The 71755-nt window shown below is 43.6% G+C and overlaps 4 protein-coding genes across 4 annotated transcripts; 2 read left to right on the top strand and 2 right to left on the bottom strand.

The window, feature by feature from the left end:
- The first annotated feature begins 14793 nt into the window (after positions 1-14793).
- Positions 14794-18164, top strand: LOC103634953 (very-long-chain 3-oxoacyl-CoA reductase-like protein At1g24470). Its single transcript, XM_020546380.1, has 4 exons — positions 14794-15019; positions 15107-15808; positions 17476-17545; positions 17669-18164. Exons 1-4 carry the CDS (start codon positions 14904-14906, stop codon positions 17924-17926), a joined length of 1146 nt encoding a protein of 381 aa, XP_020401969.1. The 5' UTR covers positions 14794-14903; the 3' UTR covers positions 17927-18164.
- Positions 18165-18310: 146 nt separating this feature from the next.
- LOC100278306 (uncharacterized) lies at positions 18311-39671 on the bottom strand. Its single transcript, NM_001407294.1, has 7 exons — positions 39157-39671; positions 20727-20818; positions 19922-20625; positions 19778-19848; positions 19399-19488; positions 19143-19310; positions 18311-18937 (listed from the first exon to the last, which is right to left on the bottom strand). Exons 1-6 carry the CDS (start codon positions 39550-39552, stop codon positions 19179-19181), a joined length of 1485 nt encoding a protein of 494 aa, NP_001394223.1. The 5' UTR covers positions 39553-39671; the 3' UTR covers positions 18311-18937; positions 19143-19178.
- Positions 21306-25282, top strand: LOC103634963 (uncharacterized). Its single transcript, XM_020546379.1, has 2 exons — positions 21306-24256; positions 24350-25282. Exon 1 carries the CDS (start codon positions 22417-22419, stop codon positions 24049-24051), a length of 1635 nt encoding a protein of 544 aa, XP_020401968.1. The 5' UTR covers positions 21306-22416; the 3' UTR covers positions 24052-24256; positions 24350-25282.
- A 1077-nt stretch (positions 39672-40748) lies between the features above and the next one.
- LOC112163586 (uncharacterized) lies at positions 40749-44608 on the bottom strand. The gene is made up of 7 exons (NM_001361318.1): positions 44176-44608; positions 43577-44096; positions 43115-43481; positions 42656-43021; positions 42502-42580; positions 41298-41488; positions 40749-41187 (listed from the first exon to the last, which is right to left on the bottom strand). Exons 1-7 carry the CDS (start codon positions 44302-44304, stop codon positions 41079-41081), a joined length of 1761 nt encoding a protein of 586 aa, NP_001348247.1. The 5' UTR covers positions 44305-44608; the 3' UTR covers positions 40749-41078.
- Positions 44609-71755: the final 27147 nt, after the last annotated feature.

Here is a 71755-nt window from a genome sequence, read left to right on the forward strand (position 1 = left end):
GTGCACGCTTGGTCTCGGACGATACTCTTCTCTTCTCTCCTTCGGATAATCCATAGTAGAAGATCTGAATTTTGCATAGTTCCTATCCGAGGTGTATCGAGGTGTTGCAGACGGTTCGCCAAAAGGGTCCGAACGGTTCGCGCTTAGGTGATTTTCCAAAAACTCTCCTGTCCGGAATAATCTATGTTACCCTAGACATTCGACTTAGAATTGATATGGATAGACTTATGCACTTGCTAAACAATCAACTAGGCAAACTAGTTAGCCCATTAGGCTATGATGGTCATCAATCATAAAATTAATTTAGAGAAAATGGTAAAGACCATTTCCCTTTCAATGTCCCCTTTTTATGATTGATGCCAACACAAACCAAAGCAAATATAAAGTGCAAAAATGTAACTAGTTTGCAATTTTGCTAAGTGCATAACTTACTGAAGTGAGACCAGTTCTAAGTACATATGAATGCTTTTTACATAGTTAAAGTTTTAGACCACATTTGCACCACTTAGCTTGCTTTTGCAAATCTTTTGGTAAAATCTTTTCAAATTCATTTGAAATTTACCTAAGGTATAAGAATAGAATATTTTAAAAGCATTTTCAAGTTTGAAAGATTCACCCTCTTTTTCAAATGCTTTTATTTCCTTTGGCCAAATAAAAGCTTACCCTAAAAAGTTCTCCCCTTTGGCATAAATAAACTTTCTCCTCTTAGCTTTGAAGAGGGTTTTGGCAAATGCAATAGTACCAATTTGAAAGATAAAAAGTTTTCAGAAAATAGGGATTTGTGCGGTCCTTTTGCTTTGGTCTAGTAATTTCTCCCCCTTTGGCATTAAGCGCCAAAAACAAAGAAATCAAGAGGCTTTCAATAAGAAAGATATGAATGTAAGTACATGAGTTGAGCAAAGGATATTTGACACCGACGAAGCTGCAGTGGAAGTTTTGCCTTTGCTTTCAACTCCATTTCCCTTTCAATCTAAGACTAAGTACAGAAATACACTCAGAAACATATTAGTCTTAGGTTTGGCATAAGAAGAATAAAAAATATGGAATTGTACCAAATGAAAGAGACATGCCATGATCAAAGGTATGAAATGAGTAATGTGTGCAATATTTCTATCAAGGTTCTGAGAATCTAAGACATTCAGTTCATTCCTAGACTCTCATAATCATTTTCATCTAAGGGCTTGGTGAAGATATCGGCTAACTATTTGTGAGTGCTAACATCGTCAATTATGATATCTTGCCTTTGAGAGTGGTCTCTCAAGAAGTGGTGCTGGATGTCTATGTGCTTAGTGTGGCTGTGTTCAACGATATTCTCCGCCATGTGAATAGCACTCTCATTGTCACATAGGAGTGGGATTTTTCTCAATTTGTAGCCACAGTCCCTAAGGGTTTGCCTCATCCAGAGTAATTGTGCATAGCAATGCCTTGTAGCAATGTACTTAGCCTTGATGGTGGATAGAGCTACCGAGTTTTATTTCTTTAAAGCCCAAGCCACCAGGGATCTTCCTAGAAACTAAAAAGTCCCTGATGTACTCTTCCTGTCAACCTTACATCCACCATAATCAACATATGAATACCCAACAAGATCAAAGGTAGATCCCTTGGGGTACTAAAGCCCAAAGCTAGGAGTATGAACTGAATATCTCAAGATCCTTTTTATGGCCCTTAGGTGGCATTCCTTAGGGTCAGCTTAGAATCTTGCACACATGCATATAGAAAGCATAATGTCCGGTCTAGAAGCACATAAGTAAAGCAATGAATCTATCATGGATCGATATACCTTTTGATCTATAGAGTTACCTCCCGGGTCGAGGTCGAGATGCCCATTTGTCCCCATAGGAGTCTTGATGGGCTTAACATCCTTCATACCAAACTTCTTAAGTACATATTTAGTGTACTTTGTTTGGCTGATGAAGGTGCCTTTCTGGAGCTGCTTGATTTGAAATCCTAAGAAATACTTCAACTCCCCCATCATGGATATCTCAAATTTCTAAATCATGATCCTACTAAACTCTTTACAAGATAACTTGTTAGTAGACCCAAAGATAATGTCATCAACATAGATTTGGCAAATAAACAAATCTTTGTCAATTGTTTTAGTAAAGAGTGTAGGATCAAGTTTTCCAACTTTGAAGTCATTTGCAATAAGGAAGTCTCTCAGGCATTCATACCATGCTCTTGGGGCTTGCTTAAGCCCATAAAGCGCCTTTGAGAGCTTATAAACATGGGTACAATACTCACAGTCTTCAAATCTAGGAGGTTACTCAACATACACCTCTTCCTTGATAGGACCATTGAAGAAGACACTTTTCACATCCATTTGATATAACTTAAAGCCATGGTAAGTAGCATAGGCAAGTAATATGCGAATTGACTCAAGCCTAGCTACAGATGCATAGGTTTTATCAAAATCCAAACCTTCGACTTGTGAATATCCCTTGGCCACTAGTACAGTTTTATTCCTAGTCACCACAATATTATCATCCCGTTTGTTGCGGAATACCCACTTGTTACCTACAACATTTTGGTTAGGACGTGGAACTAAATGTCAAACCTCGTTCCTTGTGAAGTTGTTGAGCTCCTCTTGCATTGCCATCACCCAGTCCGTATCTCTAAGTGCACCTTAAATCCTTTATGGCTCAATAGAAGACTGAAAGGGAATTAGGCTTACACCTAGTTCCTAAATAGTTTTGGTGGTTGAATCGCCCAACACAAATAAATTGGACTAACTAGTTTGCTCTAGATTATATGTTCTACAGGTGCCAAAGGTTCATCTACAACTATACTAATTCGACTGTCCGGAATACCGTAGATTATTCCGGACAGGAGAAGCTTTTTGGAAAAACAGGCCAAGCGCGGACCGTCCGGGCCCCTGCGGCGGACCGTCCGCGACACAAGAATGACCCTCGGACAGAACCAATGCAAAAACACAAGTTTCCACTACAGACTGTCCGGAGGAAAAGCAAAGACCGTCCGAGCCCTCGCGCGGACCGTCCGGCCTCAGGCGCGGACCGTCCGGTCGGTAAGAAACCGAAAAACCCGAAGGTAACGGGTTCGGAGAAATGAATTATAGGGGGCCTCGCGGACCGTCCGGGGTGCACGACCGGACCGTCCGCGACTGGCTCTGTCTGACATCTGACGACGCATTAAATGCAATATAGCCGTTGATATAGCCGTTACTGCTGACCGTTGCATTTTCAGTCGTTGATCTACAGGGGCGGACCGTCCGCACCAGGAGGGCGGACCGTCCGCGCTCAGCAGAATGGCCCAACGGCTAGGAAGTGGTTGGTGGCTATAAATACAACCCCAACCACCTCCATTCACTTCATCCAAGCATTCCAACCTTCAACATTCAATACAAGAGCTAGCAATCCTTTCCAAGACACATTCAAAGCCTCCATCTCTCCAAGTTTTCACAATTGAGAAAAGAGATCATTAGTGATTAGTGGCTTGAGAGAGAAAGTGATCCGTGTGTTATTTGTCGCTCTTGTCGCTTGGCTTTTTCAATCGTGCTTTCTTGATTCTTTCATTGCGATCAAACTCACTTGTAATTGAGGCAAGAGACACCAATCTTGTGGTGATCCTTGTAGGAACTTTGTGTTCCAAGTGATTAAGAAAAGAAAGCTCACTCGGTCCGAGGGACCGTTTGAGAGAGGGAAGGGTTGAAAGAGACCCGGCCTTTGTGGCCTCCTCAACGGGGAGTAGGTTTGCGAGAACCGAACCTCGGTAAAACAAATCCGCGTGTCACACTCGTTATTTGATTGCGATTTGTTTTGCACCCTCTCTCTCTCGCGCGCGGACTCGTTTATATTTCTAACGCTAACCCGGCTTGTAGTTGTGATTATTTTTGAGAATTTCAGTTTCGCCCTATTCACCCCCCCTCTAGGCGACTATCAATTGGTATCAGAGCCCGGTGCTTCATTAGAGCCTAACCGCTCGAAGTGATGTCGGGAGATCACGCCAAGAAGGAGATGGAGACCGGCGAAAAGCCCACTACAAGCCAAGGGAGCACTTCATCGGAAGAGTCCCGCACCAAGAGGAGGGAGAAGAAGAAGATATCCTCCAACAAAGGGAAGGAGAAGAAATCTTCTTCTCACCACAAAGAGAAGAAGGAAAAATCTTCTTCCCACAAGCCGCATCGGAGTAGGGACAAGCAAAAGAGGATGAGGAAAGTGGTCTACTATGAGACCGACACTTCATCAACATCAACCTCCGGCTCCGACGCGCCCTCCGTAACTTCTAAACGCCAAGAGCGTAAGAAGTTTAGTAAGATCCCCCTACACTACCCTCGCATTTCTAAACATGCACCTTTACTTTCCGTCCCATTAGGCAAACCACCAACTTTTGATGGTGAAGATTATGCTAGGTGGAGTGATTTAATGCGATTTCATCTAACCTCACTCCACAAAAGTATATGGGATGTTGTTGAGTTTGGTGCACAGGTACCGTCTGTAGGGGATAAGGATTTTGATGAGGATGAGGTGGCCCAAATCGAGCACTTCAACTCTCAAGCGACAACAATACTCCTCGCCTCTCTAAGTAGAGAAGAGTATAACAAAGTGCAAGGGTTGAAGAGCGCCAAGGAGGTTTGGGATGTACTCAAAACCGCGCACGAGGGAGATGAGCTCACCAAGATCACCAAGCGGGAAACGATCGAGGGGGAGCTCGGTCGGTTCCGGCTTCGCAAAGGGGAGGAGCCACAACATATGTACAACCGGCTCAAGACCTTGGTGAACCAAGTGCGCAACCTCGGGAGCGTAAAGTGGGATGACCACGAAGTGGTTAAGGTTATTCTAAGATCTCTCATTTTCCTTAACCCTACTCAAGTTCAATTAATTAGTGGTAATCCAAGATATACTAAAATGACCCCCGAGGAGGTAATCGGGCATTTTGTAAGTTTTGAGTGCATGATCGAAGGCTCGAGGAAGATCAACGAGTTTGATGATCCATCTACATCCGAGGCTCAACCCGTCGCATTCAAGGCGACGGAAGAAAAGAAGGAGGAGTCTACCCCAAGTCGACAACCAATAGACGCCTCCAAGCTTGACAATGAGGAGATGGCGCTCGTCATCAAGAGCTTCCGCCAAATCCTCAAACAAAGGAGGGGGAAAGACTACAAGCCCCGCTCCAAGAAGGTTTGCTACAAATGTGGTAAGCCCGGTCATTTTATTGCTAAATGTCCTATATCAAGTGACAGTGACCGAGGCGACGACAAGAAGGGGAGAAGAAAGGAGAAGAAGAGGTACTACAAGAAGAAGGGCGGCGATGCCCATGTTTGTCGGGAATGGGATTCCGACGAAAGCTCAAGCGACTCCTCCGACGACGAGGACGCCGCCAACATCGCCGTCACCAAAGGACTTCTCTTCCCCAACGTCGGCCACAAGTGCCTCATGGCAAAGGACGGCAAAAGGAAGAAGGTAAAATCAAGATCCTCCACTAAATATGAAACCTCTAGTGATGAAAATGCTAGTGATGAGGAGGATAACTTGCGTACCCTTTTTGCCAATCTTAACATGGAACAAAAAGAAAAATTAAATGAATTAATTAGTGCTATTCATGAAAAGGATGACCTTTTGGATTCCCAAGAGGATTGTCTTATTAAGGAAAACAAGAAACATGTTAAGGTTAAAAATGCTTACGCTCTAGAAGTAGAAAAAAGTCAAAAACTATCTAGTGAGCTAAGCACTTGCCATGAGATGATTGACAACCTTAGACATGAAAATGCTAGTTTAAATGCTAAGGTTGATTCACATATTTGTAATGTTTCAATTCCCAATCCTAGAGATAATAATGATGATTTGCTTGCTAGGATTGAAGAATTAAACATTTCTCTTGCTAGCCTTAGAATAGAAAATGAAAATTTAATTGCTAAGGCTAGAGAACTAGATGTTTGCAATGCTACCATTTCCAATCTTAGAGATAAAAATGATATTCTTCATGCTAAGATTGTTGAACTTAATTCTTGCAAACCCTCTACATCTATTGTTGAGCATGTATCTATTTGTACTAGATGTAGAGATGTTGATGTTAATGCTATTCATGATCATATGGCTTTAATTAAACAACAAAATGATCATATAGCAAAACTAGATGCTAAAATTGTCGAGCACAACTTAGAAAATGAGAAATTTAAATTTGCTCGTAGCATGCTTTATAATGGGAGACGCCCGGGCATCAAGGATGGCATTGGCTTCCAAAGGGGAGACAATGTCAAAATTAGTGCCCCTCCTAAAAGATTGTCCAACTTTGTTAAGGGCAAGGCTCCCATGCCTCAGGATAACGAGGGTTACATTTTATACCCTGCCGGTTATCCCGAGAGCAAAATTAGGAGAATTCATTCCAGGAAGTCTCACTCTGGCCCTAATCATGCTTTTATGTATAAGGGTGAGACATCTAGCTCTAGGCAACCAACCCATGCTAAGTTGCCTAGAAAGAAAACTCCTAGTGCATCAAATGATCATAACATTTCATTTAAAACATTTGATGCATCTTATGTTTTAACTAACAAATCCGGCAAGGTAGTTGCCAAGTATATTGGGGGCAAGCACAAGGGGTCAAAGACTTGTGTTTGGGTACCCAAAGTTCTTGTGTCTAATGCCAAAGGACCCAAAACCATTTGGGTACCTAAAGTCAAGAACTAAACTTGTTTTGTAGGTTTATGCATCCGGGGGCTCAAGTTGGATACTCGACAGCGGGTGCACAAACCACATGACTAGGGAGAAAAAGATGTTCTCCTCATATGAGAAAAACCAAGATCCCCAAAGAGCGATCACATTCGGGGATGGAAATCAAGGTTTGGTCAAAGGTTTGGGTAAAATAGCTATATCTCCTGACCATTCCATTTCTAATGTTTTTCTTGTTGATTCTTTAGATTACAATTTGCTTTCCGTTTCACAATTATGTCAAATGGGCTACAACTGTCTTTTTACTGATATAGGTGTCACTGTCTTTAGAAGAAGTGATGATTCAATAGCATTTAAGGGAGTATTAGAGGGTCAGCTATACTTGGTAGATTTTGATAGAGCTGAACTCGACACTTGCTTAATTGCTAAGACTAACATGGGTTGGCTCTGGCATCGCCGACTAGCCCATGTTGGAATGAAGAATCTTCATAAGCTTCTAAAGGGAGAACATATTTTAGGATTAACGAATGTTCATTTTGAGAAAGATAGGGTTTGTAGCGCATGCCAAGCAGGGAAGCAAGTTGGCATTCATCATCCACATAAGAACATAATGACGACCGACAGGCCACTGGAGCTCCTACACATGGATCTATTCGGCCCGATTGCTTACATAAGCATCGGCGGGAGTAAGTACTGTCTAGTTATTGTGGATGATTATTCTCGCTTCACTTGGGTATTCTTTTTGCAGGAAAAATCTCAAACCCAAGAGACCTTAAAGGGATTCTTGAGACGGGCTCAAAATGAGTTCAGCTTAAGGATCAAGAAAATTAGAAGCGACAACGGGACGGAGTTCAAGAACTCTCAAATCGAAAGCTTTCTTGAGGAGGAGGGCATCAAGCATGAGTTCTCTTCTCCCTACACACCACAACAAAATGGTGTAGTGGAGAGGAAGAATAGAACTCTTTTGGACATGGCAAGGACCATGCTTGATGAGTACAAGACTTCGGATCGGTTTTGGGCCGAAGCGGTCAACACCGCTTGCTACGCCATCAACCGGTTATATCTACACCGAATCCTCAAGAAGACATCATATGAACTCCTAACCGGTAAAAAGCCCAACATTTCATATTTTAGAGTCTTTGGTAGCAAATGCTTTATTCTTGTTAAGAGAGGTAGAAAATCTAAGTTTGCTCCTAAGACTGTAGAAGGCTTTTTACTTGGTTATGACTCAAACACAAGGGCATATAGGGTCTTTAACAAGTCCACTGGACTAGTTGAAGTCTCATGTGACGTTGTGTTTGATGAGACTAACGGCTCTCAAGTAGAGCAAGTTGATCTTGATGAGACAGGTATTGAAGAGGCTCCGTGCATCGCGCTAAGGAACATGTCCATTGGGGATGTGTGTCCTAAGGAATCTGAAGAGCCTCCAAAAGCACAAGATAAACCATCCTCCTCCATACAAGCATCTCCACCAACTCAAAATGAGGAAGAAGCTCAAGTTGATGAAGAAGAAGATCAATCAAATGAACCACCTCAAGATGACGGCATAGATCAAGGGGGAGATGCAAATGATCAAGACAAGGAGGATGAAGAGCAAAGGCCGCCACACCCAAGAGTCCACCAAGCAATCCAACGAGATCACCCCATCGACACCATCCTCGGCGATATTCATAAGGGGGTAACTACTAGATCTCGAGTTGCACATTTTTGTGAACATTACTCGTTTGTTTCCTCTATTGAGCCACACAGGGTAGAGGAAGCACTTCAAGATTCGGATTGGGTGGTGGCGATGCAAGAGGAGCTCAACAACTTCACTAGAAATGAGGTATGGCATTTAGTTCCACGTCCTAACCAAAATGTTGTAGGAACCAAATGGGTCTTCCGCAACAAGCAAGATGAGCATGGTGTGGTGACAAGGAACAAAGCTCGACTTGTGGCCAAGGGATATTCCCAAGTCGAAGGTTTGGATTTCGGTGAAACCTATGCACCCGTAGCTAGGCTTGAGTCAATTCGCATATTATTAGCCTATGCTACTTACCATGGCTTTAAGCTTTATCAAATGGACGTGAAAAGTGCCTTCCTCAATGGACCAATCAAGGAAGAGGTCTATGTTGAGCAACCTCCCGGCTTTGAAGACAGTGAGTATCCTAATCATGCCTATAAGCTCTCTAAGGCGCTTTATGGGCTCAAGCAAGCCCCAAGAGCATGGTATGAATGCCTTAGAGATTTCCTTATTGCTAATGGCTTCAAAGTCGGTAAAGCCGATCCTACTCTATTCACTAAAACTCTTGAAAATGATTTGTTTGTATGCCAAATTTATGTTGATGATATCATATTTGGGTCTACTAACGAATCTACTTGTGAGGAATTTAGTAGGATCATGACACAGAAATTCGAGATGTCTATGATGGGGGAGTTGAAATATTTCCTAGGATTTCAAGTAAAGCAACTCCAAGAGGGCACCTTCATTAGCCAAACGAAGTACACTCAAGACATTCTAAACAAGTTTGGGATGAAGGATGCCAAGCCCATCAAGACACCCATGGGAACCAATGGGCATCTCGACCTCGACACGGGAGGTAAGTCCGTAGATCAAAAGGTATACCGGTCGATGATAGGATCTTTACTCTATTTATGTGCATCTCGACCGGACATTATGCTTTCCGTATGCATGTGTGCAAGATTCCAAGCCGACCCTAAGGAAGCTCACCTTACGGCCGTAAAACGAATCTTGAGATATTTGGCTTATACTCCTAAGTTTGGGCTTTGGTATCCTAGGGGATCCACGTTTGATTTAATTGGTTATTCGGATGCCGATTGGGCGGGGTGCAAAATCAATAGGAAGAGCACATCGGGGACTTGCCAGTTCTTGGGAAGATCCTTGGTGTCTTGGGCTTCAAAGAAGCAAAATTCGGTCGCTCTTTCCACCGCCGAAGCCGAGTACATTGCCGCAGGCCATTGTTGCGCGCAATTGCTTTGGATGAGGCAAACCCTGCGGGACTACGGTTACAAACTAACCAAAGTCCCATTGTTGTGTGATAATGAGAGTGCAATCAAGATGGCCGACAATCCCGTCGAGCATAGCCGCACTAAGCACATAACCATTCGGTATCATTTTCTTAGGGATCACCAACAAAAGGGAGATATCGAGATTTCTTACATTAATACTAAAGATCAATTAGCCGATATCTTTACCAAGCCTCTTGATGAACAATCTTTTAACAAACTTAGGCATGAGCTCAATATTCTTGATTCGCGCAATTTCTTTTGCTAGATTGCACACATAGCTCATTTATATACCTTTGATCATATCTTCACATGCTATGACTAATATGTCTTCAAGTATATTTCAAACCAAGTCATAGGTATATTGAAAGGGAATTGGAGTCTTCGGCGAAGACAAAGGCTTCCACTACGTAACTCATCCTTCGCCGTCACTCCAAGCATGAGCATCAAAGAAAAGGACCTTGTCTTTGGGGGAAAGAGTAAGAGCCCAAAGCCAAAGGATCGGACTTCGTCTTTGGTATAATCTTAACTCATTTATTTATAACCAAAGGGGAAGAAAAGCACGTCAAGGGCTCTAATGATTCCGTTTTTGGCGATTCATGCCAAAGGGGGAGAAAGTAAGAGCCCAAAGCAAAAGGACCGCACCACCACCAATTTCAAAAACTTCGTGATTTCAAGTTTTCAAAAGAATTTTTATCAATTGGTATCTTATTGTGTCAAAAGGAGGAGAAAGTAGTATTTCAAAGATGTTATATCAAAACCCTCTTGAACACTAAGAGGAGGATCTTATTTAGGGGGAGTTTTGTTTAGTCAAAGGCAAAGCATTTGAAACAGGGGGAGAAAATTTCAAATCTTGAAAATGATTCTCAAAATCTTATTCATTTACCTTTGACTATTTGCAAAAAGAACTTTGAAATGGATTTACAAAAGAATTTGCAAAATCAAAACGTGTGGTGCAAATATGGTCCAAAATGTTATAAGAAAGAAACAATCCATGCATATCTTGTGAGTATTTATATTGGCTCAATTCCAAGCAACCTTTGCGCCTACATTATGCAAACTAGTTCAATTATGCACCTTTATATTTGCTTTGGTTTGTGTTGGCATCAATCACCAAAAAGGGGGAGATTGAAAGGGAATTAGGCTTACACCTAGTTCCTAAATAGTTTTGGTGGTTGAATCGCCCAACACAAATAAATTGGACTAACTAGTTTGCTCTAGATTATATGTTCTATAGGTGCCAAAGGTTCATCTACAACTATACTAATTCGACTGCCCGGAATACCGTAGATTATTCCGGACAGGAGAAGCTTTTTGGAAAAACAGGCCAAGCGCGGACCGTCCGGGCCCCTGCGGCGGACCGTCCGCGACACAAGAATGACCCTCGGACAGAACCAATGCAAAAACACAAGTTTCCACTACAGACTGTCCGGAGGAAAAGCAAAGACCGTCCGAGCCCTCGCGCGGACCGTCCGGCCTCAGGCGCGGACCGTCCGGTCGGTAAGAAACCGAAAAACCCGAAGGTAACGGGTTCGGAGAAATGAATTATAGGGGGCCTCGCGGACCGTCCGGGGTGCACGACCGGACCGTCCGCGACTGGCTCTGTCTGACATCTGACGACGCATTAAATGCAATATAGCCGTTGATATAGCCGTTACTGCTGACCGTTGCATTTTCAGCCGTTGATCTACAGGGGCGGACCGTCCGCACCAGGAGGGCGGACCGTCCGCGCTCAGCAGAATGGCCCAACGGCTAGGAAGTGGTTGGTGGCTATAAATACAACCCCAACCACCTCCATTCACTTCATCCAAGCATTCCAACCTTCAACATTCAATACAAGAGCTAGCAATCCTTTCCAAGACACATTCAAAGCCTCCATCTCTCCAAGTTTTCACAATTGAGAAAAGAGATCATTAGTGATTAGTGGCTTGAGAGAGAAAGTGATCCGTGTGTTATTTGTCGCTCTTGTCGCTTGGCTTTTTCAATCGTGCTTTCTTGATTCTTTCATTGCGATCAAACTCACTTGTAATTGAGGCAAGAGACACCAATCTTGTGGTGATCCTTGTAGGAACTTTGTGTTCCAAGTGATTGAGAAAAGAAAGCTCACTCGGTCCGAGGGACCGTTTGAGAGAGGGAAGGGTTGAAAGAGACCCGGCCTTTGTGGCCTCCTCAACGGGGAGTAGCTTTGCGAGAACCGAACCTCGGTAAAACAAATCCGCATGTCACACTCGTTATTTGATTGCGATTTGTTTTGCACCCTCTCTCTCTCTCGCGCGGACTCGTTTATATTTCTAACGCTAACCCGGCTTGTAGTTGTGATTATTTTTGAGAATTTCAGTTTCGCCCTATTCACCCCCCTCTAGGCGACTATCAAAGACATAAAAGAGTAATGTTCACAAAACTGAGCAACTCGAGAACGAGTGGTTACCCCCTTTTGAATGTCACCATGGATGGAGTCGACGAGATGACCTTTTTGAATTGCTTGGTGGACTCTTGGGTGCGGTGGTCTTTGATCTTCAATATCTTACTCATCCTCCTTTTCTTGCTCAATTTCATCTCCCCCTTGATCAATGCCATCATCTTGAGGTGGCTCATTGTCTTTAGTTTGATCTTCTTCTCTCGAGCTTGTTCCTCATCTTGTGTTGGTGGAGATGCTTGTATGAAGAATGAGGGTTGATCTTGTGTTGGTGTAGGCTCCTTGAGCTTTTGTGGGCACACATCTCCAATGGACATGTTCCTTAGCGTGATGCATGGGGCCTCCGCATCATCTAGCTCATCAAGATCAACTTGCTCTACTTGAAAGCCATTAGTCTCATCAAACACAGCGTCGCAAGAAACTTCAACTAAAATCTTCTAAGTGATATCTCTGATTCTGATATGTTGGCAAGTAACCTTCGCGAATTGAGTAACCAGCATCCACTAGATAATACCTCCCTGTACACAAACAAATAAACTCGGAAAAACATTTACTAGATCGTAATGAAGACAATGTATGCAATGCCAACATAACATGGCACCATACCTACTGGTGGGTGTGGATAATTCGCTTCTCCCATACAATTCATGAGCACTGTCATGTCATGACAAGAACCAAACAACCCCGCACCTACAAAAGTGAACCACATATCCATGTCCATTATACCTAATATATTGTAGATAGGCCACCCTTTTCTGTTTATGTAGTCCAACCTCGACTCATGACATACGTGAGCTAGAATGTGTATACCATCTAAGGCTTCTATGCACCCGTCAAAGAAAAGGGCATAAGGTTTGAGCTTGTTATGCACTTTAGAATACGTTAGATCCTTTGGACATATAAAGCCGCTAATGGGAAGTGTATTTTCACTGCCGGTTTGGTTAATAAAACCGCAAGTGAAAATATCATTTCCACTGGCGGTTTTCTTAGGGTTTAGGCTTTAATAAAACCGCCAGTGGAAAATATATTTTCACTGACGGTTTTCTTAATAAAACCGCAGTGAAAATATCATTTCCACTAGCGGTTTGGTTAATAAAACCGCCATTGGCGGCACTGAAAAATACCAGTGCAAATAGCTCTAGGACCGGCACTATAGAGTTTCTCTGTAATAGTGGTGTCCATGGTTGCCTTAGGGCGTTCACAATGGCGGTCTTAAATAGCTAGGTGATGTGGAGCTGAGAGAAGAATAAAAATAGCAATTTATCTCACCACTAGTATTTGGTCCCACACGTAATACACTCTATTTTTTTGGAATATGTGAAATCTCCTATCTATTTGCTCGTCGGTAGCTATTCTCGTTTTCCCACATTTTATATCCACATAGGAAAGATAAAGAATCTAGCTAGTGAAATAGCTAGCCATTGAGAACACCCTTATCGATCTATGAAATGAAGTCACCCATTGTATGCGAGAGGATGAGATGGATGATACCAGGATAATATATGGCTCGAAATCTGAACAATGGATGATCCTAACTTAAAAAGAGATCACCCTCCTTGGGAGGTTTTAATCGGCTAACTCCAACAAAGACCTCTAAAGGGTCATATACCCTAAATTTAGAGAATCGGATCGTGCTCTACTTCCTCCAGCAGCGTTCTCTAAACGATTCTCTAAATTTAGAGAACGCTATTGGATCATCCATATATAGAGTTTCTCTAAACGATCATCTATCCATTTAAATACTTTAAACAACCGATTTAGCAAAACTAAAATATGTACAACACATTTGAGAGTATGACAAATACGTATGTACAAAAATTAAAAATTTAAAAATATCTTTAATATAGTTATTTGCGTAGAGTACGCGATTTAGATAAATCGCACGTTGTTGGAGAGAAAGAAGATATAAGGGGTGAAATCTTTTAAAGAAAACTGTAAAGGACGAATATAGATGATGAATATAGATGACTTTGCTGGAGATAGTCTAACCTCTCGTTATTTTTTCGGGTCCTATTGTTATCTAGCTAATCTAATTGGTTGAGGTACTGTTTGGAACTTAAGTATTTAACTAATCTGATTTAGGCGTCGTTCGTTTCGGCCGGAACGGCCTATTCCTAGCCTCTTTCCGTGCGGGATGAATCAACCCGGCTTAGAATCCGGCCCAGTCTGCTAGAGTCGTTCGTTTTAATCTGGACTAGAAACAGACCCACCTGATTTGAATTCCTTTCGTTCAATTCTTTGTCTGGAACGAGTCCTGGTGAGCTACCTCCCGGATTGGTTCCTGGACTAATGACCAGGAATTAGTGACAACACATGTATCACTTCTCCTGTGCTGCTTTCGATCCTGGCCTCGTTTGAATGGTGGCCTGCCGAACGGGGCCTTAGCCTAGTCCAATCAATTGAGCCGCCCTAGCCACTGGAGGCAGCCCACCTTTCTTCTCATTGTGTACCGTTTGTTTAATAAAGAAGTCCACGACATCGAGCTTCGGTCACATCATTTACATGACGCCAATCCTTGGAGTCTAAAAGATGAAAATAAGGTGATTAGGAGTATAAATATGTTTTTTTGAAAAAAAAAGTTTAATAAAAAATATCGCTGTCGCGAACTCGCGATTGAGTTCTTTATAGGGCATTATTACCTCATATCTTATGCTCTTTCCCAAGTAGATTTCCCTTAACATATCTTATACTCTATCCTTATCGTGCTCTTCATATATAATTATTATCATATAAAATAAAATACAAATCTTATTAAGAACCGGCGCTCGGTTGGGAGCTTTCCGGTGTACGGCACTGCATCCGTGTCCGTGCACCTTTGTGCGTTCGCCCATGGAGCTATCGCTGCTGAGCGGGGGAGCATGGGCAGCTCAGCTTTTGCATTCATTCCGGCCATTGCAATCACGCAACTGCCTTTAACGCCGCTACAGCTGCACGCACGGCACCGCACTGGCCTCATTTCGGGCAATACACACAGGTTGTCTCTTTATGGAATGGAGTCCGTTGTTTGCACTGCATTACCAAGTGATAATAACGGATCTCATTCAGCCTCTCTATAGCATAGGACCAAGATCATAGTGCCGTCCCTGCCGGCAGAGAGCAAGATGGTCTCACACTCACTCTCAGCATGGCTCATGTCCTCGGCGCCGCCGCCGGCGTGGTTCGCCGCCCTGGTCGCCGTGGGCATGTACACGGCGCTGCGGTCCGCCGCCACCTTCCTGGCGTGGCTCCACCGCGCGTTCCTGCGGCCAGGCCGGGACCTGGCGGGGCGGTACGGGACGTGGGCGGTGGTGACCGGGGCCACGGACGGCATCGGGCGCGCGGTGGCGCTGGAGCTGGCGCGCGCGGGGCTCCACCTCGTGCTGGTGGGGCGGAGCCCCGACAAGCTGGCGCGGGTGGCGAAGGAGCTCGCGGCCGCCGCGCCGGCGTGCAAGGTGCGGAGCGTGGCGTTCGACCTCGCCGTGACCGGGGACGCCGCGCGGCGCGGGGTGGCGCGGGTGGCGGCCGCCGTGGAGGGCCGCGACGTGGGCGTGCTCGTCAACAACGCCGGCGCGACGTACCCGTGCGCCGCCTACTTCCACGAGGTGGAGGGCCCCGTGTGGGAGGCCGTGCTGCGGGTCAACGTCGAGGCCGCCACGCGGATCACGCGCGCCCTGCTGCCGGCGATGGCGGCCAGGGGCAGGGGCGCCGTCGTCAACGTGGGCTCCGGCTCCAGCGTCGTCGTCCCGGCCTTCCCGCTCTACGCCGTCTACGCGGCCAGCAAAGCGTAAGCGACGTTTTCTTTTTCTTTTCTTTCCTATCTATCATCCCGTGCTCGGATCTTGGAGTAAGCCGCGTAGACAAGTGTCATGAGCATGCTGCCTGCCCCTGCCGCATTTTAGACGACGGCGACGACGAGACAGATCGAACCAGCGGCAGGTCATCAGCAATTCTGCCATTGCAAAGCATATTGCAGTTGCAGGCAAGGCAAACACCCTGCAGGCGCCCATACCGTCCACGTTGCCCGGGCCCGGCCTCTCTCTATACATTGTTAACAATTTCCTGTTCACATTTTTTTCTAAAAAAATAAATAAGAGAACAATAATACACCACTGTTTATCTGGCCCGGCAATAGCATACGCCACAGTAGTAGTACACATGCATGGGGGCAATAAACAGCAACGTCCTTATCAAACAGATGCACAGATTAAATGCAAGACCATGGATTACAGAAAAGCCCGATTTCCGCAAATCGGGTTCGAAGTGGACGCGCGTGTTTCCAAAAAAAAACGAGTGTTTTCGCATGAAATATAGTTGAATATCAACTTCGGGTTGTTCGCAGCTTTTATTGAACGTGAACGTTCATGCAAAAAAATCATTTATTTATTTATTTTTTTGTCGGTGGAAACGGTTTTATTGGTTACCGTTGCATATGGACCTATGGTGCCTTTATTTATAGACTAGGGGTGTTTTGTTTCTAGTAGTTTCTATATTTTATTTTATTTTAATCTCTAAATTATTAAATATAGAAATTAAAATAGAGTTTTAGTTTTCATATTTAACAATTCAGAGACTAAAATAAATTAAAATAAAAAGACTAAAATTTAGCCGTTAATTACACTTGGTGACAAGACTCCTAGAGGTGGAAATGAGCCGAGTTGCGGCTCGCCCATCTGGCGAGCTCGAAAAAGCGGCTCGACTCGTAAATTATAATATAAAATCTTAAAATATTTTTAATAACATATTTTAAATTAGTAAAATAGATATAACACTAATATAATATAGGAAATAGATTATTTTGTATATTAATATCAAATAACATAAATTATTGTATACTTGATAATAATATTATATGCTAATTAAGATTTTATATAATAAATTGTTGTTGGGTCGAGCCACGAGACAGCTCGTGAGCTGCACCGAGCCGAGCTGGCTCGCTCTTTTCACGAGCCACAAAAACAGGCTCGGTTCGGGCTTGTTCTGAGCGTCGAGCCGGTCCGAGCCGAGCTGCTGCAAGCCCGAGCCAACTCGTCGAGCTCGAGTTTTTTTTTCCAGCCTAGACATGACAACTAACAGAAGTAACAAATACCAATATGTGCTCCAGCAGTATAGTTTTGTTTGGAATAGCTGGAAAATGTATATATGTATGAAATATATGATAATTATATCTCCCACGTTTTGAGTTTATGCTGAGTCCTTGCAAAGAAGAAACACGGCATTGAATGTTCTGCACCGCCATCAATGCCGGTTGTACATATTCCTACCTGCCACGGTACCAGAGAGGCATATGCTTCCAGCCAAATGCAGCAGAGCACAGATAGATAGTAGTAGTAGTTTGCACGTACGATTAGATTATAGAAATTCTGTTCAAAACGTTCGGGCAATTAGTACGTCGAGTTTTCTACGTGACAGTATCTTTACACGTGTGCTGGCTATGCATTTTTGGTCTTTCAGGTACGTCGACCAGTTTTCTCGAAGCCTGAGTGTGGAATACAAACAATACGGCGTAGACGTGCAGTGCCAGGTATATATATTATTACCTTCGAATTCTCGCCGCTCTTCTGTCGTAATAAACCAAGGATTTTACCTTGTTGCTTTCAAACATCCCGTTCCCATGGTTGGCTTGGCTGTGGCTGTGCTTGTGCAGATACCCCTGTACGTCGCTACCAAGATGTCGCCCGTGAAGGGCGCGTCTCCGTTCATACCGTCGCCCGAGGAGTACGCCAGGGCCGCCCTTCGCTGCGTTGGCTACGAGGCGAGGTGCGTCCCGTACTGGCGCCACTCGGTCCAGTGGTTCTTGGCGTCCCTAGCGCCGGACGCTGCTCTCAACCACTGGCGCCTCCAAACTGGCCTCCAGAAGAGGAACGAGACGAAGGCTCTGCTCGGGGGAAAAGACTGCAGTTAGATTAATAATAGTAGTAATAATTGTTGTATAGATTGGATTATTATAGCCTTCCAGACAGTACTCGCGATCGTGCACTTATTTATCTGTCAGCTCTATTCCGTACATACGCGAACCCATGGTACGCGCGTATGTATGTATCCATGTAGTGGTTCTTTTTCCTCTGTTGTCCCGCCCCCTTCATGGCGACTTTAACGCTGGAAACATAAATAAGCTCAGGGATCTGGTTGCCCTGGATCTAGCAGCGACCGGGCCCAGTGCCAGTGGAGAGAGAGATCCCAGATCCAATATGCCAGCTGTCGGGTCAGCGGAAGTGCTTAGTTTTAGTTACCAGGTTCTCTCCAGCTGCTAGAATCAGTACTACGAAGGCGTTATCGAGCATCACGTACAAATAAGTAGTGTTTATTATCAGTGTATATACGACAGAGGGAAAATGGGAAACAAGACTGCGACAATATAAAATGGATGCATGCAGGGGGCGGAGTCCAGTTTATTAAAACTGATCTCTGTTTCAGGATAGGAACACAGGTTGGGTTAGCGACTGTAATCTTCCATGTCAGTATTGGATTCGTTTTGACCAAACACCAGCTGAGTAACCAAATCGCAAATTCACGGCACGATAGGATGCTAGTTGTGTGTGTACCGTTTGTTTACAACGTGTTAGTCACTTTATAGCGTAATGCCAACTAGAAAATAAAACTGGGTGGTGACTAGCGAATGAGCTGAGCTATACCAGGAACATGCCAGAAGTCTATCTCTGCAGCTTCAGGTGCAACCGACATGGACAATCTGCTGCCTCTGTACTTTTTTTTTTTTGCTCTTTGCATTGACAAATCTTCAGGGACCAACACGACTATGCAGAGGGGAAAATTTCAAAAGGTCCATCTATGAAGGATATCAGGAAGGGATCTGAATGAGTCGAAGTGGCTATGTCAACTTTGCGTCTAAAAGTCTTGATCAAGGCTATATTGAACTGCTTGGATGCTCGCAGCTCTTTCTATGTCAATTTCCCCCCTGCAACATTACACAAGATTCATTCCTTGAGTTCAATATCAGAAGTAAGGTACAAACAGAATAAGACAAATTGAATGGAAGAAGAAAAACAATAATATTCCTAAACCACAAAAAACAACCATTTGTGGAAGAGAAATGTTCTACTGCACTGAATGTAAATATGAGTGTTGAATCAAGAGCTACTGAAACAGAACAAATGCTGTACCATTTCATCAGGAACTCTATGAGTACTGTTAGCGTCTTAGATTCCTTGTCTAATTGCTTCTCTTCTCATATGCCGAGAATCCATCACTGATCCTTCAGGCTGCTGACAGGTTCTATCAGATGGGTCTAGGTTGCTTAGACCCCAGGTATACATGACAAACTTCCGCAGCTGTTACCAGCAAAATCAATATGCTTTATTGATCATGGATAAAATCAGAATCACATGATGATCAAATTTGGATAAAGCCATTCTTCACCTTATCCCAATTCCGCTGAGCACGTCGTTTGCTCAGAATTTTCAGCATTCTGGTATCCTCGTCACGAAGCTTCTTTATCCTTGCTTCACACTGAAAACATGATGTGTTAATAACACAAGCAGTTGCATAACTTTTATTTTATTTTCTTGCTATGACAAACGGACAGCTCAGGGTTATTCCTTTGTTTCGGTGCCACAGAATAAGCGTGAATAACAACCAAATGGACAGTGGACGTGAAGGAACCAAATAAAATGGCAAAGGGATGGAAAGACGCAGAAACCAAAGTTGGACTATTTAGTTTCATTGGCAAAAAAAAAAAAAAAATGAAAAACGTTGGCAAGGCTTTCAGACAACAACACCGATTTTTGCAAAGACTTACTTGAGACATGAGGCAGAGACAAATTGCCACACTGAAGGCATAAAGGCCACCAATACTTGCGAGTACACTAACTGCAGATAATCGTCTCCATTAGATGCTACAAATGTAATCTGTGCGTAAAGGACATTGCTTCATGAAACTCACCTGGGCCTACTACACTCTCATTGCTGATCTCCACAATGTAGTCTGAGAGATAACTTATGTAGAGAGTAGTATTCACCACTCCATCCCTAGGGTTCTGCAGGGAGGAATTCAAGCTGCTGACATCAGAAAACATAGATCCTTGAGTGAAGTCTTGAACCAGTGGCTGCAAGAGCCGCAGGTTACCAAGATTGTTGTATATCTGAGGAAACAGCTGGATCTTTAGAACATTGGAATCCCTCCCCCTGAACGTCTTCAACTTGACATCATCAGTATAACCGTCAGAGTTCATTGTACCACTCACAAAGCTCATGTGCTGATTGTTGCCATGTTGCCTTGCGGTCAGGTTGAACTGGAAACCAACAGCAGTTGCTGGCTGCCCCAGCAGGTCAACAAATTGCCAGGACACGTAGTGATCTCTTGGAGGGACCCGGCATCCATTGCACCTGAGCGTAATGGATGGCCCGTGGCTCGTGTTTGTGCAACTGTAGGTGAACAGTGTTGACAGGGGAACCACCCTGAAGTCCATGAACCCTGGTGTCCCCATTGCTACCGTCAAAGGAGCAACCGCTTGAGTGCAGGACATGCTGGAGATGGTTGAGATGTGGAACTCGAGATCATTCACGAAAGACAGCAGGTCCGGAGCATTTGCTGGCTTGACTCGATGCATCTCAAGGCTGCGCCTTTTGATGGCTTGATACAAGAGGCTGCAATAATCTGAGAATTAGTTAGATAGGATACGATAACTAATAAAAGTGGGCAGGGGAGCTGATTAATTTGAGTAAAAAGGTCTATGAGCAGCACTTACACAGTTAATAATCCAGTGAAGATGATCAAGCTAGCGACTGAGAATGTGCCACCCAATTCGGTTTTCCTTTTCCTTAGTACTTGCTGATCCCCCTGGCATTTTTAGGAGCCAAAACCATGCCACTCAGGATAAACTTTTACAGTTTCAAACATGAGAATGAACATCAACGAATGGAGCAAAAAATATATGATACTAGTCGGTTAGCCGTGTGTTGCGACGGCTCACAACAATACCCACGTAAACTATCCACCTAAAAAATCTCAAGATTTTTTATTGATTGTCTCCACTCTCCACATAATATTTTTTTATTTGACTAACTGATGTTGTTTACTCCATCCAATATGTTTTGGTACAACACGACCAATGAAAAGAGTGGTTATAAAAGAGTTCACAATGACTGATTGAACGAACAAAAATTATAGAATGATATAATTCCATCATACAGAGACCAAATAAGAGGAAATTTGTGAACTCAAGTTTATAAAATAAGTCACATGAACTCAAACTTATAAAAAAGATAGATCAAAATATGAAGTGGTCGCTAAAGCCAGGCATCAATAAAAACTGAATGTGCTCCATACAAATTATGGTACTTCGTAGCAATTACTAACTCTGTTTACAAATCGTCCGACTAATCGCGATTAGTTGGGCTGGTCGCCTGTAAGCGGCCGACCAGGGGGACGACGCGATCAGATTTCCTGGTCGTCCTAATCGTCGCTTAATCGTCCAAAGCGACCGATTAGTCGTCCGATTAGATAGATTCTGGTCGACCAGTGCGCGCGGGCTAAATGTGGTTGTGCTATTGGGCTTCAACGTTTTTTTGGCCCAGTAGCCGCATACATCTGTTGGCGCCCCTAAACCCTAAATCCTCCCTGTGCCTGCGCCCCTCTCAAGTTTTTGTCCTCTGCCGGCGGCTGCTGCTCTAGCCTCCAGGTCTCTCCAGTCTCCACCATCCACCATCGCCGGCGGCTGCCCCTCTCAAGGTTGTCCCTGCCCCCTGCTCATCTACAAGGCACAAGATGAGCTCGTCATCCGAAGGTCATCCCTGCTCCCCTCCTTCCCCCTTGTCTGCACTCTGCAGTTTTGCATTCTGCGCAGCACGGCAGCACGACAGTTTTGCCAAGAATCTACATTCTGCGCAGTCTGCCCTGGCCCTACTCATCTAGTGTTCTATACCTCTATGTTCTACTGCCTTACTTCAATAGTACTTAGCTTCATCTCTGCCAACCAGTTTCCATCAGCCCAACAGTAGCATATCTAGTGCCTAGTATTGACTTGACCTCTATCTGTTGACATGTTCAGAGTTTCATGCTGCCGGTGGACGAAGAGGTGCTGATGTTGAGGTATTATTCCCCGGGTCCAATGTGGTTGGCAGTGGCAGTGCAACTGCAAGTGATTCTGTTCCTCCCGTGACCTCAAATGTTGATAGCACAGGCCCGCGTCGGCATTATCAGCTGCTGCAGACTCAAAAAGCCTTGCTGAAAAGGCTATTGCAGCACTCCCTCCTGAGCTTAGTGCACAAGCAACTGACCCAAAAAGAAAGGCAAGGTCACAGGACCCAGGATGGAAGTTTGAGTGGTGGCCAGACACAACAAAGAAGGATTTTGTTCAGTGTATTTTCTGTTCGAAGATTGTTCCTTCCGGAATCAAAAGGTTCAAGCAGCATCTTGCCGGTGGGTTTGGTGACACCATGAAGTGTGCTAGAGTACCAGAATTGGTTTCAAAGGAAATGCACATGTATCTAAAAAGGAACATGAGACTTGTGATTACTGCTAATACTGAAGAAGGTGAAGAGGGAGAAGAGCGGAATGATGAAGGTCCTGAACCAAGTTCTGGGACAAAAAACAAGCAAACAAAAAAGAAAATTGCCCAAGCTGCCATGTCCTCATTTCTTGTATCTGCTCCTCCAAAACCAAGTACCCAGAAGGCAAGCAAATCAGTGAGTGTCATGCTCTGCAAGACTCCAGAAGTAGTTGCAGAGAGGCATAAAAACAAAACTTCTCAGTCCACCCTTGAGCACTGCACAAAGAAAGGGACACAAGCACAGCAAATTGTTGACGACCATGTAGCTGATTTTCTGTATGAGAACAAGATTCCATTGAATGTCGTAAACTCAAGAAGTTGGAAGATTATGTTGGAGTCTATTGGTCAGTACGGTCCTGGATATCATGGCCCATCGTATCATGAGGCTAGAGTACCTTGGCTTGAAAGGGCAGTGAAGAGAACATCGACATTGAGAGATAAGCACGAAGAGGCTTGGAAGGAATATGGTTGCTCAATTATGTCAGATGGGTGGACCGACACAAGACAACATCATTTGATCAACTTCCTTGCCAACAGTCCAGCAGGGACATACTTCCTAGGTTCTGTTGATGCATCAAGTGAGGTAGCAAATGCCAATATGTTGGCAGATCTGTTGGAGAAGCAAATAATGAAGGTGGGCAAAGAACATGTTGTCCAGGTGGTAACTGACAATGGAGCCAATTTCAAAGCAGCAGGGCGGATCCTAATGGACAGAATTCCCCATCTGTTTTGGACTCCTTGTGCAGCACATTGTTTGGATCTATTGTTGGAGGATATTGGCAAGATCAAGGAGTTCAACACTTGCATCAATATGGCAAAGAAGGTTTCGAGGTTCCTATACAAGCATGGGCGACTTCACAGCCTAATGAGAGAAAAGCTAGGCGGGGACCTTGTTAGGCCGGGTGTCACTAGATTTGCAACATCATTCTTGACTTTGGCAAGCATGTACAAGCATAAGAATAGATTACAGGGCTTGTTTGTTAGTGATGAATGGAATGGCTCTAAGTTTTCCCTACTTCAGGAAGGTGTACAAGCTGAAAATATTGTCCTTTCTGTATCATTTTGGCAAACTCTTGAAAATTGTCTACGGGCTTCACAACCTCTTCTCATTGCTTTAAGGATTGCTAACGGTGATGAGACGCCAGCAGCTCCAGAGATAATGGCAGCTATGGACAAAGCAAAAGCCACCATACAAGAGTCACTGAAAGAGAAGCCAAGATTACTAGCTGAAGTCATCTCATGCTTTGAGAAGAGGTGGGAAACTCAGATGGAGCAGAAACTATATGGGGCAGCCCTTTATTTGAATCCAGGTAAATTCTTTACCTTGAGGGAGAAAGACAGAAGGCAAGCTGCAAGACTTAGAGCTATGTTCAATGATGTTTTGTGGAAGATGGTCGGTGATGAGGATGAGCAAACAAAGATTAGTAAACAGGCAGATGACTACGAAAGATCTGAAGGGGAATGCTTTTCAAAGGCAGGAGCAATAAGAGAAAGAGAGAAAAAAGTCCTAGTAAGTAACTGATTTTTGCAGTTATAAGCTTATAGCATTTTTTAATTTGTTTCCCTGTTTGGAAGTCTAAAACTGACCTAAAAATTGTTGTGTAACAGTCCTATGGTGGGGTGCATATGGAGGACTGGCATATGAACTACAAAGCCTAGCAAAAAGGGTTATAAGCCTCTGTTGTGCAGCTTCTGGTTGTGAGAGAAATTGGTCAGACTTTGCAGCAGTAAGTAACTAAGTACTGTATTACAAAGCCTAGCAAAAAGGGTTTGCTTGTTGATTGATCATTATGTGGCTATGTGCAATTGTGCATTTTCAGGTCCATACAAAAAAGAGGAACCGACTAGAACACCAGAGGCTTAATAAATTGGTCTATGTCAGTTACAACAGAAATATGGAAAATAGGTTTCGAACAATAAGGGAGATGGGATCCAAGGGAAAAAAAGCAACCCACTGGTGCTTGAAGAGTTTATGTGGGAAAATGAATGGGTTGAAGAAAATAATGAAGCTGATGGTGATAGCAGCATATGACATGCTGTGGATGAGGCATTAGGGGCAACTCATGCTCTCCAAGGCAGAAATTTGCCAACATTAGCTGTTGCAGGTGCTGCTTCAAGTTCTCGGCCTCAACAAACCTATGTTAGGACAAGGAAGCGTTCAAGAAATGCAGCAGCACAAGATATTGGAGAAGATGATAGTGATGCTCAAGAAGATGGTAATGCTACAGCAGATGCAGAAGAACAACAAGAACAACCACTAGAAGCAACTAGAGATATGGACCAAGATGAATCTGAATCTGGAGGAGGGAAAGCTGCTGCTAATGCTTTTTGCTTGGATGCTGATCTGCTCTAGGTAGCAGACTAGCAGGTACTCTATATGGTTTCACACTTTCACTTATGTTGCATTCCTTCCAATTGAAAGCTGCTACTGTTATATTTCAGTAATTCAGTTCCAAACTTCCAATTTCATTTCAGTTCTATATGGCTTATATGCCTAGAAATACATATATACATATATATATGGCTTATATGCCTAGGAATATACATAGGACGACTAGGAACCACCAGAGGCCGACCAGAACCGATTAGTCGTCCGATTAGTCGCCCTAATCGCGATTAGGCGCCTGGTCGGTCCTGTCGGTCGACTAGCTGGTCGCCCGACTTGAAATCAGTGATTACTAACGTTTAAAACCAACAAATAACATTTTCTTTTATTGTTAGCGTGACAAATCTATAAGTGCAATCAACCCTAATTGAGGGTTTTGGTGATTAATGACAAAACAAACTAAGATTCTAACAAGTTTGCTCCTAGTATGTACACAGTATTTCTACAGACAGGAGAAGCACAGATCTTACGAGCATAAAAGTATAAAGCACAGCGGATTTAAAATTCCACATCAAATGGCGTGCTTCAAGTGCTAAGAAATAACGGCGGTGCTAAATTTATAATTCTTGAGTCATAGGAATCGCCGTACAATTAAGAGAGATCCGCGACGGTTAAGTAAGTTGTGAAACGAGCCAAGTTCAAAATCTTTTGAAAAACTCCTTGGAGATCATTTTCCCAGATCATGAATGCCCTTGAGAAAAACAAATTTTACTTCCCACAAAGACTCCCCTTTTTGTTCTCTTCAAAATACTCAAAATTTGGTTTCAGCCCCCAAAACCGGTTCAACCGGTCCTGAAACCGGTTCAACCGGTTTCGGTACTATTCACCTGCCACCTCTGCTCTGACCTGTCTGACAGTCAGAGCTGTCAGAAAAGTCGCAGCAGATATTTTTCAGAATCCGGTTGAGCCGAAATTTTTCCCTACTTAGCCGGTTTTGAAACCGGTCGAGTCTCCGGCTGAGTAGCTCAGTGGACCGGGATCCCCCTGGTAGAAACCGGTTCAACCGGTCTGAAAACCGGTTCAACCGGTTTTTGCTCCTTTTCTCCCAACGGCTGCCAGCTTTTGGGGGATCCTTTATATACCCCCTCACACTCTCTCTCTCATTTACTCCTGCCTCTCCCACGAATTCTTGGCTGACCAACCTTCAAACAAGCGCATTCATTTCACCTTTCACACCCGCAATCGCATCTCCTTCAATCATTTGAAGGACCCTTGGTGTGAGGTGAACTCGATCGAACTCGCTGTTAATTTCATCTCGATTCTCCCATTCTCCTTGTTCTTGAGCTCGTTGCAAACTTAACCGTGTGCGGATTTGTTACTCTTGGAACCTCATGTTCCTTGACGGTTAGAGGTTGCTTGGGAGTCTCCAAATTTGTGGACGACCCCAAGAAGTTTGTATCACCCGCTCTTTGAGCTGATTTGAGAAGAGATTGCCTTGACCTTTGTGGTCGGCTTGTGGAGGATTAGGGTTGGAAAAGACCCGGCCCTTTGTGGGTTCCTCAACGAGGAGTAGGACACCTTTGTGGTGGTTGTCGAACCTCGGGTTATATCGCGTGTTCTTGTGTGTTTTTGTCAAGCGCTTTGTATTCAGTGGTTGGTCCATATTATTCATTTGAGTAGATTTTGTGTAGGGCAAATCTTTAGCTATATTCTTCACTTCTTCGCATTTGTTCAATAGATTATCAAATTTAAGTTGAGCAGGTTCAAACTTGTTCAGTTGTGATTAAAATCGACTGAACCGGTTTGCACCAGTGCAACTTTAATTTAACCTATCTCGAAGTTTTTAGTGAAAATTTTCAGGTGTAGCGCTATGTGCATAAGGGGTGGAGATTCCCCAAGTTCATAGAGGGAACCACTCTATGATGCCTTGGGGAGGATCCACTCCTCAAATGACAAGTCACCTCAGGTAAAGGTTAACTTGAGTTCCACAAAGAGTAAGATGAAGGAAGTGGGATCCTCAAGTGGACAAAAATCTAATGCTCCCATTTCCCACTCATATCTTTGTGATTATATGTTGACTTGGGATTTAGGAAAATTGGTTGTGAAATATGTGGATGCCTATACTAAACGAAGAGTCATGAAAAGAAGTGTGTGGGTCATAAAGAAAAACTACAAGGGCATGTTTCTAATGACACTGCAGGAGATGAAAAACTACCTTGTGAGGCCATAAAGAAACTTGCAATAGGTGAGGTGAGACCTCAAGAAAGGGATAATGAGGAAAGAACCTTATGGATGACCAATGAGGTTGTTGATGTGAGTGCAAGGGTGGTGAGTGACAAAGTCTCCACCCAAGCAAACCCATCAACCTCAAGTCATCCAAGCCACGAAGAAAATCATCAAAGGATGCCAACAGTGGTAGAAGATGAACAAGAAAGTATTGATGGTGAAGTGCCTCTTGATCAAGTGAATGATGAGGAGGAGCAAATACAAAGACATCCATCAGTGTCTCATCCTAGAGTCCATCAAACAATTCAAAGGGATCATCCAGTGGACAACATCCTGGGTAGCATCAGGAGAGGGGTAACAACTCGATCCCGTTTAGCTAATTTTTGTGAATTTTACTCGTTTGTTTCCTCTCTTGAGCCACTTAAGGTTGAAGAAGCATTGGGTGATCCGGATTGGATAATTGTCATGCAAGAGGAGTTGAACAACTTCACTAGGAATGAAGTCTGGTCCTTAGTCCAAAAACCCAAACAAAATGTGATTGGGACTAAATGGGTCTTTAGGAATAAGCAAGATGAACATGGCGTGGTTACAAGAAACAAGGCACGGTTGGTTGCCAAAGGCTATACTCAAGTGGAAGGACTTGATTTTGGTGAAACATATGCGCCGGTAGCAAGGTTAGAATCAATTAGAATATTAATTGCATATGCTACTAACCATGATTTCAAGCTATATCAAATGGATGTCAAGAGCGCTTTCCTAAATGGACCACTACAAGAGAGAGTATATGTGGAGCAACCACCGGGTTTTGAAGATCCAAAGAAGCCAAATCATGTTTATCTACTTCACAAGGCACTCTACGGGCTTAAACAAGCCCCTAGAGCTTGGTATGACTTTCTTAAAGATTTTTTAATTAAGAATGAGTTTACAATAGGAAAAGCTGACTCCACTTTATTTACTCGAAAAGTTGACAATGAATTATTTGTGTGCCAAATATATGTTGATGACATTATATTTGGTAGTATTAATAAAAAATTTTGTGAAGAGTTTAGCAAAGTAATGACGAAAAGGTTTGAGATGTTTATGATGGGCGAGCTTAAATACTTCCTATGATTTCAAGTTAAACAGCTCAAGGAAGGTACTTTTCTATGTCAAACCAAATATACACAAGATATGCTCAAAAAGTTTGGCATGGAAAAGCAAAACACGCCAAGACTCCAATGTCTTCAAATGGACATCTCGACCTAAATGAGGAAGGTAAACCTGTAGATCAAAAATTATATAGATCAATGATAAGATCATTGCTTTACTTATGTGCATCTAGACCTGATATAATGTTAAGTGTTTGCATGTGTGCACGTTTTCAAGGAAATCCTAAAGATTGTCATCTTGTAGCCGTTAAGAGAATTCTAAGATACTTAGTTCACACCCAAAATCTAGGATTATGGTATCCCAAAGGCTCCCTTTTCGATTTGCTTGGCTACTCTGACTCAGATTATGCCGGTTGCAAAGTAGATCGAAAAAGCACTACTGGGACTTGTCAATTCCTTGGGCGGTCCTTAGTGTCATGGAGTTCCAAGAAACAAAATTGTGTTGCACTTTCCACTGCAGAAGCTGAGTACATAGCAGCTGGGGCATGTTGTGCACAGTTGTTATGAATGAAGCAAACCCTTAGAGATTTTGGTTGTGAGTTTAACAAAATTCTACTTTTGTGTGACAATGAGAGTGCCATAAAACTTGCAAACAATCCGGTGCAACACTCTAGAACTAAACATATTGACATTAGACACCATTTCTTGAGAGACCACGAAGCCAAAGGAGATATCGAACTATTTCATGTGAGCAACGAAAATCAACTAGCCGATATCTTCACAAAACCCCTTGATGAGACTAGATTTTGTTTTCTTAGGAGTGAGCTAAATATCTTGGATTCTCGAAACGTGACTTAATAACTAAAATTTTGATCAAACTTAACGGATGAAAATTGATTGTTTGAGCAATATGAAATGAGAAATAACATTTTTATCTTTAAAATATCTCATGTCATATTTGCTAAGTGCTATTATAGCCCTTCCGGGCAATATCTGGAAACCGGTTGAGTAAACCGGCTGAGTAGGCCACTCAACCGGTTTCTCCCTGGTGGAAACCGGTTGAACCGGTATAAAAACCGGTTGAACCGATTTTGGCCTTCGCGCCGTCAGTCAGCGCACAGTCTGCGCTGTCAGTTTTTGCAGTCTGTGCTGTCAGACTGCCAGAATTTTCGCGCAGTCAACACAGTTTTCTGCGCGCTTTTACTGCGCAGTTTGACCAGAAACCGGTTGAACCGGTTTTTGAACCGATTGAACCGGTTTTCTGTTTTCTGGCGGCCGACTTTCCCCCTTTTATTTCTCTTCCTCTCTCCCCTCCCCTTCTCAGTCTCATTTTCCAGCCGCCGCCGCCCTCTCATTCTCCTCTCTCACCTTCACACTCCACTCCAAAAACTCTCTTGTGCCCTCACACTTTTGGAAGAGTCGTTGGAGATCCGTTTGTCCCGGCGTTTTCCATCATCTTCCTCCATCTCGTTGGGAGTTCTTGACCCAATCTCCGGATCGAGGTATTGCCCTTTTTTATTTCCTTGTACTCGATCCTACGCGTTCTTGATTATCTAATGTATCATTCGTTGGGTACATTTTAGTTTAAGTGATTGCAACACTTAGATTATCTTCATTTGTCACAAACATTGTTAGAGATTAGCGATTTGATATTGTTCGTTGTAGTTTAACCGCTCATATGAACGGTTGAAGTGCATGCTCAATATCTTATGCGTCAGAGTAGCCAAGCAAATCGAAAAGGGAGCCTTTAGAATACCATAATCCTAGATTTTGGGTGTGGACTAAGTATCTTAGAATTCTCTTAACGGCTACAAGATGGCAATCTTTAGGATTTGCTTGAAAACGTGCACACATGCAAACATTCAACATTATATCAGGTCTAGATGCACATAAGTAAAGCAGTGATCCTATCATTGATCTATATAATTTTTGATCTACAGGTTTACCTTCCTCATTTAGGTCGAGATGTCCATTTGATGACATTGGAGTCTTGGCGTGTTTCGTTTTTTCCATGCCAAACTTCTTGAGCATATCTTGTGTATATTTAGTTTGGCATAGAAAAGTACCTTCCTTTAGTTGTTTGACTTGAAATCACAGGAAGTATTTAATCTCGCCCATCATAGACATCTCAAACCTGTTCGTTATTACTTTGCTAAACTCTTCACAAAATTTTTCATTAGTACTACCAAATATAATGTCATCAACATATATTTGGCACACAAATAATTCATTGTCAACTTTTCGAGTAAATAAAGTAGAGTCAGCTTTTCCTATTATAAACTCATTCTTAATTAAAAAAATCTTTAAGACAGTCATACCAAGCTCTAGGGGCTTGTTTAAGCCCGTAGAGTGCCTTGTGAAGTAGATAAACATGATTTGGCTTCTTTAAGTCTTCAAAGCCCGGTGGTTGCTCCACATATACTCTCTCTTGTAGTGGTCCATTTAGAAAAGCGCTCTAGACATCCATTTGATATAGCTTTAAATCATGGTTAGTAGCATAGGCAATTAATATTCTAATTGATTCTAACCTTGCTACCGGCGCATATGTTTCACCAAAATCAAGTCCTTCCACTTGAGTATAGCCCTGGGCAACCAACCGTGCCTTGTTTCTTGTAACCACGCCATGTTCATCTTGTTTGTTCCTAAAGACCCATTTAGTCCCAATCACATTTTGTTTGGGTCTTTGGACTAAGGACTAGACTTCATTCCTAGTGAAGTTGTTCAACTCCTCTTGCATGGCAATTATCCAATCCGGATCACCCAATGCTTCTTCAACCTTAAGTGGCTCAAGAGAGGAAACAAACGAGTAAAATTCACAAAAATTAGCTAAACGAGATCGAGTTGTTACCCCTCTCATGATGCTACCCAGGATGTTGTCCACTGGATGATCCCTTTGAATTGTTTGATGGACTCTAGGATGAGGCACTGATGGATGTCTTTGTATTTGCTCCTCCTCATCAATCACTTGATCAAGAGGCACTTCACCATCAATACTTTCTTGTTCATCTTCTACCACTGTTGGCATCCTTTGATGATTTTCTTCGTGGCTTGGATGACTTGAGGTTGATGGGTTTGCTTGGGTGGAGACTTTGTCACTCACCACCCTTGCACCCACATCAACTAACTCATTGGTCATCCATAAGGTTCCTTCTTCATCATCCCTTTCTTGAGGTCTCACCTCACCTATTGCAAGTTTCTTTATGGCCTCATAAGGTAGTTCTTCATTTCCTGCAGTGTCATTAGAAACATGCCCTTGCGAGCCATTAGACTCATCAAATGTCACGTCTATCGCTATTTCAACAAGACCGGTGGTATTGTTGAAAACACGATATTCATGCGCATTTGATGCATAACCAAGCAAGAAGCCCTCGTCCACTCTAGGAGCAAACTTTGAGCTCTTAACTTTCTTGTTAAGAATAAAACATTTACAACCAAACACTCTAAAATAATCAACTTTAGGTTTGTTACCAGTGAGAAGCTCATAAGCAGTCTTTTTGTAGATCTTATGAAGATAGAGACGGTTGATTGCATGACAGGCGGTGTTGACTGCCTCTGCCCAGAAATTGTCAGGTGTCTTGTACTCATCCAACATGGTTCTTGCAGCTTCAATTAGAGTTCGGTTCTTTCTTTCCACAACACCATTTTGTTGTGGAGTGTAAGGCACCGAGAACTCATGTTTGATTCCCTCTTCTCCTAAGAATTCTTCGACACCTGTGTTCTTGAATTCCGTCCCATTATCACTTCTCACTTTCTTGATTTTGAGCTCAAATTCATTTTGAGCTCTCCTCATGAATTTCTTCAAAATTTCTTGAGTTTCACCTTTGTCACTCAAAAAGAAAACCAGGTGAATCGAGAAAAATCATCAACAATGACTAAACCATACTTACTACCACCAATGCTAATGTAGGCCACAGGTCCGAAGATATCCATGTGAAGAAGCTCCAATGGCCTCTTTGTTGTGACCACATTCTTTGATTGATGTGGGACTCCATGTTGCTTTCCTGCTTGGCATGCGCCACAAACCATATCTTTCTCAAATACAACATTTGTTAGTCCAATGATGTGATTATCCTTTTGAAGTTTGGCCAAATTCCTCATACCGACATGGGCTAGCCGACGATGCCATAACCAACCCTTGTCGGATTTTGCCACTAAACAAGTCTCAGGCGTCACTTTACTTGTTGTGAAATCAACAAGATAAAGCTTGCCCTTCAAGCGACCGGTAAAGGCAACTGAGGAGTCCTCCCTTCTAAGGATCTTCACATCCACATCCGAAAATAGACAATTATAACCCATTCCACAAAGTTGTGAAACGGACAACAAATTATAGCTTAAAGAATCTACTAATAAAACATTTGAAAGTGATTGTTGGTCAGAGATAGGAATTTTACCAATACCAATCACCTTACTCTTGCCACTATCTCCAAACACAATTTCTTGTGCTTCTTGAGTTAGTTGCAATGTATGAAACATGTCTTTCTCCCCGGTCATGTGATTTGTACATCCACTGTCAAGCACCCAACTTGACCCACCAGAGGAGTAGACCTGCAAAACAAGTTTAGGCTATGATTTTAAGTACCCAAATTGAATTGGGTCCTACAGTGTTAGTTATAGCCTTGGGTACCCACACACTCCTTTTCATAACTTTTCGTTTAGTGTAGGCACCCACATATTTCACAACCAATTTCCCTAAATCCCAAGTCAACATATAATCATAAAGATATGAGTGAGAAATGGGAGCATTAGATTTTTGTCTATTTGAGGATCCCACTTCCTTCATCTTACTCTTTGTGGAACTCAAGTTAACCTTTACCTGAGGTGACTTGTCATTTGAGGAGTGAATCCTCCCCAAGGCATCATATAGGGTGGTTCCCTCTATGAACTTGGGGGATCTCCACCCCTTATGCACTGTGCTAGGGTTTTCCTTGGATGAGTTGAACCCAAGCCCCCTTCTTCCATTGTTGGGCTTAAGAGACTTGTACTTGGGTTCAACTTTCTTTAACCCATCATTGCTAGAGCATCTTTTCAAAATTTCTTTGACCTTCACCTGTGGGCTATTCTTCCTTGCATGGTTAGTTAGACAACAAGAAGCATGATATTTGGCACAATGTTTGCAAGAATTATCATTTAAGCTAGACTTAGATTCAAGTACTAAACATGAGGCATTGATGTTCTTGCAATTTTCAAGTTGCACTTGAAGTTCTTGATTTTGAACATTCAAGCTCAACATGCTTGATTCAAGTGCATTCTTTTCATTTGCAAGATTATCTATAAAGGTTTTCATGTTAATTACTTCTTTATCTTTATTCTTTATAGTTATCTTGACTAAAGAGACTTCCTTAGTCAAGACATCTAGCATTTCATCTTTATTGTGAATCAACTCTTGAAGCTCTAGGTTTATTTCCTTTTCAAGGATAAGCAAGTCTTCTTGAGCATCAAGAGTTTTTTTCTTTTATCTAGCTTTTCCATTAATTTGGTGATAACATTGTATCCATTCAAGCCAAATTCTTTAATCATTTTATTTTTCATAGCAATTTGATCATCATCAACATCATTTGAAAAATCATTACTAAATAAGGTTACCTTATCTCCCTTTGCCATGAGGCAAGTTGGAGTGTAGGAGTCGTCTTGTAGGTTGGTGAAGAGTTGCGCGCTTGATGTAGATTGGATGGCCACATTTGCCACCACTTCCTCTTCTTCGGAGCTAGAACTCTCTTCATCGGAGTTCCATTCTTCACCAATATTGACTTGACCATACTTCTTCTTTTTGAAGTATCCCTTAGTCTTACCTCCCTTTTTAAACTTGTCTTTCTTGTATTCCTTCTTGACTTCTTGTTCCTTCTTGTTAGGACAATCCGCTATGAAATGACCGGTTTGGCCACATTCATAGCATGCTCTCTTCTTTCCTTTCCTTTGGAACTTGTCATTCTTCCTTACAAACTTCTTGAATGTTTTGATGAACATAGCTGTGTCTTCATCACTTGAGCTATCTTCATCATTTGAGGTCTCGACCACTTTCTTTGCTTTGTGGTCTTTGTTCTTCTTGAGGTTGTCTTGTTCATTTGTGATCAAGGCATGAGAGTCTCTTGTCTTGATGGGGGCTTCTTCGGACTCGTGTTGTTTAATTTTTGCAAATAATTGATGAGGCGTCATATCCTCATAGTCATCTCGATCCCTTATCATCCTTGCAAGACTCTTATCCTTTTCTTTATAAGCTCTCATGAACAATCTTGTGACCTTGGAGTCACTCCAATCTTCACTCCCAAGAACTCTTATTTTGTTGACCAACACCATCAACCGATCAAAGAGTCATTGAAGCGACTCACCCTTTGTCCAATCATATCTTGCAAGCTCACTTTCCAAAGCTTCAACTCTATGTCTTTTAGCTTTGGGATCTCCTTCATGTGACATTTTAAGAATATTCCAAATGTCACGGGCATGTTCTCTTCCTTGAACTTTCCGGTATTCTTCCGGACAAAGACTTCCTTTAATTATGCTCACTGCTTGAGCATTTCGATGAACCTCTTGCATCATTTCCGGAGTAATCTCTTCTCCTTGGGCGGGCTTATACATACCTACATTAACAATCTCCCAAAGACTAGGATGCACACCGATTAAATGTGACTTCATCTTGTCGGCCCACTCATCATAGTTTAACTCACTAAGAGTTGGTAACTTTTCAAGTGAGGCGGAAGAGAAGTTGGGAATATAATTTCTAGAGTAATCAAATTGAACTTTGCTAAATTCATTACCTTTGCTTTTGGTAGATGATCCTTCGGTGTTGAGACTTACCTTGCTCAATACCTTAGACACCAAAAGATCCACTAGATCGTCATTATAATCAAATGTTCCCTTACCTTTATCTTCTTCGGCCTTTCTTCTTGATTCTTCTTCTTCGGCCTTTTTCTTAGCATCTTCCTCTTTCATTTTGAGGAACATTCTCTCGACAATCTTCATGGCGAGGTCGAAGACCTTGGGGTCCACTTCCTCACCGGAAGATGTGACGGGGATTTCCTCGATGAGAGGATCCACATGGTCCCGTTGTGTAGACATGATCGTTTCCTCACGCGGTTAAGCGTAAAACGAGGCACGAAGCTCTGATACCAATTGAAAGTAGCCTAGAGGGGGGTGAATAGGCTACACCTGAAAATTTTCCCTAAAAACTTCGAAAAAGGTTAAATTAAAGTTGCACTGGTGCAAACCGGTTCAGTCGATTTTAATCACGACTGAACAAGTTTGAACCTGCTCAACTTAAATTTGATAATCTATTGAACAGATGCGAAGTAGTGAAGAATATAGCCAAAGATTTGCCCTACACAAAATCTACTCAAATGAATAATATGAACCAACCACTAAATATAAAGCGCTTGACAAGAACACACAAGAACACGCGATATAACCCGAGGTTCGGCAACCACCACAAAGGTGTCATACTCCTCGTTGAGGAACCCACAAAGGGCCGGGTCTTTTCCAACCCTAATCCTCCACAAGCCGACCACAAAGGTCAAGGCAATCTCTTCTCAAATCAGCTCAAGGAGCGGGTGATACAAACTTCTTGGGGTCGTCCACAAATTTGGAGACTCCCAAGCAACCTCTAACCGTCAAGGAACACGAGGTTCCAAGAGTAACAAATCCGCACACGGTTAAGTTTGCAACGAGCTCAAGAACAAGAGAATGGGAGAATCGAGATGAAATTGACAACGAGTTCGATCGAGTTCACCTCACACCAAGGGTCCTTCAAATGATTGAAGGAGATGCGATTGCGGGTGTGAAAGGTGAAATGAATGCGCTTGTTTGAAGGTTGGTCAGCCAAGAATTCGTGGGAGAGACAGGAGTAAATGAGAGAGAGAGTGTGAGGGGGTATATAAAGGATCCCCAAAAGCTGGCAGCCGTTGGGAGAAAAGGAGCAAAAACCGGTTGAACCGGTTTCAAAACCGGTTGAACCGGTTTCTACCAGGGGGATCCCGGTCCACTGAGCTACTCAGCCGGAGACTCGACCGGTTTCAAAACCGGCTGAGTAGGGAAAAAATTCGGCTCAACCGGTTTCTAAAAAATATCTGCTGCGACTTTTCTGACAGCTCTGACTGTCAGACAGGTCAGAGCAGAGGTGGCAGGTGAACAGTACCGAAACCGGTTGAACCGGTTTCAGGACCGGTTGAACCAGCTTTGGGGGATGAAACCAAATTTTGAGCATTTTGAAGGGAACAAAAGGGGAGTCTTTGTGGGAAGTAAAATTTGTTTTTCTAAAGGGCATTCATGATCTGGGAAAATGATCTCCAAGGAGTTTTCAAAAGATTTTGAACTTGGCTCGTTTCACAACTTACTTAACTGTCGCGGATCCCTCTTAATTGTACGGCGATTCCTATGACTCAAGAATTATAAATTTAGCACCGCCGTTATTTCTTAGCACTTGGAGCACGCCATTTGATGTGGAATTTTAAATCCGCTGTGCTTTATACTTTTATGCTTGTAAGATCTGTGCTTCTCCTGTCTGTAGAAATACTGTGTACATACTAGGAGCAAACTTGTTAGAATCTTAGTTTGTTTTGTCATTAATCACCAAAACCCTCAATTAGGGTTGATTGCACTTACACAAACTTGTTCAGTTGTGATTAAAATCGACTGAACCGGTTTGCACCAGTGCAACTTTAATTTAACCTATCTCGAAGTTTTTAGTGAAAATTTTCAGGTGTAGCCTATTCACCCCCCCCCCCTCTAGGCTACTTTCAAAATCATTACTGCTCCATCCAATTCAGCAACCTCAAACACCATGGAGTCCATTGCGCCAATGTGGCCTCAGAAACGACCTAATGCATGCAAGAGTCAAGGACACAAGGGACGAGCACCCTGTGGTAGTGCCTGCATGGATCTCTAAATCCTAACACATATTTTACAGGATTCATGAGCCATCATCAGAAGAACACAAACCAAATGCAGACAATAAATAAAGTATTAACACACCCAAATTATGTTTAGTTTAGCACAACAAAAAACTAACACCCAAAACAACAGATGAACAACACAATAATTTTTGCAATAACAGAAGGATGGGTGACAGGTATATAGAAGTGGTAGAAGCATACCGAGTCGACATTGTGGTAAGGTAAAGACCATGTAGACAGACGATGCCGAGCCAACGAACGGGTACCATAGTCAGCAAATCAGGGACAACCATCCCTCGCCTCCCCCACTTCTAAGGTTTCGTAGAGCAGGAAGAGAATGGAAGAGGCGGGCATACCTGTTCGTTGCTGGAGAAGGACACGACGAAGATCTGGGCATTTGGAGGCGACATATGTAGTATACTGCTAGATACATATAGGGAGAGAGCACACAAGCAGAGAAAGAAGCCTAGCCGGAGCAGCTCCAAACTGAGAGGCACCCGCACTAGGCGTCAGTCCGAGAAGGGCGAGAGAATACAAGTGCCTTCCTAGCCTTGGACCCGCCGAGGCGACACAACACCACCAGCAACTCTGTAGCATATGCCAACTGCTGTCGCGCTACGGGTCTTGGTTGTCCAATATCTCAGACCTGAACTCCTCATCGCCAAGATAACCTAAGCGTGACATACGCCACCGTGTCCGCCTCGGCGGCACGCACGGAGAAAGGCCATGAGCAAGACCGACTCGCTCGTACCCGCGTCGACGAGCGTCGGTCGGCTCGCGGCTGCGACCGTGGGCGGGGGCAGCAGGTTTGGGAGGAAGAACAGGGCGAAGGCCGGAAAGACGAACGGGACGTCCGACGACGACGAAAACGATGGTGCGCGCATGCTGTGAAACGTCCTCGTGGACGTGCAATAGTCATTGCGTGGGCCGATGTCGGGGCTGGTGTTAGACGAATACAAGGAAGAGGTGCCTGCTCTCACGCCCTCTGCCGAGAATGGGGTGGCGCGGAGGCGAAGACATGAGAGGAGAGAGAAAAGAAACAGGATGGCGAACAAGGTGGCGGCAACTGAGGCGAGGACCATCATTATCGTGCGAGGATATAAATAGCCAAATGAGTCGTGTCTGGCGGGCCGGCCCGAGGCATGACCCATTTAATAGTGTCTTGGCCAGCCCGGCATGAGCGTCGTGCCATGCTTGGGCCGTAGCCTCGGCCCGTATTGCTGGCCTAGCCCGACACGATTATATTTTTTTATTTTTAAAAAAATCTTATATACATATGTACAATTTATATTCAATATTAAAAACACCTGATCATGATGTTCTACTGGTTAGACGACTTCACTCCGTGTCTCCCGCCCTTCTTCTATCGAGGCGCGGGTTCGAACCTCACCACGTGGAGGTTGGTTGCGCGGAGGGGACGGACGTGCAACAGGTTAATTTGAAATAGATGTGGGGTTATTTGTAAAAAGATGACGCAGAACTACCGTTGAAACTGGTGGTTTAATATAGTTGAGACTGTTGTAGGATGACTGATTAGAATCTGTGGCAGGAGGGGAGTTTGTGCATTCAGATTCAGCTGAGAATATTGCAATTTCATTTCATGTAACAAGGAACAGCAGGGTAATACACTTGTGTAGTAGGTGAAGTTTGAGACGTCAAATTGACATTTCGAAGGAAAAATTTCAAGAAATTCAAAGACAACAGCCACGCCATAGATTGGTAAGGCCCATAAATCATTGAAGAAATTCAAGATAGTGTTGACTGAAACAAAGAAAAACGTTCCACGTTGACATGTAAACTCCGGTTTTATACAGTATAAAATGGCTTCATAAAACCCTCAACACAGAGAAGTGCATCCATAATTTATTATAACCTTCTGATGCTATTCATGCTAATAATTGCAACTAGTCACCTAGCGAAGACACGTGGGTCTATAAACCTTGCAAAATCCAAACTACTACAAGAGTTGCTCGAAGTGCAATGCAATTCTTAAGCGCAAATGATTTGTTTCTTGTGAAACTTCTACAGAATCGCCATGAAATTCACGCGTCGGTAATTGCAAAAGAGGAGAAGCAGCAAGCAAACAAGAGGAACGGGGAACGCACCGCCCAGTGGCTGTTGTCGAAGAGGCAGTCGAGGCGGCTGACCCAGTACCGGGCCCGGAACAGCCTCTTCTCCCCGCGGGGGTCCCGGCCGCCGAACCTGGCTGCGGCGCAGAAGGCGATCCAGCAGAGGAGCGACGCGAGGGTCGCCTCGAGGAGCACGGCCTGGGACTGGGTGAGGCGGCGGATGGCGTAGACCGAGAGCACCGGCTCCAGGAAGTAGAGGCTCTGGTTCCTCGGCGCGCCCACGGAGCCCACCTGCCAGTCGCCCCACCCGCCGCCCGGCATCGGGATGCAGCTCGCGGTGCCGTTGCTGCTGAGGTAGTAGTAGTACCCCGGATCGCAGGCGCAGAGGCTGGCGTTGTACGCGAACATGCGCGCCGCCGCGCAGCCCGCCATGGGTGTGTTTGTGTGATCGATCCCCTCTCTGGTAGAGTGGTAGTGGTAGACCGTAGACCAGACCGCCAGCTGCCGAAGCTGCGACTCAGAGAAAGAGAAGAGAGAAGAATCCAGTAGCCTCTTCGTTCGTCTCTGTTCAGGCTTTAATTAGGCAGCTTATTAGCTTGCTTACTACTAGTACTAGCTTAGAGCATCTCTAAACAGATTTTAATTCAAAAAAATGCTTTTAAAAGTAATAGTAAGTTTTTTAAGTCGTCAAAAAGTATTAGAAACATGCTAGTTATTATATGCGTACTCTCCATTCAGATCAAAAGGTATCACCACACCAAACCAGTCTAAGCTCTCACTTTACTATCTTTTTTATTGTTATTAGCTGAAGAACAACCTTCTTTGCCCTTTCTAGCGAAAATCACGTGTGTTGGATCCCTCTTTCCTCATTCCTTGATGTCACTGTCAGTCAGTTCACCATCACAGCTTCCTTTTAATATGATTAATAGCTGATTACAAACAATCCATTCAGGGTCAAGTCTTAACTCTTAAGCATTGCCATTCTGTCGGGTGAACTAGTAACAACGAATAATGGACTGTAGTGGTTAGCTGTAGCATTCAAAGTTCAAATCCAAGGCCATGACGGAATATAAAAGAACGAACGCAACGAACATTAGCAGCGACCCGGCCCTTAGCTGCTCGGGGGTTCAATTTTGACATTTTGACCACCAACCACGTCCGCGTGCTGTCAAATATTTGAATTTGGGTCGGGATTTGACCATAGACAAACCTCTATCGCAGCAGGTAGAGAACGACAATCACTAGGATTTGCATGGTCCTGGCGTTCCACTATAATTTTGGATGCAAGATTGTTGGATCCGAAAAATAGGTAGAATAACCGACCGTTGGATTCTAAAATATAATTTTGTATAATATTTATAATATGTTGTGAAGATTGAAACATATGATAATAATAATGATTAATGTAATTAGTTTTTTAAAACTAAAGTGGACTTATTAATTTTAAATAATATAATATTGTCACATCAGCACCATTTGAAAGCCATTTATATTATGTAGGATCAAGATTACAATATCATGGAATCATATGGAACTCAATTATAGTATCAGGATAGGGATAATATAATATAAAAGTTCATTACTGTCTCGATTTGATAATATGGTATTCTAAGCTTCTAGTATCCAGATCGGAGTCCTAACAACACTCAACCTGTGTAATAAGTACAACATAGTGGTCTTAATTAACCAGTCAAATTACATACAGAACACGAAAACAATCAACTCACCCGGCAACACCAAGCGCATTATTTACCTACACTTCTGGAGGGGAAAAAACAAAACTTACTCCACCTCTGCAAATCTCCCACTCTTGGGAGTTGCATCAAACCACACGAGCGTAACCAAATCAAGAATCGGAGTCCTCAGAAAATAATCTAACATCATCCACACTGCCTTCCATGTCCATTGTAGCAGTGCCCCCCTACTGACCTCAATAGACAACTTAGGTGGGGGTTGAATCATAGCGACCAAAGGGCAAAGCATGCCAACAAAACCAGGAGAGAAATTGTTTCTCCCCATTGTGGAACTGGGGCAGCTTTTGAGTATTGGAATCTATGTGATTGTTCTCTGCAGCGAAAATAACCAAGGCCAGGTTCCATGTAAGAACAGGTAGAAATAAGTAAACTTGTGTTTGTGGTGCAAACTTTATAACATGTACAAAGTCATAGGAAGCTCACTTCTGTAGGCTTGAGAGTGCACCACAGAAAATTGCGTTATCCGGAAGAGTGGTGCTGCTGTCCTCTGGGTTAACCACATTTATGTACACTTCTTGACCCAAGTACCAGGTGTCAAGGTTCTGAACACGCAAGTTCCATATGCCTGCATTGTCCAGAAACACAAGAATAGCTGTCCAAGCTCCAGGGAATACCTGCAATCAAGTAGACACAGTCCCAATCAAAGGAATGCCAAGTACAGCAACGCAAAGATGCATCGTGGAAAGTCAGATGAATGCAGTGGTGGAGCTTGAGCGAAATCTTAAGGGCTTGTTCGGTTATTTTCAATCCATATGGATTGTAGGGGATTGATACGGATTGGGAGGGATTTTGATTTACTAGGGATTGAAACCCCCTCAATCCCCCTCAATCCATATGGATTGGGTTAGAACCGAACAAGCCCTAAAGGGGGACAGGGACAGAGGTCCAGGGATAAATTGGAGGGGCCACTAACTATGCACAAATGATATTAGCCATGGTTTACCATATGGTGATTAAGAATTTTTTAGAAGCTAGGGGGGTCATGCCCAATTTTGTCTGGCTCTGGTCTAAGACCCTGGATGAATGAAACATCGATTCATCCCTGAAGCAAAAATTAAGTGTGTTTAAGTCACGATGGTCCCTTTCTGTTCTAGTTATGGCGGCGTGTTTGTACTCGAAGACCTAAGGCGATGTAGGTGTTTGTACTTGGGGTTATATCCTTCTCTTCTTTAATACAAAGACACACAACTCTATTGTGAGTTTGAGAATAAAAGTTAAGTCAGGATAAGTAATTACATGTACCTGCCTAAAATTAATGTGATAGTTTACCAACACGGTTTGCAGCTTCTTACAGAAATTGTCAGAGCAAATGAACTCATTAATTATTTAAATTCACCTCATAGCCTTATCCTTATTGAGAAAACTGAAGACACCAAATAATTTATTTTAACCACTACAGGATATATATACTTTCTTCAGTCAGACATATGTGATAAATTTAGTTAGTTAATAGTATTGTGTGTGTAGGTGCTACTTGCCATTCCAATGGAATAACAACTAAAATATGGGCTGTTTTATGTTGCGGCGTATGCATTTAATATTTAAGCATGTTTATTCATCATACACAGCTAATGCAATGGTTAACTTGGATGTCTAGAAATACTACGAAACAGTGAATTTTCAGCACCTGGATTGTAGAGCGTGCAACACCATCCCATTTGTTATAAGTACCGCGACTATTTTCTGTCCATAGACCATAGTCCATCCTGAGAAAAAACAACCGTGAGATTGAGAATTCAAGCAGATATGGATAAATAACAGGAGTGTGGCTTATGCCTTACCCAACAACAAAGAATGCATAGCCATCCAAGTGGTAGCTCTGAACATTTGTGGCATTATTTTGGAATATAATCTCCATAAATCCCTTATAAGTGCCATTTATAATAGATGTGTCAACTTTTGGTAGTCGGTTCATAGGATGATTAGGAAAATCCAATTTGAAGACTCCGGGGACATTAAATATTTGTGCAAGCACCAAAGGGGTTGAGGGTGCAATGTAAGAAATCTCATTGAGAGTAGAACGCAGTTTTCCATCTATGAGCTCAGGTGCTCTACTCTGCAACAGGAACACATCTGTTACAGTAATGTCACCATAATGGAATGAGCCCTGTGGATTTGGGCGGGCACCGCTAGCTGTAACATTCCATCTGAAACAGCACAATGGTTGAAGGATGCACTATATGTGAGCAACGCCATCTACAGTGCATATGATAGTAATAATGCAAAATCAACAGGAATACCTGATGGATCTTGCTTGGTTTATAGAGAACGCCGTGTCATACTGATCGTTCGGAGGATCTGGAAGAGGGCCAGAGGCTGGACCCTGGGAGTTAGAGTAATGGAGAATAGCAACACCGGTCAATTTATCCACAACAGCTGCATCAACAAAGCGTGCGCTTGCAACAACATAGTAATCAGTGCTGGCATTCTGGTCCATGGTGACCAAGAAGGAGTAGGACTGGCCAACATGGATGTCCAGGTTGGTGTAGTTCTGCTGCGAGGTGTAGGAGCCTTCTGTCTCAACAAGGAGCAGGTTATGGTTCTGGATCCTGAAATTGAGGCTTGTTGAGACCCCAACATTGTGTACCCGAAACCTGTAAGTTTTCCCTGAAATGACAATCAAGACGGTACTATTGATTTCATCCCCTCTCGATCAAGTAGTACTCTAGCAAATGGAAATTCAAAATTACAATGCAAATAACCTGGCTCGACATTGATCCTCTCATAGACAATCCCTGGTGGAACCACGGATTCGTTGTACTGATAGGGTCCCAATCCATTGATGAGCACACCATCAGGGGCGCCCAGCAGGGTGCCCCCGTCGAGCGCGCTCCTGAGCTCCCTGTGCCCACGGTTATACCAGTCACCGATAAAGAGCGTGATGTCCCCGTCGGGAAAGGCAAAGGGGATGGGTATGACGTCGCGGTTGTTGATGGTGATGGCGCCGTAGCCCCCGGCGGCGCGGTGCAGCGGCGTGGAGGGGAAGTAGAAGAAGCTGCCGACCTGGTCCTTGACCTGGAACGTGTAGGTCCAGTTCCACCCGGCGGGGATGGCGCAGTTGGTGCCGAGCACGCCGTCCTGCCACGCCGTCTTGCGCTGCTGCACGCCGTTCCAGGTGAGCAGCAGCGGCTCGTCCAGCGCGTTGCGGACGTTCACCACCACGTTCCAGTTGGTGGTCACGTTCAGGGGAGGGCCCGGGAACTGGCCGTTGATGCCAATCACCTGTTGCGACCGCCTATGTCAATGTCGATGCCACTGTTGCAGGAATGCAAGGGAGGGAGAGGGGATGGACGGGCGGCACCTTCTGCTTGACGCCGAGGGGCTGCGCCGAAATGTAGGAGACCTCCCAGTCGTAGTAGGAGTACGGGTCTCCCGCCCGCGCCGGCGCCGGCGCCGCGGCCAACAGGAGCAGCAAGAGCAGAGCCGGCATTGGCAGCCGGAACTCGATCGGTCCCGGCGGCTCTGGCGATCTCGTCCTCAGGATTCGAACGCAGGCTCGCGGCCAAGTCTCCGCGGATGTCGGGCGCTTGAATCCAGTCGAGTCAGTTGGAAGTGGAAGCCAAGCCAACACGAGTCGAGTGGAGATCGGGGAGAGGCGGAGAGCGGCAAGCAGAGCAAAGCGGAGCACCCAGCACAGCAGAGGGAAAAGTGTGGGAGGCGAGGCGGCGGAAAAGAAGCTGCTGGTCGGCGTGTCCTGCGGCCTTTGCCTGCCCGCACTCCGCTCCAACTCAACTGGAAACAACATCAACGTTCGAGTTGCCCTTTTGCCGATCGGGCTCGATCCAGTCTAAAGGTGGGCTGGGCCAACTTGTTGTGAAGGCCCACCATTTTCAGCTTGCCCGTAATAAGAACGAATTGGAATCGCTCCATTTACGGCTTCTAGTTTCCAACTAATTTATTTCAATGATGTTTGTTGCAGTTGTAAAATGGTTATATATTTATTTCAATTATGTTTGTTGTAGTTGTAAATATATTTAATAATTGACTGACAGGAGTTATTTAGACTATGTTTGGAAGCACCTAGTTTTTAAAAAACTGGTTTATAGAAATTTAGGTGGTTCTTATGACTCGGTTTATAGAAATTAAATTATCAGTTTCTTAAAAACTGAAAAGCTGGTCTCTCCTAGCTAAAAAATAAAAATGGGTTTTTAAAAACTAGATTGCTTGCAAACAGACCTTTAGTATCAGACAATATGTTCGCGTGTTACAACAAAATATACAACTTTTACACAGTCACCTAAATGGCTCCACAATTTCAAAATTTTATTCAACGGCCACAATTGCGTCATAATTTGTTTTGGAATCAGACTCTATACTATTGCATGTAGAGACGGTAATGGGTAAATTCTCACATGATATTGCTATTTTATACTCATACCTGTAACAAAAAAACAATCATGTCGGGTCATTCATATCCACTAATAGGTACAATTGTCCCTCATATGTGTACCTATGTGGATCAAAGTTATCCGTCGGATCACATATATCCATAAATATTAAACATCTATCAAAATAACACATTATACAAATGATAGGTTTTGAAGCAAATCCTAATACCATGTATCCATCAATCCAAATATATATATAGTAATTATGGTTGTGGAGTAGAAATATATTATATAGCTAGGGTTTTATGTTCTTTTTGGGCGGAACCAAGTTCATGTCTTGGTTTAAGCCAAGTTAATATAGCTGAATGAATTGGTATGATGTGTGGATGAACACTCGGAAGTTACGTGAAAAAAAAATCTCATAGCTTCACGTATTGTTGTATTGGTAGGGTTAGAAAAAAAACTCAAGGCTCATGAGTCGGCTCGGGCTCGATTAGACTCAGCTCGGCTCGCGAGCTTGAACGAGCCCTAGCGGAGCCTAATTTTATAGCTACCTTAAACAGTGAGCCGAGCCGGCTCACGAGTCTACCGAATTATATAGTGTTATGTTGTGATACTATTACATTACTATGTTACCGATTTATTTTCTTATTTTTCATGGGTGTAGTGCTAGATATAATTTAAAATATATTCATATTTTACATATAATAAAAATATATAATTTATATTTAAATTGAATTTAGTGTGGTGGCTTACGAGCCCGAATCGAGTTTGACTTTCCAGCTCGCAATACGACGGATCAAGCTTGAGACTGGCTCGCTAGGCGCATGAGCCGCACCAAGCCGAGCTCTCGTTTCCAGCTCTTATGGAAGTGCTTTGTGCCTTATGTTGGCCCAACAACCGTCCATCTAGTTCGATGTCCGTCTCTCTGTCTTCGCTTTCAGCCGAACAACCAGCCGGAATTCCTCCCACCCGTGATCCCATCCGCCCAAACCCCGTCAGTCCGATTGGGTCTTTATTCATGTGATTGGTTACTTAAATGCCTTGGGGCCACTTAGGTTGGGTCTTCATAGATGCATACAATCAACCAAATACAAATCAATACAATGCTCAGTCAACACATATGCATAGTCTGTTTCTTTCTGCTCCCGTAAGCAAGCAAACACATAGTATATTTGTAACTGGTCAGTGTGTGTTTGGTTTGATTTTCGGTTTGACTTTTGGCTTTTGCTTTTGCTTTTGCGCTCTAAAAACCAAAAACCAAACTAATGGGCTGGATTTAGAAAACAAATTTTTTTAAAAGCTGACTTTCTATTAGTGCAAAAATGAAAGCATCTCTGTACATGTTTTTATCGGCTTTTGGATGAAACTGTAAAAATATATATGAAATAACTTTTAGCGGTTTTTAGTGGTTTTCACCAAACGATTTTTTGCTTTTTAACACTTCACAGCACACAACAGATTTTTTCACAACTCACAGCCCACAGTCCAACCAAACACACCCTTGGAATTTCTGAACATTCGAAAACAAAAAACCGGTTCATATAACTTGGTCTTTTGCTTAAACTAGATTTGCTTAAACCGGATGATAACGTGACGCGTCGTGTTGGACGTTTCTATGAAAGTTTAAAGAGCCAAGTGATACAACATGCTAAGTTTAAATAACAAGTGATACAATATGCCAAGTTCAGTGATCTAAATGACTTCAACATGGCACACTACATCAGCATTTTTTTAGAAAAAAAACAAAACCGAATGGGCTGCCAAGTTTCAGCAATTCTTTTTTTTTGGTTTTGAGAATTTGAGGATCCAAGTAATACAATATGTTAATTTTAAGGACCATTGTATTTTACTGTATACAAATATCAAAAAGTAGTGGCAAGTGAGGCACTCGAGCATCGTGTTTAAGGAAGCACTTCGTACCAATGTATTAAGCTAATACTGTAGTAAATGCGATATTTGAGAAATCTTTTTCCAACATATATGACCATCCATCCGATTGCTCTCCCTCCCTCTGGTTCGTTACTATCCATTGTTTTTTAAGCTTAAATTACTGTAGGGAGGGCCTACAGTATTTTTTATTGCATAAAGAGAAAAAAGAAAAGAAAATACAGGAGGGTAGCTACAGGAAGGATAACGAAAATTACAGTGCAGAGCACTGAATCCAGGTCTTAATTTTATCCTCTATCTCTGGTTTAACTCGGTGATACAATAAATTCATTTCTGTTTTTAACATGTCCCGACATTCCTCCACAGTGGGCGGGATCTCATTGAACACCCAATTATTTCTGCTTTTCCAGATGCTTCAGGTTAATAGGATGATAGTTTCAAGTTTCCATGGGACCTGCCAATGTTTTCTGATCCTCAGGATGGTGTTGATTAGATCAGTTGTTCGTGGCGGGGAGATTCCTATCAAGGACCAGCATCTCCTAGCAAAACTGCATCTAAAAAAAAGATGAATGGCTGTCTCTTCAGCTTGAAAAATACAGTTGTCACAGGTGTATGAATCCAGTAGCATAGCTCGCTGTCTTAGAAGTGCCCGGGTATTTAGTCTGTCCTTGAGTAATAGCCAGAAAAAGACCTTGTGTTTGGGTTGTCATTTTGATTTCCACAACCAAGTGAAGATGGGATGGGTCCACTGGTTGCCCATCAAATGAGAATAAATCTTTTGTGGTGAAAAGAGGCTAGAAGAGGCATTGCAGAGCCATTTGTCTCTCTGATTATTATATGGAAGATTAACCAAAAGACCCTGCAAAGCTTGAAATTGCACAAAGGCCTCTGCCGACAGTGGGGTGTGAAACATCTCATGTGAAGCTGCCATTCTTGCTTGTTGGATGGTGATATCTTTGCATGAAGCTAAAGACCAAAGTTCTGGATATCGTGTCGATTTGCGTATACCATCCCAGTTGTCATGCCACAAAAAAGTTGTTTTTTCCATCTCCGATCTCCATCCGAGCAATTCCTTTGAAAGATTCAAGAGTTTTAAGGACGTCTCTCCACCAGAAAGAGCCAACTGGCCATAATGATTGGCCCAGATGATATTGATCCACGGGATGTCAGTTTTGTTATAGAATTTATGTAGATTCTTCATAAGAAGGGCTTTATTTTGTAATTCTAAATTTATGACACCCAATCCCCCCTGAAATTTTGGCTTGCAGACCGATTTCCAGGCTACTTGAGGGGGTTTTTTGGCATTTAAATCTGCACCTCTCCAAAGGCAGTGCCGTCTGAATTTGTCAATATGTTTGATCACCGTTTTTGGGAGCTTGAGAGTGCACATGTAGTATGTTGGAAGTGAGGAAAAGACTGCATTAACCATTTGTAGCCTACCAGCCTGTGATAAGAAGACAGAGGTTGACGCCAGTCTTTTCTCAATTTTCTGAATAAGAGGAAGAAAAGCCCCCAGGTTGGGTCTTTGTAATCCCAAGGGAATCCCTAAGTAAGTGAACGACATTGATCCAATTTTGCAGTGGAATGTATTTGCAAGGATTTCCATTTTTTGGTCTGTGACATTGATGGGATAAATATTAGATTTGTGGTAGTTGACATGTAGCCCTGTGGATTCAGCAAACGAATTGAGCATCGCCTTTAGAAAGAAAAGTTGTCTAGGACAAGCTTCCATTATGAGAATAGTATCATCTGCATATTGAATAATAGGGAAATCAGGACCACAATTGCTCAGCAGGGAGAGCCGTAAGATGCCACAGTCACAAGCCTTGTTGACAATTGACTGCAGAAGATTAGCTGCAAGAACAAAAAGAAGTGGGGACAAAGGATCTCCTTGTCTGACTCCGCGTTTGGAGTGAAATCGTTTCCCAGGGACGCCATTCAAAAGAACTTCTAAAGTGCCGGAGTCAAGAATCATAGAAACCCAGTGAATCCATTTGTCACCGAACCCCTTGTGCCTCAAAACCTCAATAATAGTTGCATGTTCCAATTTGTCAAAAACCTTTTCAAAATCTAGCTTTAGAATCACCATTTCTTTTCTGGACTTATGGCAAAGAGAAATGTATTCAAAAGCCTAGGCTAGACAATCCTGAATTGACCTAGCCTTTATAAAACCATATTGATTCTGATGAACTAACTTTGTGATCACCTGTTGCAAACGGTTGGCTAAGATTTTTGTCAACACTTTAACACTTGTGTTAAGGAGGGAGATAGGCCTATAGTCACCAACTGAGTCCGGGGAGTTGTTTTTGGGAATGAGAGTCACGTATGAACCATTAATGCTGCGCATGCAAAGGGATCCTTCAATTTTTTTTGCATAATTCATAGAAGTCAGGAGCAATCACCGACCAACATTTCTTCACAAAGTCCGTATTAAATCCATCTGGACCTGGCGATTTATTTGAAGGCAGACATTTAATGATCGGATCAATCTCATGACAAGAGAAGGGGTGCTCAAGTTCTGACAAATTATCAATCGGCTGAATCAAGGATGGTAAGTTAAAAACCATGTATGTTTGTTGAGAAGTCCCCAATCTGTTCTTGAAGGCATTAAAAAGCACAGTTGCTTTGTCTGTATGAGAAAAGGTCGTATTTCCATTATCATCCTTTAGTGACGAAATAAGGTTGTGACGATGCTTGATAGTAGCATTGGCGTGAAAGAACTTAGTGCCAGCATCACCAAGGGTAACCCATTTAATTTGACCTCTTTGTTTCCAATAAGTTCGTTGTTTAGACAAAAGATCATGCAGATGGAGGATAAGTATGTCTTTGAAATTCCATTCCTGTATAGTTAAGTCTCTACTCTCCTCAATGAAGTCCAATAGCTGAATAACCAATTTAACCTTATCAATCAATTTTGCTAAATTAGGGAGAGACTTATACCAACCCTTAATCGCTTTTCGTGCCCTTTTAAACTTGGTCATGAGCCTTTTAGCTAGGTCTGGTTGAAATAGAGGCTGACTCCAAGAATCTTGAAAAATTGTATGAAAATCTTCAAGCTGAAGCCAATAATTTTTGAATCTGAAGACGGGCGGTTTAGGAACATTAATTTGGACATTGACCATCCAAGGAATGTGATCCGAGGTTCCTCTAGAGAGCAAAAGTGCAGAAGTGGCTGGGAAGTTGACAGATCATGCCTGCTGAAAGGGAATTAGGCTTTCACCTAGTCCCTAATTAATTTTGGTGGTTGAATTGCCCAACACAAACAATTGGACTAACTAGTTTGCTCTAAGTGTATAAGTTATACAGGTGTCAAAGGTTCACAACAAACCAATTAAAAAGACCAAAGTTGGGTTCAAAATAAAAAGCTAAAGGCATCCCAAAAGGCTCCCTGGTCTGGCGCACCGGACTGTCCGGTGGCGCACCGGACAGTGTCCGGTGCACCAGGGGACCTCGTGCAGAACTCCTCAGCCTCGGGAATTTGCAGAAGCCGGCGCACTATAATTCACCGGACTGTCCGGTGTACACCGGACAGTGTCCGGTGTACACCGGACAGTGTCCGGTGCTCCAAGAAGACGTGGCTCTGGAACTTGGCAGCCTCGGGAAATCATAACGGCTGCTCCGCTATAATTCACCGGACATGTCTGGTGTACACCGGACTGTCCGGCGTAACAGCGGGGCAACGGCTACTTCGCGCCAACGGTCGCCTGCAACAGCAATTAATGCGCGCCAGAGCGCGCAGGCGTCAGGCACGCCCATGCTGGCGCACCGGACAGTCTACAGTACATGTCCGGTGCGCCACCGGACATCAAGGCGGGCCCAGAAGTCAGAACTCCAACGGTCGGCATCCAACGGCTTTGGTGACGTGGCTGGTGTACCGGACATGTCCGGTGTGCACCGGACTGTCCGGTGCACCATACGACAGTCAGCCTCCACCAACGGTCATGTTTGGTGGTTGGGGCTATAAATACCCCAACCACCTCACCATTCATTGCATCCAAGTTTTTCAGCTTCCAACCACTATACAAGAGCTAGCATTCATTGCAAAGCACACCAAAAGAGATCAAATCCTCTCCCAACTCCACACAAAGCCTTAGTGACTAGAGAGAGTGATTTGTAGTGTTCATTTGAGCTCTTGCGCTTGGATCGCTTCTTTTCTTTGGCATTCTTTCTTGTGATCAAACACTCACTTGTAATTGAGGCAAGAGACACCAATTGTGTGGTGGTCCTTGCGGGAAGTTTGATTCCCAAGTGATTTGAGAAGAGAATCTCACTCGGTCCGAGGGACCGTTTGAGAGAGGGAAAGGGTTGAAAGAGACCCGGTCTTTGTGACCACCTCAACGGGGAGTAGGTTTGCGAAAACCGAACCTCGGTAAAACAAATCCTTGTGTCACACTCCTTATTTGCTCGAGATTTGTTTTGCACCCTCTCTCGCGGACTCGTTTTTATTTCTAACACTAACCCGACTTGTAGTTGTGTTTATATTTGTAAATTTCAGTTTCGCCCTATTCACCCCCCTCTAGGCGACTATCAATTGGTATCAGAGCCCGGTGCTTCATTAGAGCCTAACCGCTCGAAGTGATGTCGGGAGATCACGCCAAGAAGGAGATGGAGACCGGCGAAAAGCCCACTACAAGCCACGGGAGCACTTCATCGGAAGAGTCCCGCACCAAGAGGAAGGAGAAGAAGAAGGACTCCTCCAAAGGGAAGGAGAAGAAATCTTCTTCACACCACAAAGAGAAGAAGGAGAAATCCTCTTCCCACAAGCCGCATCGGAGTGGGGACAAGAAAAAGAGGATGAGAAAGGTGGTCTACTACGAGACCGATTCTTCATCGGCATCCACCTCCGGCTCCGACGCGGCGTCCGTCACTTCTAAACGCCAAGAGCTTAAGAAGTATAGTAAGATTCCCCTATGCTACCCTCGCATTTCTAAACATACACCTTTACTTTCCGTCCCATTAGGCAAACCACCAACTTTTGATGGTGAAGATTACGCTAGGTGGAGTGATTTAATGCAATTTCATCTAACCTCACTCCACAAAAGTATATGGGATGTTGTTGAGTTTGGTGCACAGGTATCATCCGTAGGAGACGAAAACTATGATGAGGATGAAGTAGCCCAAATCGAGCACTTCAACTCCCAAGGCACAATGATACTCCTCGCCTCTCTAAGTAGAGAGGAATATAACAAAGTGCAAGGGTTGAAGAATGCGAAGGAGATTTGGGATCTACTCAAGACCGCGCACGAGGGTGATGAACTCACCAAGATCACCAAGCGGGAAACGATCGAGGGGGAGCTCGGTCGCTTCCGTCTTCGCCAAGGGGAGGAGCCACAAGATATGTACAACCGGCTCAAAACCTTGGTGAACCAAGTGCGCAACCTCGGGAGCAAGAAATGGGATGACCACGAGGTGGTTAAGGTTATTCTTAGATCACTCATCTTCCTTAACCCCACTCAAGTTCAATTAATTCGTGGTAATCCTAGATACACACTAATGACTCCCGAGGAAGTTATCGGGAATTTTGTGAGCTTTGAATGTATGATCAAGGGCTCAAAGAAGATCAACGAGCTTGATGATCCCTCCACATCCGAAGCACAACCGGTGGCATTCAAGGCGACGGAGGAGAAGAAGGAAGAGTCTAAACCAAGTAGACAACCAATCGACGCTTCAAAGCTCGACAACGAGGAGATGGCTTTAATCATCAAAAGCTTTCGCCAAATCCTCAAGCAACGAAAAGGGAAGGATTACAAATCCCGTTCCAAGAAGGTTTGCTACAAGTGTGGTAAGCCCGGTCACTTTATAGCTAAATGTCCATTATCAAGTGACAGTGACAGGGATAACGACAAGAAGGGCAAGAGGAGAGAAAAGAAGAGGTACCACAAGAAGAGGGGCGGCGATGCCCACGTGTGCCACGAGTGGGACTCCGACGAGAGCTCCACCGACTCCTCCGACGACGAGGACGCCGCCAACATCGCCGTCACCAAGGGACTCCTCTTCCCCAACGTCGGCCACAAGTGCCTCATGGCAAAGGACGGCAAAAGGAAGAAGGTTAAATCTAAATCCTCCACTAGATATGAGTCCTCTAGTGATGATAATGCTAGTGATGAGGAAGATAATTTGCGTACCCTTTTTGCCAACCTTAACATGGAACAAAAGGAAAAATTAAATGAATTAATTAGTGCCATTCATGAAAAGGATGACCTTTTGGATTCCCAAGAGGACTTCCTAATTAAGGAAAATAAGAAACATGTTAAGGTTAAAAATGCTTATGTTCTAGAGATAGAAAAATGTGAGAAATTAACTAGTGAGCTAAGCACATGCCATGACACTATTGCCAACCTTAGAAATGAAAATGCTAATTTATTAGCTAAGGTTGATTCTCATGTTTGTAATGTTTCAACTTCCAATTCTAGAGATGATAATGATGATTTACTCGCCAGGATTGAAGAATTGAACATTTCACTCGCTAGCCTTAGAAATGAAAATGAAAAATTGCTTGCTAAGGCTAAAGATTTTGATGTTTGCAATATTACTATTTCTAACCTTAGAAGTGAAAATGACATATTACATGCTAAGGTTATAGAGTTAAAATCTTGCAAACCCCCTACATCTATTGTTGAGCATGTATCTATTTGTACTAGATGTAGAGATGTTGATATTAATGCTATTCATGATCACATGTCTTTAATTAAGCAACAAAATGATCATATAGCAAAATTAGATGCTAAAATTGTCGAGCATAACTTAGAGAATGAAAAATTTAAATTTGCTCGTAGTATGCTTTATAATGGGAGACGCCCTGGCATTAAGGATGGCATTGGCTTCCAAAGGGGAGACAATGTCAAAGTTAGTGCCCCTTCTAAGAGATTGTCAAACTTTGTGAAGGGCAAGGCTCCCATGCCTCAGGATAACGAGGGTTACATTTTGTACCCTGCCGGTTACCCCGAGAGCAAAATTAGGAGAATTCATTCTAGAAAGTCTCACTCTGGCCCTAATCATGCATTTATGTATAAGGGTGAGACATCTAGCTTTAGGCAACCAACCCGTGCTAAGTTGCCTAAGAAGAAAACTCCTAATGCATCAAATGATCATGACATTTCATTCAAAACTTTTGATGCATCATATGTTTTGACTAACAAATCCGGCAAGGTCGTTGCCAAGTATGTTGGGGGCAAACACAAGAGTTCCAAAACTTGTGTTTGGGTTCCCAAAGTTCTTGTTTCTAATGCCAAAGGACCCAAAACCGTTTGGGTACCTAAAGTCATGTAACACCCGGCTTTAAGGAACAAAGCCAGGTGCATCTCATACATGCGCCAAGAAGACAACATATACAATAACAGAGTGTATAGAGATAAATGTCATAAAACATCAGAGTATTTATTACATAGCGGAAGACTTATTACAAAATAAAATAAAATAATAAATATAAAACGAACTAAGGATCGTCGGCGCAGATGTCAACTGAGAAACGCCACCTAGATCAGATCATACTCCTCGCCTTGTGGCTCCTCCTGAACCACCTGTTCTTCTCCTGTGGGGGGGGTGTGAGACAGCAAGAGTGAGCTCACATACGTTCATAGCTCAACAAGTCGTGGGGAATAATGTGACATGAACTCACCAAAGGTGGGAGTTCATGAAGTGTAAGGCTGATCAATGAAATAAAGGCTGAAGCTGAGCATTGCTTTTATAAGTTGGTCAAAATTTTATTAGCAGTTACTAAGTGTAAGTGAATACCAAACCTTAGAAATAATAAGTACAAGTAATAATAAAATAATCCCAAATGCAATGAAATGACAGATTAAGTTTAAGTTCCATAAATTAATCATGTGAGTGTCCGAGCCGCTCATGACCGTGAGCACGGCTAGTATACCAGTTTTACACTCTGCAGAGGTTGCGCATCTTTACCCACAAGTCGTGTTACCCATTTGCCACGGAGTTGATCAGACTCCATACACCTCTACCAAGGAAGCGAGGCAGGGTACCACTACGAGGCCTTTACAAAGTTCCACTAGCTTCAGACTACCCGCTACAGTTTATAGGAAGCTCCAGTGCAGGGTTCTTGTCTGACCGCCATCGCAGCAAAATCAACCCAAGGACCTCCCTACACTGACCACTCCCCTACTGCCCTTGCCCCTTTCGGGTAAGGTAGCCCTCCACTAGCTTTCCTAGTTAATCAGCCAAGGGCGTCCCATTAAACCCTTGTGGTAGCACTGTTTTCCCGGGTGGTTCTCCATGTTCCCATTAACATAATGATCTTAACATGAACAATAAAATAATGAACAGATAATAGAAAGTGTAATCATGAGTCATAAATATCTTTATACCCAAATCCACATAAAGCAATAGCATGTACTACCCAAAAAGTTCAGTGGTAAACAAGGTATAAAGATAGTCAAATCTAGGGTAACCTATTGGGTCCCAGCAAAATTAACCTATGCAGATCATTATGATTAATAAGAACATGAATGGGTCAAAGAAGTGATCAAGGGCACAACTTGCCTTCAATGAGCTCCTGCTCAGCTATCTCTACTTGCTGAACCTCAGATTCCACAGTGGCTTGCTCGTCTACTCGCATCAACACAATACATACATAGCATAGCATAAATTAACATCACATCAAACATGCAAATATAATATACAGTAAACATCTACACAATAAAATAAGATCACAGGAATTGGAATCATTAAATTTGGAGGTATAGATTTTAAGTTATGGATTTTCTAAGGTTTTATGCATTTAATATAAGATTAAGTGGAAAATAAATTTAAATGTGTATTTCATGTAAAAACAGTGGTACTATTTAATAGAGAATACTATCACAAAAATATAGGAACTGGAATGGTCCAATTTGGAGTTTATATGCATTTTCTATGAATTAAACAAGTTCTAATAATTATTTTTGTATTAAAAAATACATTTCTGATTCATTTTCTCTAGTTTTAAAATTCCTCGGAGTGGGCCTCAAATACCAGAAAGCGCAGGGGCTCTTCTAGGAAAATTCCCCAGACACAAGCATAACCCCGCGATGGATGGCGGGTTATTATTATAAAACTTCAGGGTCTCTTTTGCGTAATAGCATGGCCAAAGGGGTAAGGTAGGTTCTCAGCTGTCCGATCCTGATCCGACAGATGCGATATAACGGTGAAGGGGTACGCTCAATTGACCACTAGATCAAGATGCGGTGGTGAGGATTTCACCAACCTAAACGCTATATTGCGATTAAATCCTGAGCGCAAGATGGCCGATCCACGGTCGAGAGAAGCCTTGGACGAATCAATACTCCGATCTAATCGCAGCCCTCGCCTAAAGATCCAACGGCCAGGAGGCCTTCTCCCACCACTGTCCAAGCCGAGCGACAGCGCCAGGAGCTCCCCACGATGGAGCTGTCGCCGGAGATAGCCATCTCTCGCCCCGAGACCTTCCCACACTGCCTGACTAGCGCTACACGAACCAGAGGGCATGGCAAATCCCGAGAAGCAAATCTCACCGAGTTTGGAGGTGTGGAATTCCCTGCCCATGGAGAGGCGCGGCTGTGGCAGACGTCCCTGCTCCGGCGAGCAATTGATCGCACAGCGTCCGACCCCCGGCTCAAATCTAACGCGGAATTACGAAGAGGAGAACCATACGAGTATTAACATGGATTTTTCACCTTTGTTCACGACAACAGCAGGTCTGGCCACGGGTAATGGCGGCACGGTGACGGATCCTGGGCCATGGCGAGTACTTCGGTGCTCCTGGGATGAGCACGAGCCTGCGTGAGCTTTGCGTCGACATCAAGGGACCCCAGGAACGAACTCGAACCCACACAGGAGGGATTTTCGACAGTGGGCGACGAAAAGCGCGTGGCGGCCCGAGCAGCAGTAATGGTGGCTGGCCCTGGCGGCGCGGTTGTCCCAATGGACACCCCGGAGCTCAACACTACATCACCCAGGCCTGGTGTGAGGCGGTAGATAGCTCCCTGGCCGGCCACACGGTCGGTACGCCGGTGAATCACGCGTGCAGCTACGGCAGCCTCGGATCCGAGTGCCACACCACACGAATTCTCCCCAATGCGGCTTGCTGCGTCGAGGGGATGAGATGTGGCTATGCGTCATAGAGAAGAAGCTCGATCCGGCTGGGAGAGGGACCAGTGGCAGCTGCCGTGTTGAGGAGCTCGACGAGGTCCTGGCAAACCTGGGAACAAGTAGGGGCGATTTGGAGGAGTTGTCCATGGATCGGGAGAGGGAAGAGCTCGAGCTCCTGGTTTTGAAGAGGACGGCGTGGTACAGGGCGCTAATGCTGCGCATGACCCGGGCGTTCGGCGCGCGCGAATCGGCAATCGGTTGCACAGCTGCGGTCGTTGCAACGGTTCCACGAAGGGAGCGGCGGCGCGTACTAAACGGAGAGAGAGGCAGAGTCGGAGACGGAAATTTGTTACGGTCTGCTGCGGAGTGGAGACGAAGCTGACAGTGGGCCCGAGTAATCGGTGAGAGAAGGGAAGGGGAAAGAGGGCATGGCCAAGGCACGCACAGTGTGCGACGGGGCGGCTGACGCGCTGGCCCCACCTGTCGGCACCATTTCTCAAGCCGGGCTGTCATGAGGTGAGGTGGGCCGAGCGGTGAAGGTTTTGGCCCAGCCAACCTTTGACTATTTCTATTCTTTTTTTTTTCCTTTTTCTGTTTTCTTTTCTTTTATATTTTTTTGTTTTTGTTTTTTTTTCAATTTCAAATTTTCAAACTCAAATCTATATCATCCATTTGAATTCAAATGCATCAATACAATAACGCCAACATGATATGCACATCTCTACATTTATTTATTCATCATTTGGCTAATTCAATTCCTTTAGTTGAATATGAATAAGGGAAAAATTAAGTGATCAACAAATTTTTTTTATAATCTCCCCATATTCATGTATTTTTATAACTCCAAATATTTAGGTATTACAAATCCTACCCACCTTAACAAGAATCTCGTCCTCGAGATTTAGGTAGGACTAGGGAAAAGATGGGGAAAAATCTATGTGAAGCTCTTTCACTCTTTCCCAAGTAGCTTCATCTTCGCCATGGTGACTTCATTGCACTTTGCACGTCTTTATCACCTTATTTTTTGTAACTCGAGCCAAAGTGTCAAGAATCTTGATAGGGTACTCCGTGTAAATCAAATCTCCCTGAACACTGAGCTCTTCCATAGGTAACTGTTTCTCAGGGACGCGGAGATACTTCTTAAGTTGAGACACATGGAATGCACATAAGATAGATTATCAGGTAGCTCGAGTTGATAGGCCATCTCTCCAACTTGCCTAAAAATTCAGAATGTTCCAATAAAGCGAGGGGACAATTTGCCCTTGACTTTGAATCTCCTCATTCCACGAAGTGGTGACATCTTGAGGTACACATGATCACCTTCCTCAAACTCCAGTGGTCTTCTTCCATTATCAGCGTAGCTCTTTTGCCTGGTCTGAGCTACCCTCAGGTTCTCCCTGATTATACGGACTTGTTCTTCTGCCTCTTGAATAAGTTCAGGTCCAAAGAACTGTCTTCCTCTAGTCTGGTCCAAAATTAGAGGAGTCCTGCACTTCCTCCCATATAGAGCTTCAAAAGGTGACATCTTCAGACTGGCCTGATAACTATTATTATATGAGAACTCAGCATAAGGTAGACTCTTGTCCAAACTACTACCATGCTCAAGGGCACAAGCTCTCAACATGTCCTCCCATACTTGATTAGTCCTTTCAGTCTATCCATCAGTCTGAGGGTGATAAGCCGTACTAAAGTTCAACTTAGTGCTCGTATTCTCATGAAAGCTTCTCCAAAACCTTGAGGTAAACTGTGAACCTCGATCAGACACGATCTTCTTAGGTACTCCATGTAGACAAACTATTCGTGTTATATACAATTCTGCTAGCTTGGCTCCCGTATAATTAGTCCTCACAGGTATAAAATGAGCCACCTTTGTCAATCTGTCCACGATTACCCAAATAGAGTCATACCCAGCAGGGGTGCGGGGTAGTCCAACAATAAAATCCATACCAATTTCTTCCCATTTCCACTCGGGTATCTTCAATGGGTGCAATAGTCCAGCGGGTCTTTGATGTTCGGCCTTGACTCTTTGACACACATCACACTTAGCCACATGTGCAGCAACATCTCTTTTCAGTCCATACCACCAATACTTTTGCTTCAAATCTTGATACATCTTAGTGCTTCTAGGGTGGATTGAATAATCAGAATCATGGGCTTCCTTCAATATAGTCTCCCGGAGGCTATCGATCTCTGGAACACATATCCGATCTTTGAACCATATAGTACCTTGCTCATCCTCCGTGAATTCCGGAACTCGACCATCAGTAATAAGATCCTTAATCTCTTGAATCTTAGCATCACCAACCTGACCTTTACGAATCTCTTGCTCCAAGGTAGTTTCCAACTCAATGGTAACTCCTTCAGTGTGAGTAACAATTCCCAGGTTGAGCTTCTCAAAATCCTTTGCTAATTCATCGGGTAGCTGGACAACGAAAGCGGAGTGAACATGTTCCTTCCGACTCAAGGCATCTGCGACCAAATTCGCCTTGCCTGGGTGATAGTGAATCTCCAAATCATAATCCTTAATGAGCTCCAACCAACGGCGTTGTCTAAGGTTGAGATCCTTCTGGGTGAATATATACTTCAAACTTTTATGATCCGTGTATACTTGGCACTTAGTTCCCATGATGTAGTGTCTCCAAATCTTAAGTGCATGCACAACTGCTGCCAATTCCAAATCATGAGTGGGGTAGTTCAATTCATGTTTCCGCAACTGACGAGATGCATAGGCAATCACATGACCTTCTTGCATGAGCACACATCCCAATCCTTGGCCACATGCATCACAATAGATATCAAATCCTTTCTGTAGGTCTGGCATTACCAACACCGGAGGTGACATCAATCTCTCCTTCAATTGCTCAAAGCTCTCTTGGCATTTCTCATCCCACTTGAATTCTCTTCCTTTCTCCAAAAGCGAGGTCATAGGCTTGGCAATCTTAGAAAATCCTTCAATAAATCTTCGATAATAGCCTGCTAGCCCCGAGAAACTCCTAATCTCAGTAATTGTAGTGGGCACTCTCCACTCCATTATCTCCTTGACCTTAGCAGGATCTACTGCTATTCCTCCATTAGAAATAATATGACCAAGGAATGACACCTTGCCAATCCAAAACTCGCATTTACTGTACTTGGCATAAAGTTGATTATCTCGTAGCTTCAGGCACCAATATCAGATGTTCCTCATGATCACTATCTCTCTTGGAATAATTAAAAATATCGTCGATGAAAACCACGACGAATCTATCCAAATACTCCGTAAACACCTTATTCTTCAGATCCATAAAGTAGCTGGTGTATTAGTTAGTCCAAATGACATAACAGTGAACTCATATAAACCATATCGAGTCGAGAATTCCGTCTTAGGAATATCCGATGGCCTAATCTTCATTTGATGGTAATCCGATCGAAGGTCAATCTTCGAGAATACCCTGACTCCTCGCATCTGGTCAAACAAATCCTCAATACGGGGTAAGGGATACTTGTTCTTCACAGTAACATCATTAAGTGATCTATAGTCCACACACATCCGTTGTGATCTATCCTTCTTTTGTACAAACAGAACCAGTGCTCCCCAAGGTGAGGAACTCGGACGAATGTACCCAGTCTCTTGTAATTCCGTTAATTGCTTCTTCAGTTCCTTTAACTCTTCTATGGACATTCTATATGGCCGTTTAGAAATAGGGGCGGTTCCAGGTAAGAGATCAATAACAAACTCAACTTCTCTATCAGGTGGCATCCCTGGTAACTCCTCTGGAAAGACATCCAGAAAATCTCTAACCACCCGGATGTTGTTACCAACAAACTTCCCATCGACTAAGAATGCCGCTAGTTTGGTGGCGGTAGTTACTGCAATTCCAACTTCAAATCTTTCTCCTTTTGGACTGGTGAGTTCTATGGTTCCTTTAGCACAGTGCATAAACTGCCTTTGCCTTTCTTAACCATGACATACCAAGGATTACATCTATAGTGCTCTCTTCTAACACTATAGGGGTAGCCCATCTGGGTTAGAAACACAGGGGACGAAAGAAAGGATTGTAGACAAGGCAGTGATTACGAAGCAGGTTACTTTGGGGGATTTATTAGCTAAGTGTGTCACCTACTAAAGCTAATTCATTACCTTATGGTGGTACATGCTAAGATGCCCGTCTATACTATTTCAATCAATCAAAGAAGCAAATCAGGCATTGATCATCAGAACAATCAACCAAAAAGAAAAAAAATTTAATAGAAAAAAATAGTTTTAATTTTTGTCTTAGGTCTCCTATCTCTTAAGAAGTTCATAAATATAGGATTCCAAGGTGTGAAATCCATCTTGTCTTAGAGTAGAGAAGGTAAGAATAATCAAAGTAGAATAGTAGAAGGTGAGATAGGATCAAGATAAGATAAGTATAGAATGAATCAGAGTAAGGTAAGTATAGAATGAATCAGAATAAGATAAGTAGGTAAGGGTTTTGTCCATTTCTATCTAGGTTTCATCCTACAGTCAACATTTCCTCTGATACCACTTCTGTAACACCCGGCTTTAAGGAACAAAGCCAGGTGCATCTCATACATGCGCCAAGAAGACAACATATACAATAACAGAGTGTATAGAGATAAATGTCATAAAACATCAGAGTATTTATTACATAGCGGAAGACTTATTACAAAATAAAATAAAATAATAAATATAAAACGAACTAAGGATCGTCGGCGCAGATGTCAACTGAGAAACGCCACCTAGATCAGATCATACTCCTCGCCTTGTGGCTCCTCCTGAACCACCTGTTCTTCTCCTGTGGGGGGGGTGTGAGACAGCAAGAGTGAGCTCACATACGTTCATAGCTCAACAAGTCGTGGGGAATAATGTGACATGAACTCACCAAAGGTGGGAGTTCATGAAGTGTAAGGCTGATCAATGAAATAATGGCTGAAGCTGAGCATTGCTTTTATAAGTTGGTCAAAATTTTATTAGCAGTTACTAAGTGTAAGTGAATACCAAACCTTAGAAATAATAAGTACAAGTAATAATAAAATAATCCCAAATGCAATGAAATGACAGATTAAGTTTAAGTTCCATAAATTAATCATGTGAGTGTCCGAGCCGCTCATGACCGTGAGCACGGCTAGTATACCAGTTTTACACTCTGCAGAGGTTGCGCATCTTTACCCACAAGTCGTGTTACCCATTTGCCACGGAGTTGATCAGACTCCATACACCTCTACCAAGGAAGCGAGGCAGGGTACCACTACGAGGCCTTTACAAAGTTCCACTAGCTTCAGACTACCCGCTACAGTTTATAGGAAGCTCCAGTGCAGGGTTCTTGTCTGACCGCCATCGCAGCAAAATCAACCCAAGGACCTCCCTACACTGACCACTCCCCTACTGCCCTTGCCCCTTTCGGGTAAGGTAGCCCTCCACTAGCTTTCCTAGTTAATCAGCCAAGGGCGTCCCATTAAACCCTTGTGGTAGCACTGTTTTCCCGGGTGGTTCTCCATGTTCCCATTAACATAATGATCTTAACATGAACAATAAAATAATGAACAGATAATAGAAAGTGTAATCATGAGTCATAAATATCTTTATACCCAAATCCACATAAAGCAATAGCATGTACTACCCAAAAAGTTCAGTGGTAAACAAGGTATAAAGATAGTCAAATCTAGGGTAACCTATTGGGTCCCAGCAAAATTAACCTATGCAGATCATTATGATTAATAAGAACATGAATGGGTCAAAGAAGTGATCAAGGGCACAACTTGCCTTCAATGAGCTCCTGCTCAGCTATCTCTACTTGCTGAACCTCAGATTCCACAGTGGCTTGCTCGTCTACTCGCATCAACACAATACATACATAGCATAGCATAAATTAACATCACATCAAACATGCAAATATAATATACAGTAAACATCTACACAATAAAATAAGATCACAGGAATTGGAATCATTAAATTTGGAGGTATAGATTTTAAGTTATGGATTTTCTAAGGTTTTATGCATTTAATATAAGATTAAGTGGAAAATAAATTTAAATGTGTATTTCATGTAAAAACAGTGGTACTATTTAATAGAGAATACTATCACAAAAATATAGGAACTGGAATGGTCCAATTTGGAGTTTATATGCATTTTCTATGAATTAAACAAGTTCTAATAATTATTTTTGTATTAAAAAATACATTTCTGATTCATTTTCTCTAGTTTTAAAATTCCTCGGAGTGGGCCTCAAATACCAGAAAGCGCAGGGGCTCTTCTAGGAAAATTCCCCAGACACAAGCATAACCCCGCGATGGATGGCGGGTTATTATTATAAAACTTCAGGGTCTCTTTTGCGTAATAGCATGGCCAAAGGGGTAAGGTAGGTTCTCAGCTGTCCGATCCTGATCCGACAGATGCGATATAACGGTGAAGGGGTACGCTCAATTGACCACTAGATCAAGATGCGGTGGTGAGGATTTCACCAACCTAAACGCTATATTGCGATTAAATCCTGAGCGCAAGATGGCCGATCCACGGTCGAGAGAAGCCTTGGACGAATCAATACTCCGATCTAATCGCAGCCCTCGCCTAAAGATCCAACGGCCAGGAGGCCTTCTCCCACCACTGTCCAAGCCGAGCGACAGCGCCAGGAGCTCCCCACGATGGAGCTGTCGCCGGAGATAGCCATCTCTCGCCCCGAGACCTTCCCACACTGCCTGACTAGCGCTACACGAACCAGAGGGCATGGCAAATCCCGAGAAGCAAATCTCACCGAGTTTGGAGGTGTGGAATTCCCTGCCCATGGAGAGGCGCGGCTGTGGCAGACGTCCCTGCTCCGGCGAGCAATTGATCGCACAGCGTCCGACCCCCGGCTCAAATCTAACGCGGAATTACGAAGAGGAGAACCATACGAGTATTAACATGGATTTTTCACCTTTGTTCACGACAACAGCAGGTCTGGCCACGGGTAATGGCGGCACGGTGACGGATCCTGGGCCATGGCGAGTACTTCGGTGCTCCTGGGATGAGCACGAGCCTGCGTGAGCTTTGCGTCGACATCAAGGGACCCCAGGAACGAACTCGAACCCACACAGGAGGGATTTTCGACAGTGGGCGACGAAAAGCGCGTGGCGGCCCGAGCAGCAGTAATGGTGGCTGGCCCTGGCGGCGCGGTTTGTGAGAGGTGTCCAGGCCTAGAATAGGTGTGAAGTGTGTGTGCATGCTGGGCGCGATGGGTGGAGTGGGCCACTGTAACCGGGATACATATACACTATCTTGTGGAGGGGAAAGGAAATGCATAATGAGAATTATCAATAGAATTTCTCTCGTTCCTTTCATCTGTTCCTGCTTCCCCTTCTCCGATCTCTCCTCTGTTCCTGCTTCCCCTTCTCCGATCTCTCCTCCACTGCTTCCCTATTCCGATCAGGCTTCATTTGCTGCTCTTTGTTGGTGATCCTTGAGGGTTGCTAACACGGTTGTCCCAATGGACACCCCGGAGCTCAACACTACATCACCCAGGCCTGGTGTGAGGCGGTAGATAGCTCCCTGGCCGGCCACACGGTCGGTACGCCGGTGAATCACGCGTGCAGCTACGGCAGCCTCGGATCCGAGTGCCACACCACACGAATTCTCCCCAATGCGGCTTGCTGCGTCGAGGGGATGAGATGTGGCTATGCGTCATAGAGAAGAAGCTCGATCCGGCTGGGAGAGGGACCAGTGGCAGCTGCCGTGTTGAGGAGCTCGACGAGGTCCTGGCAAACCTGGGAACAAGTAGGGGCGATTTGGAGGAGTTGTCCATGGATCGGGAGAGGGAAGAGCTCGAGCTCCTGGTTTTGAAGAGGACGGCGTGGTACAGGGCGCTAATGCTGCGCATGACCCGGGCGTTCGGCGCGCGCGAATCGGCAATCGGTTGCACAGCTGCGGTCGTTGCAACGGTTCCACGAAGGGAGCGGCGGCGCGTACTAAACGGAGAGAGAGGCAGAGTCGGAGACGGAAATTTGTTACGGTCTGCTGCGGAGTGGAGACGAAGCTGACAGTGGGCCCGAGTAATCGGTGAGAGAAGGGAAGGGGAAAGAGGGCATGGCCAAGGCACGCACAGTGTGCGACGGGGCGGCTGACGCGCTGGCCCCACCTGTCGGCACCATTTCTCAAGCCGGGCTGTCATGAGGTGAGGTGGGCCGAGCGGTGAAGGTTTTGGCCCAGCCAACCTTTGACTATTTCTATTCTTTTTTTTTCCTTTTTCTGTTTTCTTTTCTTTTATATTTTTTTGTTTTTGTTTTTTTTTCAATTTCAAATTTTCAAACTCAAATCTATATCATCCATTTGAATTCAAATGCATCAATACAATAACGCCAACATGATATGCACATCTCTACATTTATTTATTCATCATTTGGCTAATTCAATTCCTTTAGTTGAATATGAATAAGGGAAAAATTAAGTGATCAACAAATTTTTTTTATAATCTCCCCATATTCATGTATTTTTATAACTCCAAATATTTAGGTATTACAAGTCAAGAACTAAAATTGTTTTGTAGGTTTATGCATCCGGGGGCTCAAGTTGGATACTCGACAGCGGGTGCACAAACCATATGACAGGGGAGAAGAAGATGTTCTCCTCTTATGAGAAAAACCAAGATCCCCAACGAGCGATTACATTCGGGGATGGAAATCAAGGTTTAGTCAAAGGTCTTGGTAAAATAGCTATATCTCCTGACCATTCCATTTCCAATGTTTTTCTTGTTGATTCTTTAGATTACAATTTGCTTTCCGTTTCTCAATTATGTCAAATGGGCTACAACTGTCTTTTTACTGATATAGGTGTCACTGTCTTTAGAAGAAGTGATGATTCAATAGCATTTAAGGGAGTGTTAGAGGGTCAGCTATACTTGGTAGATTTTGATAGAGCTGAACTCGACACTTGCTTAATTGCTAAGACTAACATGGGCTGGCTCTGGCATCGCCGACTAGCACATGTTGGGATGAAGAATCTTCACAAGCTTCTAAAGGGAGAACACATCTTAGGATTAACCAATGTTCATTTTGAGAAAGACAGGGTTTGTAGCGCATGCCAAGCAGGAAAGCAAGTTGGAGCCCATCATCCACACAAGAACATCATGACGACCAACAGGCCGCTTGAGCTACTCCACATGGATCTATTCGGCCCGATTGCTTACATAAGCATCGACGGGAGTAAGTATTGTCTTGTAATAGTGGATGATTATTCTCGCTTCACTTGGGTATTCTTTTTGCAGGAAAAATCTCAAACCCAAGAGACCTTAAAGGGATTCTTGAGACGAGCTCAAAATGAGTTCGGCTTAAGGATCACGAAAATAAGAAGCGACAACGGGACGGAGTTCAAGAACTCTCAAATCGAAGGCTTCCTTGAGGAGGAGGGCATCAAGCATGATTCTCTTCTCCCTACACCGCCTCAACAAAATGGTGTAGTGGAGAGGAAGAATCGAACTCTATTGGACATGGCTAGAACCATGCTTGATGAGTACAAGACTTCGGATCGGTTTTGGGCGGAGGCGGTCAACACCGCCTGCTACGCCATCAACCGGTTATATCTACACCGAATCCTCAAGAAGACATCCTATGAACTCCTAACCGGTAAAAAGCCCAACATTTCATATTTTAGAGTCTTTGGTAGCAAATGCTTTATTCTTGTTAAAAGAGGTAGAAAATCTAAATTTGCTCCTAAGACTGTAGAAGGCTTTTTACTAGGATATGATTCAAACACAAGGGCATATAGAGTCTTTAACAAGTCCACTGGACAAGTTGAAGTTTCTTGTGACGTTGTGTTTGATGAGACTAACGGCTCTCAAGTAGAGCAAGTTGATCTTGATGAGATAGGTAATGAAGAGGCTCCATGCATCGCGCTAAGGAACATGTCCATTGGGGATGTGTGTCCTAAGGAATCCGAAAAGCCTCCAAATGCACAAGATCAACCATCCTCCTCCACGCAAGCATCTCCACCAACTCACAATGAGGATGAAGCTCAAGTTGATGAAATAGAAGAACAAGCAAATGAGCCACCTCAAGATGACAACAATGATCAAGGGGGAGATGCAAATGATCAAGACAAGGAGGATGAAGAACAAAGACCGCCACACCCAAGAGTCCACCAAGCAATCCAACGAGATCACCCCGTCGACACCATCCTCGACGACATTCATAAGGGGGTAACTACTAGATCTCGTGTTGCATACTTTTGTGAGGATTACTCTTTTGTTTCCTCTATTGAGCCACACAGGGTAGAGGAAGCACTCCAAGATTCGGATTGGGTGGTGGCAATGCAAGAGGTGCTCAACAACTTCACTAGGAATGAGGTATGGCATTTAGTTCCACGTCCTAACCAAAATGTTGTAGGAACCAAATAGGTCTTCCGCAACAAGTAAGATGAGCATGGTGTGGTGACAAGGAACAAAGCTCGACTTGTGGCCAAAGGATACTCCCAAGTCGAAGGTTTGGATTTCGGTGAAACCTATGCACCCGTAGCTAGGCTTGAGTCAATTCGCATATTATTAGCCTATGCTACTTACCATGGCTTCAAGCTTTACCAAATGGACGTGAAGAGTGCCTTCCTCAATGGACCAATCAAGGAAGAGGTCTATGTTGAGCAACCTCCCGGCTTTGAAGATAGTGAGTACCCTAACCATGTCTATAAGCTCTCTAAGGCGCTTTATGGGCTCAAGCAAGCCCCAAGAGCATGGTATGAATGCCTTAGAGATTTTCTTATTGCAAATGGATTCAAAGTCGGAAAGGCCGATCCTACTTTATTTACTAAAACTCTTGAAAATGACTTGTTCGTATGCCAAATTTATGTTGATGATATTATATTTGGGTCTACTAACGAGTCTACATGTAAAGAATTTAGTAGGATCATGACACAAAAGTTCGAGATGTCTATGATGGGGGAGTTGAAGTACTTCTTGGGATTTCAAGTGAAGCAACTCCAAGAGGGCACCTTCATTAGCCAAACGAAGTATACTCAAGACATTCTCAACAAGTTTGGGATGAAGGATGCCAAGCCCATCAAGACACCCATGGGAACTAATGGGCATCTCGACCTCGACACGAGAGGTAAGTCCGTGGATCAAAAGGTATATCGGTCGATGATAGGTTCTTTGCTATATTTATGTGCATCTCGACCGGATATTATGCTTTCCGTATGCATGTGTGCAAGATTCCAAGCCGACCCTAAGGAAGCTCACCTTACGGCCGTAAAACGAATCTTGAGATATTTGGCTTACACTCCTAAGTTTGGGCTTTGGTATCCTAGGGGATCCACTTTTGATTTGATTGGTTATTCGGATGCCGATTGGGCGGGGTGCAAAATCAATAGGAAGAGCACATCGGGGACTTGCCAGTTCTTGGGAAGATCCTTGGTGTCTTGGGCTTCAAAGAAGCAAAATTCGGTCGCTCTTTCCACCGCCGAAGTCGAGTACATTGCCGCAGGCCATTGTTGCGCGCAATTGCTTTGGATGAGGCAAACCCTGCGGGACTACGGTTACAAATTAACCAAAGTCCCTTTGCTATGTGATAATGAGAGTGTAATCAAGATGGCGGATAATCCCGTCAAGCATAGCCGCACTAAACACATAGCCATTCAGTATCATTTTCTTAGGGATCACCAACAAAAGGGAGATATCGAGATTGCATATATTAATACTAAAGACCAATTAGCCGATATTTTTACCAAGCCACTAGATGAACAAACTTTTACCAAACTTAGGCATGAGCTAAATATTCTTGATTCTAGGAACTTCTTTTGTTGATTTGCGCACATAGATCATTTATGTACCTTTGATCATATCTCTTTCATATGCCATGACTAATGTGTTTTCAAGTCCATTTCAAACCAAGTCATAGGTATATTGAAAGGAAATTAGAGTCTTCGGCAAAGACAAAGGCTTCCACTCCGTAACTCATCCTTCGCCATCGCTCCGGGCGACTCTCCATCCTTGGGGGAGAGAACAAAAGGACTTCATCTTTGGTATAATCTTAACTCATTTATTTATGACCAAAGGGGAAGAAAGTACTTCAAGGGCTCTAATGATTCCGTTTTTGGCGATTCATGCCAAAGGGGGAGAAAGTATGAGCCCAAAGCAAAAGGACCGCACCACCACCTAATTTTAAAATTAGAGATTTTCAATTGGTAAATTTCAAATTGGTATCTTATTATGTTCAAAAGGGGGAGTAAGTAGTATTTCAAATTTCAAAAATGATATATCAAAACCCTCTTGAACACTAAGAGGAGGATCTCATTTAGGGGGAGTTTTGTTTAGTCAAAGGAAAAGCATTTGAAACAAGGGGAGAAAATTTCAAATCTTAAAAAATGCTTTGCAAAATCTTATTCATTTATCTTTGACTATTTGCAAAAGAACCTTGAAAAGGATGTACAAAATAGTTTGCAAAAACAAAACATGTGGTGCAAGCGTGGTCCAAAATGTTAAAAATGAAGAAGCAATCCATGCATATCTTGTAAGTATTTACATTGGCTCAATTCCAAGCGACCTTTGCACTTACGTTATGCAAACTAGTTCAATTATGCACTTCTATATTTGCTTTGGTTTGTGTTGGCATCAATCACCAAAAAGGGGGAGATTGAAAGGGAATTAGGCTTTCACCTAGTCCCTAATTAATTTTGGTGGTTGAATTGCCCAACACAAACAATTGGACTAACTAGTTTGCTCTAAGTGTATAAGTTATACAGGTGTCAAAGGTTCACAACAAGCCAATTAAAAAGACCAAAGTTGGGTTCAAAATAAAGAGCTAAAGGCATCCCAAAAGGCTCCCTGGTCTGGCGCACCGGACTGTCCGGTGGCGCACCGAACAGTGTCCGGTGCACCAGGGGACCTCGCGCAGAACTCCTCAGCCTCGGGAATTTGCAGAAGCCGGCGCACTATAGTTCACCGGACTGTCCGGTGTACACCAGACAGTGTTCGGTGCTCCAAGAAGACGCGGCTCTGGAACTTGGCAGCCTCGGGAAATCATAACGGCTGTTCCGCTATAATTCACCGGACATGTCCGGTGTACACCGGACTGTCCGGTGTAACAGCGGGGCAACGGCTACTTCGCGCCAACGGTCGCCTGCAACAGCAATTAATGCGCGCCAGAGCGCGCAGGCGTCAGGCACGCCCATGCTGGCGCACCAGACAGTCTACAGTACATGTCCGGTGCGCCACCGGACATCAAGGCGGGCCCAGAAGTCAGAACTCCAACGGTCGGCATCCAACGGCTTTGGTGACGTGGCTGGTGCACCGGACATGTCCGGTGTGCACCGGACTGTCCGGTGCACCATACGATAGTCAGCCTCCACCAACGGTCATGTTTGGTGGTTGGGGCTATATATACCCCAACCACCCCACCATCCATTGCATCCAAGTTTTTCAGCTTCCAACCACTATACAAGAGCTAGCATTCATTGCAAAGCACACCAAAAGAGATCAAATCCTCTCCCAACTCCACACAAAACCTTAGTGACTAGAGAGAGTGATTTGTAGTGTTCATTTGAGCTCTTGCGCTTGGATCGCTTCTTTTCTTTGGCATTCTTTCTTGTGATCAAACACTCACTTGTAATTGAGGCAAGAGACACCAATTGTGTGGTGGTCCTTGCGGGAAGTTTGATTCCCAAGTGATTTGAGAAGAGAAGCTCACTCGGTCCGAGGGACCGTTTGAGAGAGGGAAAGGGTTGAAAGAGACCCGGTCTTTGTGACCACCTCAATGGGGAGTAGGTTTGCGAAAACCGAACCTCGGTAAAACAAATCCTTGTGTCACACTCCTTATTTGCTCGAGATTTGTTTTGCACCCTCTCTCGCGGACTCGTTTTTATTTCTAACACTAACCCGACTTGTAGTTGTGTTTATATTTGTAAATTTCAGTTTCGCCCTATTCACCCCCCCCCTCTAGGCGACTATCACCTGCGAAACAAAACACCAATCCAACTTTTCAAGTAAAGGATGATGTTGCATATTTGACCAAGTGTAAGCTTGTCCTTTGAGAGGAATTTCTTGAAGCCCCAACTGACTGATAACCAAGTTGAAATTCATCATTCTGAGATGGTCACCTCCAGGTTTATTGCGGTTTTCTGGAGATCTGATCATATTAAAGTCGCCAAGGAAGATCCATAGTTTGTCATCATTAATCTCAAGACTGGAGAACCAAGAGAGAAATTCCTCTCTTCTGTGAGGGGTACATGGGGCGTAAATGTTGGTGAGCCACCAGGCTTGATTTGTCAACTTTGTACAGAAAGAAATCGTGTGACCGAAAGAATTTTGATCAATCACCTCAGCATCAAAGTGAGAACCTTTCCAGATTGTTAAGAAGCCTCGAGGTTACCTTCAACGACTCTCCTATCTTACATTTTATCTTGTATTTTAAACTTCACTATATAAATAATACTATCTACCTAAAAAATAGTGTTTTATGGCTATATACATGATCTGCTGACTATTAGCCTCAAACACAAGATAGAAAAGCCCTCTTCATACCAATTCGTCAAGCTACCACGTATCCTCTTGGAGAGAGATTTTTCTACGTAACATCAAAGTATTGACCCAACATTGTGCCAACTCATTCATCTGCGTTGGCATCGATCTGGTCGCCAATCACTGGGAGTTGTTCCGCTC

The sequence above is a fragment of the Zea mays genome, chromosome 1 (assembly GCF_902167145.1).
Source record: "Zea mays cultivar B73 chromosome 1, Zm-B73-REFERENCE-NAM-5.0, whole genome shotgun sequence".
NCBI classification, from domain to species: Eukaryota; Viridiplantae; Streptophyta; class Magnoliopsida; order Poales; family Poaceae; genus Zea; species Zea mays.

Coding starts and splice junctions, on each gene's coding strand:
- LOC103634953 (XM_020546380.1), top strand. CDS start 14,904: ATGGGCAGCTCAGCTTTTGCATTCATTCCGGCCATTGCAATCACGCAA. Junction 15,020..15,106: donor ATTTCGGGCAATACACACAG/GTTGTCTCTTTA, acceptor TCTATAGCATAG/GACCAAGATCATAGTGCCGT. Junction 17,546..17,668: donor GCGTAGACGTGCAGTGCCAG/GTATATATATTA, acceptor GTGCTTGTGCAG/ATACCCCTGTACGTCGCTAC.
- LOC103634963 (XM_020546379.1), top strand. CDS start 22,417: ATGAAGTGTGCTAGAGTACCAGAATTGGTTTCAAAGGAAATGCACATG.
- LOC100278306 (NM_001407294.1), bottom strand. CDS start 39,552: ATGGCGGGCTGCGCGGCGGCGCGCATGTTCGCGTACAACGCCAGCCTC. Junction 20,819..39,156: donor TCGACAACAGCCACTGGGCG/GTGCGTTCCCCG, acceptor TAAAAATGCCAG/GGGGATCAGCAAGTACTAAG. Junction 19,849..19,921: donor TGAGAGTGTAGTAGGCCCAG/GTGAGTTTCATG, acceptor GATTATCTGCAG/TTAGTGTACTCGCAAGTATT.
- LOC112163586 (NM_001361318.1), bottom strand. CDS start 44,304: ATGCCGGCTCTGCTCTTGCTGCTCCTGTTGGCCGCGGCGCCGGCGCCG. Junction 43,482..43,576: donor GAGGATCAATGTCGAGCCAG/GTTATTTGCATT, acceptor TTGTCATTTCAG/GGAAAACTTACAGGTTTCGG. Junction 41,489..42,501: donor TTGCACGCTCTACAATCCAG/GTGCTGAAAATT, acceptor ACTTGATTGCAG/GTATTCCCTGGAGCTTGGAC.